This window comes from Castanea sativa, chromosome 10, assembly GCF_040712315.1.
Source record: "Castanea sativa cultivar Marrone di Chiusa Pesio chromosome 10, ASM4071231v1".
NCBI lineage: Eukaryota > Viridiplantae > Streptophyta > Magnoliopsida > Fagales > Fagaceae > Castanea > Castanea sativa.
In genome coordinates this window covers 34,740,408-34,812,496 of record NC_134022.1, presented here as the reverse complement: position 1 = coordinate 34,812,496, position 72,089 = coordinate 34,740,408, and the positions used below count along the sequence as shown (strand labels likewise).

The following is a 72,089-nucleotide window of genomic DNA, read 5'->3' as shown; positions in this document are numbered from 1 at the left end:
TTTTTTGAGAAGCAATTACATATTAATTAAATAACGTAGAAAGAACTTGGGATCCTCCAAAAAGTGTTTATTGAGTTAGATGATGACAAATCCTAAGACTTATTTCTCAAAATAATAAAGTATTAATTGCTAATAGACATTTGGTTGAGTGACATTCCGTAGAGCCATAGAAGTGGTTATGAATAATATTTATTAATCTCAAGACATGCATGTTGTTTCTCAAAAAAAAAAAAAAAAAAAAGAAGAAGAAGAAGAAGAAGACATGCATGTAAGACAGAATTTTAGAGAGTTTATTATTTCAAAAAAAATGAAGTGTAATACAATTTCAATATTTACATATGGGTTTTATCTAGGTTTTAAGACAGAAATTTAGGACCCGTTTGAATTGAGGGAAAAAGGAGGAAGAGTGAAAAGAAATAGAGTAGGGTTAGTTGAAAGTAAGCATACTACATTTTCAACAAAATGTAGGAAGTTTCTTATTTCAACAAAATTAAGTATACTACATTTTCAATATTTACATACAGGCTTTATCTAGGTTTAAGACAGAAATCTAGGGTCAGCTTGAACTGAGGGGAAATGGAGGGAGAATTGAGAGGAGTCAAGTAAAGTTAGCTGAAAATATACTAATTTTAAGCCAATTTTACTCTATTTTACAGTCTACTCCTCCTCCCTCCCTTTAATCCAAATGAATCGTTACTCTAGTTTAACTCTTATTTCAACAAAATTCCCCCCTTTCTTTTATTGGATATATATACACACACACTTCGCTATCTATCAACTGCATCCGTAGCCCGCTTTTTTTGTAATAAAACAAATATCTTCACCACTTGCAATTTTTTGCCCACCTGATATGGAGATACCTGAGAAAAAGCGTAACTTTATATATTTAATTGCTTTTTCAAGGTGTGTGTTTTTAGTTTTTACAGGATTATAAAGGGTGACATCCCTGATTGTGATGCATTTGTTAATGGGGACCTCTTTCAAAATAAAGGAATTATTGTTTTTTTTCTTTCTTCTTTTTCGTGATTGCGAAAAGGAATAACTTGAATTACTTTCTAGAAAAAATTGATATATTCTGAGTTTTGGATTTTATTTTATTTTATTTTTAATTTTTTGCCGATATAGACAAAGTGATGAATTCTTCTTAATATTGATTAATTTAACTATAGACAATATTATGCTGCCTAAAAAAAAAAAAGACAATATTATGAATGTTAAAGAAGAAAAATAAAAACGGTATAGAATGAGAGAAAGCAAAAACAAGAATTCAACGTGATTCAGTTTATTGTAGAAATTTTAAGCAGATACATATTTGTTATATATGAGCTAACTCTAAACTAACTGTAGGATTAATTTGCTTGTTCAGCAAGTGCTTGGATCGATTTACAATACATTTTGGCCATGGCATCTTTAACACAACCCCATAAAATATTTTACATGGGTTTGTGTATCAACCTGTTCAATCCACCCAAATCATCCAATCTATTCCATCCCACACCGAGCCACATGGATAAGATATTAATTTTCAAGCATGTTGAGTGGGTTCGATTGTTAAAACAATGGGTTGGGTTGGGTGGTGGTAGAGACATGGAACAGGGCCAACATGATGCAGCTACGAAGGTGACCCATGGCATGTTCTAACTTCTAAGGCTAATGCGGTTGATCCATTATGATTTGTGAGTGGGATTTGTGTTGTGCGTGATGGTGCATGTGAAACTTCTTTAATGGCATGCATGAGATGACATGTGACATGACGAGGTCACATGCGATGACCTAATTTTTTTGTTTTCTTGTTTTTCACCTAGAGTATGAGAAATCTTGGAGAGCTTTATCGATTTGTGAGGGTAGGGGCTCGGAAAAACTCTCGTAAGGGAGAGACCCAAGGGTACAAGAAATATCAAGACGTTGGTCGACAATGATGAATTTATCTGAGTGACAATTGGTAGTTAGTAGTGATTATGTCAAGTGAGTCAATAGTGGCTTCTTAAACTCTATTGAAGACTAGAGAAAAATAGTTTTGATACCATGTTAAAATACAAAGATTGAAATAAAACGACGTAAAAGGTGAAAAAGTGGAAGCAAGACTTTAATGCGGTTTGACATGATAACTAGCTTATATCTTTGATGTGTTGGACTAACCCTAATCTTAAGTTGTTTGTCCTACAAATATCCAAGCCTGCTATACACACTTGTGGGCTTTTGACCTCTGTTGACGTAGAAGATAGTGATAAAACAATGACACAATGGTGTGGAACATAAATGATGCTCTAAACACTAAAAAGAGAACATGCAGTGTTAGCAAAAAAAGAAAAAAAAAATGCACAAGTACCAAAGGGATCGCCATGCATCGCAGTTCAAGGCAAGAATCATACTCATGTTCCTTTCAAGCTCTTAATCAAATTGTTGTTGATAATGCTCGATACTGTAGCTAGGCGTGAACGTTTCACATGGAATCTCCATATCTATTGCTATTTGAGCAGTCAGTAGGGTCACCATAAAGAATCGGATTCAATAGGTGTAGCCTTCAGCTCAAAAAATATACTGCATGGCCCATCTTTTTCTTGTTTCCGCATCTAATCACCCATTGGCCCCAGGATTGACAACCCCACATTGCGACTCATCGCTTTTGAACTCTTCCCCCCACACCACCCCACACCACAACCACCCCCCCCCCCCCCCCCCCCCACGCTTTGACGAAGATTGGCCACGCCAAGCACAAGGAACGAGATCTCTCTTCGCATTCAAAAGTTGTACCACTAGGACAAAATGCATGCTTTCATGAATAACTTCGTTTTTTAAAAAACAATTGTTATTAATAATCAATACTAGATGAACAGGGTGCACACACTTGTATTCTGAGTATTCTTTATTTGTCTTCAATTTTTTTTTTAACTACAAAATTTATACAATATTCCACTTTATATTCTACCAAATACAATGTATCATATATCTAATAATTTTTTATTTTTATATTTTGATTATTATATAGAAAAAAAAAAGTGACATGTGTGACTAGTTGTGATGGTAAAGTACTATAGAGTATAATACTTACATTGGGACAATGGATTTTTATATTAATTATTCTTAGTAGATATATCATAGGATAACTAGTCTAATTAAGGAATGTGTCAAGAGTCTTAGAATTTAATTTTCAAATAAAAAAATACATCAAATATTCAAATTTCCTATCATTTTACAATTGAATTATTAAATAATAATAATAATAATAATAATAATAATAATAATGATGCATCGTAAGCACCAACAGTAGTGATCAATTCCACAACTAACATTTTGGACGTTAACTTAGCAGATTATTTGTAGAAGAGAGATGACTGAAACGTAATTTTCAATCAAAGATTTCCTAGCTCGATCTCTTGCTACCCACAACACCCGTCCACTGTATACTGTCATTTCTGGGCTTGGTAAGTATCATATCGAAGAGAATTAATGAATAGCATAGCTTTACAAGTCATGATGGCACCGTGATCTACGAGCCCCATCCACTAATAGAAAATCAAGCGAAATCAAACCCTTCAATCTTCATGAGGTAATACAACAAAGTTAAAGTCACATTTTTCCCCATTATTTTTAAAGCAATAAACAAAATTTTAAGCATGAAATATGAAGTATCAAAATATTTTGATACTTTATAACGATACGGATCATACCCCAAAATACATTAATGATGACATCCATCTATATGCTATTATACAGTACAATTGTTTTTTAGGCAAACATTAACAAACATCATGTTGTTCTTGTTAAGGTTAAAATAATATAAATCCTACTTAATAAAAAAAAATTGAATAAATGAGAGAAATTGTATAAAACTAACCTTAAAGCCTACCGAGCTAACAAAATACTGACATAAAGATAAAAATTTGTGACATAAAATTTGGTGTTAACGGGCACCCGTGCCCGTTAACGCAACCCATTGTTTTATATTAAAAATGACCAGTTTCAAACTTATCTTCTTTGAATTATATTCAAACATTTTAGTGAAAACCTGATGACAGAACCTTTGAGCCGGGACCTGGAAGTGACAAACGAGATGACCCGGACAAAATAAGCATCAAAACAGCGTGAAATGAACCCAACTTTGTTTTGTCATATAACGCCTATAGCCAGTAGTCTTCCATTAATGAGAGATAAGGGCATGCGACTTAGAAAGTTTGAAGATAAGTCATGGAGTTTGGGGCCCCCCTTGCCCAGCAAGCAGTGGCATATTCATTGTGAAAAACAATGACATTGAGAAAGGGAGGGGTCTACAGCTACAAAGTTTTATAGATGATTCGTACAACCTGTGGAGCTATGGGCAAGGTTTCTCTAGGGTTTTAATTGGTTTGATGAGTCATTGGGCTTATCTTATCCAGACTTGTTTATTCTTTCTTTTTTCAGCTCCATGTAATTCAGCATCTACGCAATTTTTATATTCTCAACATTTTCTTGGTTAGTGATAGCCAGAGAGAGAGAGGGAGAGAGACGTAAAACTAATCTCTTCTCTACATTGTATAAACTTGATTATATATATGTAATATAGTATATATGCAATTTATTTCAGAAATATTTAATTTAAAACATTTTGATTTAAGTCCATAATTGGTAACTCCCAATAAAAAATATCAAGCAAATTGTATAAAAGTTAATTTAAACTATATCATGATTTATAGCCTAAAAGTCTTAGTTTACCCCCTTCAATAAGAGAACTTCACATAAGTATTTTACTAAAAACTAATCATACACACCTTACTATACAAATTATAACAACCATTAAAACCCATATTTCACAGCCACAAGCACAAGCACTGGACCTACGCCTCGCCACACAAGCTGCTGGAGTAGTTGTCGGAGCCTAGGAAAAATGTCAGAGCCACCAATGAGCGTGGTGTCACAACCTCAAGTTTTTTTTTTCTTCTTTGTGATTTGTTCTTTTTTGCAATTTAAACTCATAAAGTTCACACACCAATGACTGTATAACTTAGCAGTACTTCTTTCATTTTAAAAAGAGATTTAGGATTTCTATTCAATTATCTTGGATGTGAGATATTTATAGGGACAAAGAGATTTTTATTTCATTTTTTTCTCTCCGTAAAATAAGTATAAGGGCCTTAGCTAGCTAAATTATTATATGATGCTGCAACTTACAATTCATTGACTTAATTATATATATATATTTTGAGGTATTGAAAACAAAACCTATGCCTCTATTTTTTTCCTAATTAGTTGAGCTTAAGAAAGATTTAAATTGTACATGTAATTATGGTCGTATTTATTGTAGAAAGAAAAAAAAAAGGTTAATTGAAAGTGACCTCTCCATATCTTTTATCATTAGATACAATATTTTCGTAGCACAATCCAAACGTGATTAGTACTTTTGGATGTCTCATAGGGCCATACTCGATTAGATTAGATATGAGTTAACCTTTCGATATTAACTTCATAAATGTCAAAAGTAGAAGCCTTTTACACTATGAATAAAGAGAATGTGTTGTCTGATGAACATCTAAAAAGAAACTCGAACCAATTAGATTGGTTAGTATTTTTCTTCAAATTGCTCCCTCTATTGGTAGATCAAAGGCCCTCCTCCTACTATCTCACATCAGATCGAGATGTTGTTCCCTTATTGTCTGAAAAGATTTGAGAAGAATCGGGTAGGAAGACTTTCAAGACTTGGGTTGGCTGGCTCTCATCTTCGATCAAGACCAATTATCCCCGCCTTGCCCAATGATGTACACCAAAATTTTATTGAGCGGTTTGGCATTTTTTTTAACTCATTATCAGCCCTTTACTCAACACCACTTTTCACTACCACCACAACCACAACCACATTCTACTCTTCTTTTATCATTTATATATACATACAATTATCCCCGCCAGATAGGTCTACATCCATCCCTTGGCCTAACCAAAGTATCATGACAATAGAAAACAACCCCTATGATTTAAGCTTTTAGTTGTTAGTGAATTAGCTTAACCTTATGCATTTTATGTAGATGAACCATACTCATATTCTTTGTTGCACAGCCACTACTTGATAAGATATGGCATGCTAATACCAATTTTTTTTTAATAATTTAATAGTTGGGGGATGATAGATTCGAATTTTAAATATTTCTATTAGAAACACCATGAAATGTTAATTAGACTACAATGCTTTTTGAAACTTAGAGGACTCGATTAAACAAAAGTTAAGTTAGAGACTTGAAATAAATTTTAGTGAAACTTAAAGAGTCCAATTTTCATTTTGCCTTTTTTCTTTTAATCAAAAATATATTTTCAGTATACTTTTGTACATTCCTAGACCATCATTTCTTACAAAGCAAGTTCCATGGCAGATTTACTAAATCTCGAATATTAGAGTTTGAACAATTTTAATTGGGTGTGGAAATAGCATCACTTCACGGTCAATGTTATACTATTTAATATTTTTATACATTCTTACATCATCATGTCTCGTGTAACAAAATCTATAGTTGATTTATTAGATCTCATATAATAGTGTAGACCAATTTAAATTGGGTGTGGATTCATCATCCCACATAGCATAACTTTTTGCCAATATAACACCAATCAATAATTTTATTTTATACAAAATACAAAAATTGGATTATGTCATCATTGTATTTTGAAAAATATTTACATATTTTGGGTTCATGTTATATTATTTTAATGCAACATGAACCCAAAAATTCATCCAACAATTTTTTTTCTATATTTTAAGACTATATGCAAAATATTTGTTTATTAATCACATAATAAGAAATACTTGATTAAAAAAAAATTTTACGTGTGTATTAAAAACAAAGAGAGCCTAGTCCAACAGTCTTATTTGAAAATATTAAGTTATGTAAATTTCAAAAAGTTACACTAATCCTAATCCTAGAATAGCTCTCTCTCTCTCTCTCTCTCTCTCTCTCTCTCTCTCTCTCTCTATATATATATATATATATATATATATATAAATAGAACTCGAATTTACAACCTATGGTTTGAAAAAGTTGTCTACCAATCTCTAATTATATTTGTTTTTGGATCATGATGAATATATTCATATTGTCATGATGTCATTTTTGCTGCACTTTCCCCCCCTTATTAAGACACGTTTTCAACTAAATAAGCACAAACATTTAAAGTTATAAACTACATACGATGGTAATCAACTTGAATAAAACTGAGATGAGCAACATATAGAAACACACGTGTGTATTCATACAATACAAAGAAACACTTTTATGAGTTTATCCATCCAATTGAGTGAAGTGTGAAAAGCCTAACTGCTTATGATTTACACCAAAAATATAAAAAAACGTGGTTAATGCTTAGCTTATGTTAACAAGAAAGTTAATCTTAAAAAAGTAAAATTTAGATATTATTCCTTACGAGGCTTATGCCTTAAGTTTCTTAAATAAGTTTATATAATTATGTAAATGCATTAGTCAACAAGTCATGTACATTGTTGATGTCCTTAAAAAGAGAATATTATTTAGGGTAAACTACGTATTTAGTCCTTATACTTTACACCATATTTCAATTTGGTACTAACTTTTTAATTGCGTAAATTTAACCTCTAATTTTTTTAGTGTTATGTCAATTTAGTCCCTACTATTATTTTTTTTTATAAAAATTGCTGAAAAATTCGTTTATTCCCATACCATCGGAAACTAATTTTTTATTTTGGCCATTTATCACATCAACATAATTTCATCCACATTATATATTAAAAAATTTAAAATATGATACATAAGAAATTGTATCTAAGTTATACACGGCTCAATATTATATTGAGACATAGTTTTTATTGGATTCCAAGCACTTGAAAAAAGGAAGGGATGGAATGATTCTCTTGCATGATTACCTCAGAAGATTATTTTTGAGTGTTTTAGACATAATCATCCCCACTATAAGTCGCGTATCCATTAACTTTTATCTTTCTTCCTCATATACTCTATCTTCCCCCCTTTCCTGCTTTCCATTTGCTAGAATACATTTTAGATAAAGAAGGTCTAGGTTTTCTTTCTTTCTTATTTTCATGCATGCGCGTGAATGCTATCCCTGCCACTCCAATGTGGGCCGGGGTGTCTTGTTAGAAGGGGACTTTTCTGCACATATTTGATTTTCACTTAGATTTTCTGAACTTGGATAAGGTGAGATGTATGACCAACTTCTCGTACAGTACTGTAGTACTACTTGAACACTTTCATGTGTTCCCCAAATTCAACGCGGAGCTTGCTTCATCACTGAGAAAGCAATTGCTGCAGATAATTCATCTGGTCCTTCCATTAATTGGTGCGAAAAAATTTGTTAGAGATTCTGGAATCACACGGTAATTAAGATGAGAATAGGGTTAAGACAATATTTTATTTCCAAAACCAAAAGTGAATATAAGACGGCATTAATCTTTACTATAAGTTTTGTTTGATTGATTATATTTTCACCCTTGTTTAGAGGTAGATTTAACTTATAATGTTTTTACTTGACGACAAAAAACTTTATCAGTTAAGCTTATTAAAACTTATGATTATATTTTCGCTTTAAAAGTGAATATAAAAAATGTTTATAAGATGAATAAAACCATGAAAATAATATGAGAATAAAATGATTCTTTGTGAAGCAACCATAGCAAAACCTTGCATGACCTACTTATCCATCAAAATCAAACTTTTTAGATAGTGGGTTGCACTTGCACTACAGTGGGGAGAGTCTTTTCAATCGAACGTTAAATCTAACTTATTATCATGTCTATTGAGGGAAAGAAAAACACCTGTTGAAGTCTCCCTTTTTTATGGTATGGTAATCTCAACACAACACAGATTCTCCTGAATTATTATACCTAGAGAGGGTAATTAGGGTGCAAAAATCAACCCCAAATAAGTACAAAAAACAGAATTACCAAACCAAAAAAAGAGAGTACAAAAACAGATCAGTGTAAAGAAATTAATTAGGGGACATGAATAAACCCGTAATTAGCACGGAATTGACTATGATTAGATTGCCCCTGCACGCGTGCATTAACGTAAGTACGCATATGCTCAAGGATATGGTGGGGTTCTCATCATGCCTCTCCTTTTTTTTTTTTTCCTTTTCTTGTTTCTATTACTGTTCTCTCTGTTGTGTGACGTTGTCGTCCCAATCTTTTGTTCTTGTCGGAGTGGTCGTTGAAAACTTTTAATATTTGTTATCATTGCTTTTTTTTTGTTTGGGGGTAGGGGTTGGGGGGTGTTTGCTAAGCTAATTAAGCTTGCACAGAAGTTGAAGTTCAGCATATTTTCATGAAGATTTTGTAGTGAATGTGTATGTGTTATTGTACGAAAAGATACTTATATTTTGACTATAATAAATGAGTTATATTAACAAATGTTCTTAAAGAATTGTTAATAAATTATTTTAGAAAATTTTAATATTATTTTTATGGAAGATATAAAATATCAAAGTGAGATTCAAAACCCAACTGAGTAAAGTAAAGTGGGTTTTGTTTTTCCTTTATTGGGTCTTTTTTTTTTTTGAATCATTGCTTTATTGAGTCTTGACTCTTTGAGTCTTGATAGCATAGAACTCTTGACTATTGAGCAATGTGGCCAATAAAGGAAAAATGTGAAGCAAATCGATGTCTGCATAGAAGTAGAAATGGTTGGACGAAATTCATTCAGATAAATAAAAAATTAAAAACTATTCAGCATAGCATGTTGATGTTGGGATACACAATTAGCTGGGCCTCATGGACTCCATGGAAACAGCCTTTTTTTTCTAGGTTGGGTCATGGCTATTGAAAGGGACACAGTGCTAGGGCCTAACAAGTCCCGTCTTGTTGTGGATAAGAAAAATCCAAATCCACCTTTGTCGAACAAGTCCCTCCATGTTATGGATCATAAGAAACCAAATCCACCTATTACTGAAGTGCTTAGAATCTTTCCTTTTCTTTTTTGTTTCTAGCAGAATTATTTGGTTATTGTGAATTGGCCAAAATAACCCAATATAGAAAACATCCTAATCTTTTTTATTAATTTTGATTTGTTGGGAAGAAGTCCAAGTTGAGTATTCCAATTCTTTAAACTTGACACTGTGTATTGCAATTGATAAGGAATATTTTGGCTAAGAATTTTTCTAACTCCTTTTACCCTTTGGATTTAAATTGACCTTCGCTCTCCAATGGATTGTTGGGTACTAGATTCCCTTTCAAGTTGATGCCGACGCAACATCAGCTGTGCTCTCCACTCAAATTCACTGTCAATTAGGAAGGTATCCGTTGGGTTACCCATTCTCGATGATCGATTACACTTAGCCCCGTACCATGTGCGTGTTTTCCACTCATGCATCCCTGTATGGAAAGAACTTGCACACCACATCCAAAAATCCTCCTACATAAACATATTCTCCAAATATGGGAAGTAAAACCCTAAGATCTTGGAAAATTAACTTCATATCTTCCCTGCAAGAGAAAATCCTATGTTCGTGGGATCTTAGTCAGCCATATGCTACTATATAAGCACCAAGCCTCATCCTCTCCAATGTACATGCAATTTACTAACTCTTACTCCACAGTGCTTTCTGTAAGTTATTCAGCCTTTTGTTCTTCAGATACCTCATTCGTCGTGCTTGTGGACAATCAATTCACTCATGATTTTGTGCATTGTCAGCAATCTACATTAAAATCTCACATGGAAATTGAACATCACATTCAGCTATTTGTTCTTGCTTTCAGTTAAGACAAAACATACAGTCTATTTTGTCGATGTTGGCTTTTCAATCTACTACGAGTCTATGACACAACTTGTCTCATCACCCAAGGAAAAGTGCTAGCCATATATGTGCTATACCTCAAAAGGACTAGTCACAATTGAGACTCCTTGCAGTTGTTAATAAAACCCATTTTAACTCAGTAAATACCAGATGTGGGACTCATCACACACCCACACACATCACACAATCAATCAAATTGGGGCATCACAATCTCCCCTACTTAAATCCCTTTCTCATTAGGGCCCACTTTGTAAAGTAGTGTCTTTGAGCCTACCTGGGTTTACCAGGCCGGCTCTGATACCATATGTAATAACCCAAGGAAATGCGCTAGCCACATCTGCTATATACCTTAAAAGGACCAGTCACAATTAAGGCTCATTGCAGTTTTTAATAAAGCCTAGTTCAATCCAATAAATACCTAATGTGGGACTCATCACACACCCACACACATCACACAATCAATCAAACTGGGCATCACACCCGCAATCTAATCCGATTTTAGATCATATCTTATACAAGAGGTGTAAACATCTTCATTTTCATATGTTTCTAGAATCTGCATGTGTGAAACTGTGAATCTTATATATATGTGAGAAAATAATCAAAATATTACACACTCGTTAGAGCACTCACAATAGTGAGTGCAAAATACAAAAAGTTGTAAAATTTACATGATATGGCTCAAAAGTCAAGCGCATCAGCTAGTGTATAGATGTGTATATTTACACATTTGTAACAGTAATCGTGTAAATATACATAGTTACTGTAGCTGTGTATTTCAATATTATAATATTTTTTCTCTCACATAAGATCTTCTCCTTCTCTCTCTTCCCTTCACTCTCTTCCATCTCCATCTCCATCTCTCTCTCTCTCTCTCTCTCTCTCTCTCTCTCTCTCTCTCTCTCTAACCTTGTGATAGTCATGTGAGCTTGAGGCTTCAGCCATGGCCATGAAGGTTTAGCCATGGAGATTGGGTCTTTGTGGTGGTCAAGAGAAAAGTGAGCTGATAGATGAAAGAAATGATTTTTTTTTTTTTTGTTTTGTTAAGGAAATGATGAGAGATAATGTGAGAAGGACAACTATAAAGTAAAAACTAAAAAGTAATTGTAGACACTCGATTTTGCACCCATGATTTAATTAAGGAAGATGGCTGGAGTGACCTTCCATATACCAAAAAAAATCATTTTTGCATCACATGCATCAATTTGTTCTTGCATTGCATGCACCAATTCATTCATTGCATATCATAACAATGATCTTGAGATTCTAACGGTCACAACGGTGTGTCCAGTTTCAAAATCAAACCATCGGATCGAAAGATATCACATGATCAAGTTTGCATGGTCCACATGCATTGTGTCTAGGAAGAGTCGACCACACATGATTAATTTAAATTAATTCTAATTGGTCAAACAATTAAAATTAATTGAATAATTTTGTGATTGGTTGATAATTAGTATTTAAAATACGGATGCATGCGTATGATTCAAGGGATGATTGGATAATAATAAAATTGTGGATAATCTGAACTTTATCAGGACTTATTTTGAGGGATTTATCCACAAGATAATTGTTTAAGATAACTGTTCTTAAAAAAGCCTGAATTATCTAGAAAAAAGATAAAAAAAATTATGGACGGAGGATGAAAACACGTCTAGATACAAGGATTGGTTAGAAAACCTTAGAAAAGGAGTCCAAATCGCACCCGAACAGGATAGCGCGTTCGGCCTCCAAGAGCCAATTCGGCACTTTTGGAGTGCTAAACAACACTTTGAAAGTGCTGAATTGCACCTTGTTGGGCTTTAGCCCAACGGCCTTCGGGTGACAATAAGGCACACCATTTTCGATCTTTTCGCAAAAGGATGGGTCCGGATTCACATCCTAATCGTCCGTGTCTATTTTTTAGAGATTTCCTTCACCCTATCTTTTCTATGCTTCCTTTTATGTTGATGAATGTTTATGTCCATAACATGAATGATTCGTTATTGTTTTGTTTAAAGCATGATTGTTTTTCTATGTAATTGTTATAATCATTTTCTTGAATGCCAATAATTTGCATGTGAACAATACTTTTTCTTAAAATAAAAACAGACCTGCATCTTTATAAGATGTAGATCTGACTTTTTCTTAATAAAAAAACAGATCTGCATCTTTCTAAGATGTAGATCTGAATTTTTCTCAATTAAAAACTAATTTGAATCTTTCTTAGATGCAAATTTGATTTTCTTTAACATATGCAGATTTTTGAAATAAAGAAAATGATTAAACATGTTTGTGTTTGTTTTGTTTATTCATGATTACATAAATTCGTATCATGAGTGAAATTCTCTTCAAAAAACCATTTTTAAATTACAAAGTTTAAACCATTTTTTTTATTATAAAAAACATATCGGATTTTTTACAAACCCAAAATCAATTTCTTTCAATCATCAAAATAGATCTGAATTTTTACCTCCAAAAACCACTTTTTTTTCTACATACAAAATAGATCTGATTTTTCAAAATCAATTTTTTCTAATCATTGAAACAGATCTGAATTTTTAAACAAAAGAGGATACATTCATGAATGGTTTTGTGTAATTATGTTTCTCACATGTTCAACATATCATTCATGACATGCATAAAATGGTACATTGGTCACAAAGAGTCTAGAAGACCAGACTCTATTTGGGCGGAATGGGTGCCTAACACCTTCCCATTCCATAACCTAGCCTCCGAATTTAGATGGTTAAGTAGATCTAGCTTTATCTTTGTTTTTATTTTGGGTAGATTGTAATAGGACAAAAAGACATGTATATTTGGTAGTTTGTAACTAGGACCCAAAGCCATGTAAAGTTCAAGCTTTCAAATTTGTATTTTTTATTATTCAATCAATGAAATGAAGCAATTCAGTCATGTATTTGTATATTAGTTTTTCTTATTTTTTTGTAAATAAAAAATAAGTGGCGATTCCACACCACTTACCCCAAAAAGAGAGGTTCTCTAAGAGGCACATCACAAAAATCAATCCCTCTTTTTTTTAGGGGCACCGCTCTCAGACGATGTCTTTCATAATGGAGACTCCAATGGGGAAGTCGAGGGCTAAGTTTCGTATTAGATTTAAGTGACCAAATATGTACCATTATTTTTCATGGTCTTGCATGATATAGTTGTTGTTTGTTTATTTATGTTTGATAGGATGTTGTATAATATTTTTGTTATATGATATTTTGTTGTATGCATTGTTTGTTAAAATCTTTCCCTAACTGTCATTGTGTGTGCCATCCAAACAATATGTATGCACCCCTTTTCAACAAATTTTGTGGTAGTAGTAACCATGGATCACCGGTCTTCATTATAATTGGGTACCCAGACTCATAGTCCAAAGTCACTAGATCATTTCTTGTTGACTGTAAAGGACAAACCATGCCGTTTGGACTAACGCAATGTTCATTACATTACAAGTTGGGAGATGTAACGTCCTAGCTATGGGAAACAATGAAACAACAAACCCACCTTACAACGTAATGACTTAGAACCTATCCTTAGGTCGGTACCGGTTAAAATTGCATTGCATGCTGTGTGTGTTTGTTTTGGTTGATTGATGGATGTGGATGGGGTCTTAGATTTGATGAACCTGACCAAGCCTGTCACTAGGGGAGAATTTGGTCAAGGTTTGAAGGAAGGCTGCAAAGAGAACCTAAGTCCGACATATAAGCCAGTAGCTTTAGTTCCAAGCCCGTCACTCCCATCACCATACTGAAGTTGTCAAGCATAGAAGAAACTCCACTGCTGCAACATCACAACCCCATCTTCTACCTCTAAGGTAGTTCAAGCCACAAGAAGTTTGAAGCTCCCCACATTATAGCAAAGGAAGAAGAACACCCAAACCTAGAGGAACCTATTAACAACTAAGAGCTACTCAACACTATGGTAGCTAGTCAGATTCAGTTGTAGGAAGAAGTGAACCGTATAATGCAACAGTTCCAGAATTTGAAGAGTAATCGAGAGGAGGACAAGATTGATCATCATCCACCAGCTGTAAAGAATGAAAAGAAGATCAACGAGAGAATGAATAAGATGAAGGAGATGATTAACAGAGCCCGTAAGATGAAGGACCTTATGGACTATGATTTTCTCTCACTGTTTCCTAATAAAAGGTTGCCACGTAAGTTTAAGATGCCAATCCTGGACAAGTTTGATGGGATTGGCTGTCCAAAGTCCCATCTGAAGATGTATACGAGGGCTATGCAGCCCTTAGGCTCAATTGAGGAAGTACTTGCTCAAATGTTCCAAAGCACATTGACCGGAGCCGCTCTTAGGTGGTTCCTCAATCTAGATGATGCAAGAGCAAGAAGTTGGGAGGACATTTGCCGAGAGTTTCACAAACAATACAAGTATAATACGAAAGTGGACATCACAAGAAGAGATCTCGAAACTACCAAGCAAGAGTTGAAGGAATCCTTCTCCACTTTCATTACCAAGTGGAGAGCTAAGGCCTCACAGATGATGAATAGGCCGAGTGAGGAAGAACAATTAGCCACGATTGTAAAGAATTTGTTAGTTGTGTATCATAAATATTTGTTTGCTCAATACTTTCCCAATTTTAAAGCTTTAATTGCTACTGGAACCCAAATTGAGGATGTTTTAAACAATGGAACCATAAAAACTGATGACCTACCAAGGTTTAAAAAGAATGTAGGATCTAAGTCTGTAGAAATTTCCAACATCCATAAAAACGATCCTTACCAATTGATTGCACCCATTGCACCTGTGCAAGTACCACAAGGGCCTAGACCTAGGAGAGAATTTCATGAGTTATTTATGCCCATAAGCCAAGTGTATGACAAGCTGAAAGCTAAAGGGTTGTTGAAACCCTTAGACCCAAGACCAATCCCAAATCCCTTGCCTTCACTGTTTGATGTTAATAAAAGATGTGTTTACCATGAAGGCTCAAGTGATGACACTGACCGTTGTTTTGCCCTTTGTCATGCAATTTAAGACCTAATGGACAACAAAGTGATTGTGCCGCCTACAAGATCTAGCATCACTAATAATTGCTTGATGATTGAAGAGGAGAATAAGGAGGATCCATTCGACCTGATCTATGACCTACTCGAATGCTTCATGATGACATGGGAAGAATTAATGGATGGGACATTTACCACCACCACAGGATATGACATATGGAATGATGAATCAGAACCCGAGGATTACCAAACACTAACATATGGGGGAAGACACTTCAAACCCCAATCAAATCACCCAACACCCACAAATAGGGGGAGACACTTCAAACCCCAAATAAATAACCAAACACCTATAAATGGTAGGAGACACTTCAAACCCCAAATAAGCAACCAAACACCCATAAATGGGGGGAGACACTTCAAACCCCAAGACATCGACCTCAATGATTCGACAAATATTGCCCATATCACACGGGGGGGAGACACTGAAGGAAAAATTCTGGTTTTGCATCTCATGCAAAACACACAGCGGAAGCGACGAACAAGGATCTATTTCATTCATGATTGATAACGTGCACAATGTAAATTTCAGAATTTAAGAACAAGATAGCGTACCTTGGTGTGGAGAAATTCAAAACAAAGATTAGAAGCACTTGGGAACACTTTTAATCTTCACTCCAATTCCACTTTACGCCCAAGATGTGTGGTCTCTCAATCAGTTTTTCAAAGGGAGAATGAAAGTGTGTCTCACACTCTCTCACACACCGTTTCTTTTTCTTTTCTAAACTCTTCTAATAAAAATTCTGTATGTTTCTCCCTTTATAACTAACTGATTATCTAATTGGGCTGGCCTATTGGGTCTTTCCAATTGGGCTTTAGTGTGTGGCTTGGAGTGGGACCAAAAGGGACCAATAAGACACTAGCTCCAATGGGCCTAGGGCTTTTCCGTCAACTCTTGACAAGTCCAAAGTTACCATTAATTATATTTAATATCACTATATAAATATAATTGCACTCTAGGCCTTATTAATAAATTATATCCCAAGACTTTATTATACACGTAACCCCTTCATAAAATATTCGTAGTAACACAAAGTCATAAATGTAGACTGCCACTTTGTAAATTACTACATCTTATCCTTGAGTACCCAGTTTAATTCTTTAAAGTTATTTATTATATATTTATGAAATCCAATTTCATAAATATATACTTTAGCAATTTCTTACTAAAGTGGTTAGGCCTAACTCTCTGAATAACTGAACCCATTAAACTTATCTCAAGAATATTTTATATCTCTATCAAGAGACTATGAATTCCATCTTGAGAATATATGTTCCATCAACACTAAATATGGCTGCCCAACATACCGAGGTTTTGACCGTTATTTCGCATCTCACTCCCGATATATCAAAGCAACCTACACTTCATGATCAAGTCCATTATTCTCTCAGATTAAGAGTTCATGCAAATAGAAGTCGTGAGATTTATTATTCATTTCGATGTCGTTAGAAGAATAATAAATCTCACAAATGTCCCGTTCAATATGTTTTAACTCTTAAAACATATCAACATATCAACTAGAAGCTTCCACTTCCATGATCAAGACAAATCATCTTAGTTGACACGTTATAGTCTTCGCAGATGAAATGCCCAATTTCATCACCGACTACGAACTATTAATTCCGAGTTTACAAAGAACTTGTGATTTACATCTTCCGTGACTTTTCACATAAATCACATACAATGCATCTCATGGACTATATGATAATGTCCCATATTCACGTAACCACTATTTTAGATAATAATAAAATAACTTTATCAAATACAATATTAAGTCATACATCATGTCATACATAATGTCATACATAATATCATACATAGCATCATACAATAGGATTTAAGGGCACTAATCCTAACAATCTCTCACTTGCCCTAAAGACTATTGTGCATTAATCTAACTCCCATTCCCTCCAAATGTGACTCGAAAGTCCTTTGAGGTAAGGCTTTGGTAAAAGGATCTGCTAGATTATTTGCACTTTCAATCTTTGCTACCACAACATCTCCACGAGCAACAATATCTCGAATGATGTGGTACTTCCTCTCAATGTGCTTTCCTTTCTTGTGATTTCTTGGATCTTTGGATTGTGCAACCGCTCCACTATTGTCGCAAAACAATGTGATGGGAACTTGCTCCATTCTCACTACACCAAGATCAGAAAGGAATTTCTTAAGCCAAACAAACGGCCTTTCTTTGCTTCACAAGCAAGAACATACTCGCTTCCATGGTGGAGTCCGCAATACAAGATTGCTTGACACTCCTCCAACTTATGGCTCCACCTCCCAAGGTGAAAACACATCCCGAAGTGGATTTTCCGAAATCTAGATCCGATCGAAAGTCCGAATCGGAATAGCCAATGGGAATCAAATCCTCACTATGGTAAACAAGCATATAATCTCTCGTTCTCCTAAGATACTTGAGAATATGCTTTACAAATGCCTTGCCAATGTTTTGGTCCCGGATTTGATTGATATCGGCTAACCATGCCAACTCGAATAACAAATATCCGGTCTAGTACAAAGCATGGCATACATGAGACTTCCCACCTGTACATAAGGAACTTGTCTCATCATATTTTCTTCCTCTTGAGTCTTAGGCCTTTGGTCATCGAACTGCAGGAACTCCATGTCTAAAAGGAAGCAATCCTTTCTTGGAGTTTTGCATGCTAAACCGTTCTAGAACCTTATCTATATATCCAAACTTTGTGATAAGCCTAACATCTTATTCTTGCGATCTCGCCAAAGCTTGATCCCTAGAATAAAGTTAGCCTCACCCAAGTCTTTCATATCAAATTGGCTTGACAACCAAACTTTAACCGATGACATTACCCCTACATCGTTTCCAATGAGTAGAATATCATCAACATAAAGCACTAGGAACATTACTACTTTGTCTCGATGCCTTTTGTACACACATGGTTCATCAAGATTTTGTTCAAAACCAAATGACTTGATTGCTTGATCAAATCGATGTTCCATGACCTAGATGCTTGTTTAAGTCCATAAATGGACCTATTCAACTTGCATACCATATGCTCTTGGTTCTTTGCTATGAAACCTTCCTGGTTGCAACATGTATATTTCTTCTTCAAGATTGCCATTAAGAAATGCAGCCTTGACATCCATTTGCCAAATCTCATAATCATAATGAGTGCCAATGGATAAGAGAATTCTCGATAGATTTAAGCATGGCTACCGGCGAAAAAGTTTCATCATAATCAATACCTTCTTTTTGTGTATACCCTTTCGCCACTAGTCTTGCTTTAAAGGTTTCAACCTTTCCATCTATCCCTCTCTTTCTCTTGTAAAACCCATTTGCAACCAACAAGTTTAATGCCGTTAGGCGCCTTTACAAGATCCCATACATGATTTGAATTCATAGAATCCAATTCAGATTTCATAGCTTGGACCCAATGATGTGCATCTATATCATTCATTGCTTCATCATAAGTGTAAGGATCCGATTCAGCCTCTTCTGAGATAGCCTCATAAGTTTCTCCCAAACCTATGAATCTTATAGGAGGCTGAACAATTCTCCCACTACGACGAGGCACCTGTGTACTAGACATCTCATAAGTAGTATCTTGTGGTGTATCTAATACTACATCATCCCTAGTTTCATCCATTGGTTGTTCAACTACAAGTTCATTCATTTCAGCCAAGACAACTCTACTTCTAGGAGTAAAATTATTCATATAGTCATTTTCCAAGAATTTGGCATTTGTGCTAACAAACACTTTATTATCCTTATGACTATAGAATAAACCTCCAACTGTTCCTTTTGGATACCCTACAAAAAATACCACTTCGTTTTAGACCGTAACTTGTCGACTTTCCTTTCAACACATGTGCCGGACAACCCCAAATGTGGAGATGTCTCATACTAGGCTTACGCCCATTCCACAACTCTACAAAATGCGTGTTTTAGGAATAGACTTCGAAGGTACTAAATTCGAAGATACATTGCGATATTTAAGGCATATCCCCAAAAAGAAATTGGTAGAGTCGAATAACTCAACATGGACCTAACCATATCTAAAAGAGTCCTATTCCTTCTTTCGCTACACCATTTTGTTGTGGAGTTCCAGGCAAAGTCAATCGGGATATAATCCCATTTTCGATCAAGTAATCCTTAAAATCACCAAGAAGGTATTCGCCACCTCGATCAGATCGAATGACCTTTATGTGTTTACCCAATTGATTTTCAACTTCAGCCCTAAACTCTTTGAACTTTTCAAAGGCTTCGGATTTCCGTTTCATTAGGTACACATAACCAAATCTAGAGTAATCATCAGTGAAAGTAATGAAATACTCATAGCCACCTCTTGCTTGGATTGACATAGGACCACATACATCTGAATGTACTAGTTCTAGCAAATCTTGTGCTCTTCTACCCTTTGCATTAAAAGGTCGTTTGGTCATTTTTCCTTCCAAACAAGATTCACAAACTGGAAAACCATCAAAGTCCATGGGCTGTAAAAGTCCATCTTTGATTAGTCTTTGAATCCTACTTGAATTGATATGACCTAAACGCAAGTGCCATAGATATGCATCGCTAGTAGAAGGAAACTTTCTCTTTAATGATTTCACATGAGAGTTACTATCTAATTCAGAATTGTATAATTCATGCTTATCAGGAGTTAAAATATAAAGACCATCCACAATATTGCCAGAACAGATAAACACTTTATCCTTCTTTATTACAACATTGTCTTTCAGGATAACACAATATCCACATTTACCTAAGTAAGTTGCAGAAATTAAATTCCTACGAACATTAGGTACATACAAACAGTCTTCTAATATTAAAACTCTAGACTTAAAACACAAATTAAACACTCCAACAGCTTCAACCGGAATCTTGCTCCCATCACCAAAGTAAGAAATAGTTCTCCTTCATTCAACTGTCTCCTCGGAACCCCCGCAAAGAATTGCAGATATGATTAGTACAACCTGAATCCACACACCGGGTAATCTGTTGGATTCGTACCAAACATATTTCAAGAAGAAATGAACTTTTCATACCTTTATTCTTGGCAGCCTTGAATGTTGGACAATTCCTCTTCCAATGTCCTTTCTCACCACAATGGAAACACTTTCCTTTGGTTTTCTTTCCTTTGTTGGCAACCCCTAAGGCAATTTGTTTACCTTCTTTTTTAGTGAAGTCCTTCTTCTTCTTCTTCTTACCCTTGCCTTTCGACTTAGGTTGAGAAGTAGAAGCTTCACCCATATTGGCTTCAACACTAGAAGTACCAAGGATGCCTTCCGCCGCCACTAACTCATTCATTAATCTCGTACAAAGAATAAATCTTTTTGTTCATATTATAATTGAGTCTCGAATTCCTTGAATGATTCTCGGTAGTGACCGGAGTATCATATCCACTTGGGATTCTCCATCAATGTCGGCACCTAAAACTTCCAATGTGTTCGCATTAGCAATCATCCTAAGACAATGCTCCCTCACCGAACTTCCCGCACCCATCTTGGTATTATAAATTTGCCTCATGGTTTCTTGCCTTGCGTAACGGCCTTGCTCACCAAACATCTCCTTCAAACTATGCATTATGTCCGAAGCAAGTTCTACATCCCGCATTTGATGCCGTAGAACATTTGAGATAGATGCTAGAATGTAGCACTTGGCCATCTCATTAGATTTCGCCAACGATCATATCGCTGTTTTTCCTCAAGAGAGCATCTAATGAAGGAAAGTTAGGACATGGTTGAGTAAGCACATATTTGTGCTCTTCGGCAAATAGCAAGAACAATGTCCAAATTTCTTTTCCAATCAACATAGTTGGATCCAGTTGTTTGTTTTGGTTAAGAATAGAAACAAGTGGGCTAAATGATGCCATGACAAAATCCGAAAATAATAAACATGAATATAATAATTAAATTGGACATTATCAATTTAGCATAAAAGCATATAATATGGAACCTTAATAAAACCATAAAATAATATATGCAACGACAACCCAATCTCATATTCAATATCCCCTCGCATAGAGTGAACATAAAATACTATGGTTGATTGAGAAACTATTCTCATTATTAGTGCTATCATGACAACTCTTATCAAACACTAATAATATGCCGTTTTACATTTAGCCTCTAAGTAATAATAGTAAGAACTCAAAGCATAGAGGATACTAAAATACTTAGTCTAGTGTATACCATTGTCTAGAATCATGTGTAACCACATCTCATCCCTTTAACAGCTTATTTTGTAGTACCATGATAAAACACCCTCCGCATGGAATGCAAAGCTCGAAGCTAAGACAAGGTGTTTATCAAACCACTATAGACCAAGAAATTCAATCTTGTAGGGCCTACGAAATAAATACTCTCCGGCATGGAATGCTAAGCTCGAGGCAAAGCAAAGTATATATTTCACACTACTATGAACCAACAACGGAGGCCGTGAGATCCAACCTCTGAATCTCTCTCCCACTAGATATTTTAAATTAAGGTTTTTAAAATCAAGAATGATAATAATGCTAGACATGTTGAAAAAATAATCCTAATCTAATCAGGAATAAATTTCATTAAACTAGCATTAATATATATAAATATATATAACGTAATAAAAACATTTATTATATATAAAAATTTATATTATATTATATATAATATAATATTCAAATTAATATATATAATATATAATTATTACTTTTTATATATATATATATATTATAATATAATATATATATATATATATGATTATTATTATATATATATATATATATATATATATATATTTGTCAGAGAAGACTTGAATCCTCACGGATTCACTGTATGTATAACACGGTAAAGCCAATCCGTGATATAAATTCAAAGCAAGCAATTGAATTCAAAGTCAACGGTGCAATGAGAATAACTACCCATGTACGGATTCACCCTCTTCAAAGTCCAATCCGTGACATAACTGTAACTTTTGAAGAAAGTTTCCAGCGGTTTTGGAAAAATATAATGAATGACTCCGTGTGAATCCATGCGGTTTTGAAGAAAGTCTCAAGTGGTTTTCATGAGATGGCAGTTACATGATTTCATATTAGCAACTATCTCAAGACATGGCACTGTTCAATCCCCACTTGCAATATATATATACACGGATTCAATGAAAATTAAAACCGATGACACAACACCATATGCAGAAAATTGTAACATAAAGACAACGGTTTTTCTTAAATTTTAAAATTTAATCACACGCTATACAATCATGATATGAAAACCTGGCTCTGATACCAATTGAAGGAAAAAATTCTGGTTTTGCATCTCATGCAAAACCCACAGCGGAAGCAAAGAATAAGGATCTATTTCATTCATGATTGATAACGTGCACAATGTAAATTTCAGAATTTAAGAACAAGATAGCGTACCTTGGTGTGGAGAAATTCAAAACAAAAATTAGAAGCACTTGGGAACACTTTTAATCTTCACTCCAATTCCACTTTACGCCCAAGATGTGTGGTCTCTCAATCAGTTTTTCAAAGGGAGAATGAAAGTGTGTCTCACACTCTCTCACACACCGTTTCTTTTTCTTTTCTAAACTCTTCTAATAAAAATTCTGTATGTTTCTCCCTTTATAACTAACTGATTATCTAATTGGGTTGGCCTATTGGGCCTTTCCAATTGGGCTTTAGTGTGTAAGGCTGAGTGGGACCAAAAGGACTAATAAGACACTAGCTCCAATGGGCCTTGGGCTTTTCCGTCAACACTTGACAAGTCCAAAGTTACCATTAATTATATTTAATACCACTATATAAATATAATTGCACTCTAGGCCTTATTAATAAATTATATCCCAAAACTTTATTATACACGTAACCCTTCATAAAATATTCGTAGTAACACAAAGTCATAAATGTAGACTGAACTTTGTAAATTACTACATCTTATCTCAGTACCCGTTTAATTCTTTAAAGTTATTCATTATATATTTATGAAATCCAATTTCATAAATATATACTTTAGTAATTTCTTACTAAAGTGGTTAGGCCTAACTCTCTCAATAACCGAAACCATTAAACTTATCTCAAGGAATATTTTATATCTCTATCAAGCAGACTATGAATTCCATCTTGAGAATATATGTTCCATCAACACTAAATATGGTGCCCAACATACCGAGGTTTTGACCGTTATTTCGCATCTCACTCCCCGATATATCAAAGCAACCTACACGTCATGATCAAGTCCATTATTCTCTCGTGATTAAGAGTTCATGCAAATAGAAGTCGTGAGATTTATTATTCATTTGACAAAGTCGTTAGAAGAATAATAAATCTCACAATGGTCTGTTTTCAATATGTTTTAACTCTTAAAACATATCAACATATCAACTAGAAGCTTCCACTTCCATGATCAAGACAAATCATCTTAGTTGACACGTTATAGTCTTCGCAGATGAAATGCCCAATTTCATCACCGACTACGAACTATTAATTCTGAGTTTACAAAGAACTTGTGATTTACATCTTCTGTGACTTTTCACATAAATCACATACAATGCATCTCATGGACTATATGATAATGTCCCATATTCACGTAACCACTATTTTAGATAATAATAAAATAACTTTATCAAATACAATATTAAGTCATACATCATGTCATACATAATGTCATACATAATATCATACATAGCATCATACAATAGGATTTAAGGGCACTAATCCTAACAGACACTTCAAACCCCCACATTTGGAGACCGACAACCCTGTGGAAGCCTTGAATAGATCCAACTAACAAACACTTGCCGAGGAAGATGAAGTCCTCAAGCAACTACAAAAGACACAAGCCAACATATCCTTATTGGGTTTACTTATGGCCTCACACAAACATCGTCAAAACCTAGTAGACCTGTTCAACCAAATCGAAGTCCCTACAACCACAACCTCCCAAGATCTGAATGCTATGATTGGGTCTGTAAATAGGGAACTCACCATCTCCTATTCTGACAAGGATTTGACCAAGAAAGGGAAGCACCACAACGACCCTTTGCATATCACTATAGATTCCATGGGGAAAAGGATACTGATGTTGATAGATGATGGAAGCGCCTTAAATGCATGTCATTTAAAGACTGCAAGCTGCCTGGGCCTCAGTATTGAAGACTTTATGTGCCTACTGACCAACATGTGAGGGCATATGACAACAATAGAAGAGAGGTCTTAAGGACCATAACATTAGAGCTTACCATAGGATCAATGGTCAAGAAGGTGGATTTTTAGGTTCATAACATAGCCTTATGCTTCAACATGCTCCTTGGGTGACCCTGGATTCATGACACAGAGGCTGTACCTTCTTACCTGTATCAAAAGGTTCGATTTCCACATGAAAAAGCTATTGTGACCTTCTATAGGGATACATTGACTGTGCCTAAGCCTGTTTATGGTATTGATTCCAAGAAAGAGCTATTGACCTTGGATGACTTTGAAAGTGAGAGGCCTAGTTTTGAAAAGAGAGAGGGAGAAGTTGAGAAGATTCCAATGGACTTCACTCCTTATGGTAACAACAATATGGTAGCAATGATGAGAAGAACGAACTACCTTCCGGGGATGAATTTGGGAAGAACTGTGAAGAAGCCAACTGTTCAGATTTCAACGATTCCTACTACCACACCACCTTTTGGGCTAGGCTACAAGCCCACTGATGATGATTTGCTAGAGATGGAAGTAAGAAAGATGGCTAGAGCCAAAGCCAAAGCAAAAGGACTCCATTGTCCTCCAGAACCACTAAAGCCCTACACTCCTACGTTGAATGGGAAGTTTGTAAAAGCCGGAGAGAGTCAGCGTTATTGGGGGTTCCCTGAGCCAAGATTTGATCCTATGACAAAGATAATGGTACCTAGATTTGAGATACGACTTGATTACCATAACAAGGCTCTAGAGTTGAAGAAAGAAGACACAACGTGGGTTCCTACTGATTGGGCTGATTACATGGATCCTGACGCCATGACTACGCATCTTGGAGATCATATTTGCAACATAGAAGATGAAGAATATTGGGAGGCTAGTCAGCATGCATTGGAGAGCCCGTATGAACTAAGAGCCCATAACGAAGATGAAGAGGGGGGAGCAGCCCCTAGTGATGATGAAGATGAAGATGAAAACGAAAACAAGAGTGATAGTAGTAGTGATAGCAGCACTGATAGTGATGAGAACAGCAACAGAAGTTATAATAGCCCATACAGTGGTGATGATTGGGGTGAACCCCCTAGTGATAGAGAAGATAAAGATGCAGACCTATTCAATGAGGAATATGATAGTGCTGTGGACTATTATGATCAAGACATTGAAGACGACGCCGAGACTAACAAATGGAGCGATATTGATAGTGATCAATATAGACTGGTGAATGTGTTAGAGAATGCAAGAGAAGAGAATGCACAAGCCAATCGAATGTACCACAAAGAATATCCCTATGGGCTTTCAGATTGGAGTGATATCACTGATGTTAGCTTAAAGTCTGGCCCAAGGTATGACAAGCATGGAAGAGAAGTTCCAGAATTGGGGTCATATTATGATTTAGAACCAAGTTCACCAACCCCACATACTGAAGAGGAAGATGACATAGATGCCAAATTGGCCGGACTAGACCACAAGCTGATGGTCCATAGTCTCAGAATCATGACACTTGAGAATGCTGAACATAATGATGAAAGGGAAGAAGGAGGCAAGCCAGAGCATCTCCCTTAACCCATTAACTTGGGCAACAGAGGCAAGCACGACTTGTTTGATGAATGGATGGATAGCATAGAGCGCTTGGATGCTTTTGTGACCGACAAGCCTACAGACATGGAGATTGAAGAAGAAGCTACAGATTATATGGATGTAGATCCCGCAGTACTGATGCTGAGAAAGAAGAAGCTTACTGGGAGCCATTTGCCATTGTGGAAGCCACGACCAAGTTGAAGAATTGGGCATAGGAGGGAGCCACCCACCCCATGGAGGACTCCATGAAGAAGATCAAGACCGTCAAGTTAGTCACGTTTGCCAAGAGGATCAAAACCATTGGGTTAGTCACCCCTGTCCAAAACATTGTTTCTATTCCTATTGAGTCTATTTCTACTAGTATTTCTATTCCTATTAAGTCTGTTTGTAATAATTTTCCAGTTCAGTCTACTTTAGTTAAGTCTTTTGAGTCTGTTAAGTTTGTTGAGAACTCTTTTCCTTTTAATATGATTTTTGATTCTGCTTATTTGCTGGCTTTGAATGTTTTTATTTCAAAAATTGGTAAAGAAACTCTTAATAATAAGGAATTAAAACATGGATACCTAGAACCTATAAAAGAAGAAACCTAACCCCTTAACTTGGGAACTGAGGATGAGCCTAAAATAATCCAAGTGGGCAATACCCTAACCACTTTAGAGAAAGATGCATTAGTGGCACTATCAACAGAGTTCAAGGAGGTTTTTACCTGGTTATATGAAGACATGCCTAGGATTGATACAGATATAGTACAACCCTACATTCCAATAGATCCAACCATGAAGCCGGTCAAGTAGAAATTGAGAAGAATAAATCCAGAGTGAACTCTCAAGATCAAGGAAGAAGTGGAGAAGCAGTACAATGCTAGATTCCTAAGAGTGGTCAACTATCCAGAATGGTTAGCTAATGTGGTTCCGGTACCAAAGAAAGATAGGAAGGTTAAAATGGGTGTAGATTTTCGAGATCTTAACAAGGCTAGCGCGAAAGATGATTTTCCTTTGCCTCACATTGACGTCTTGGTTGACAACACAGCGGGTCATGCTCTGCTATCATTCATGGACGGATTTTCAAAGTACAACCAAATCAAGATGGCTCCAGAAGATATGAAGAAAACCTCTTTCAATACACCATGGGGGACATACTGCTACAAGGTCATGCCATTTGGTCTTAAAAATGCTAGTGCTACTAACCAACATGCAGCCACCACCTTGTTGCATGATTTAATCCATAAAGAAATAGAAATTTATGTCGATGACATGATAGTGAAGTCCAAAGACCGTGAAGGGCACATACCAACTTTGAGGAAGTTCTTCAAAAGAATCCAATTCTACAAGTTACGATAGAATCCTAAGTGATGATGCAAAGAAAATCAGTAGGCTGGATGCTCCGGGCTTCAATGGGCTAGCGATTGTTTGGAAGGCCTAAGAAGAAGAACACACAATCAAAGGATAACTGGGGTGGATCGGCCAAGAACCCTCCAATGCCAAAGTTAGTTTTTCTCTCAAATTCTAGAGTTCCAACTTTTCAGGAGTTGTAAAAAACTTACCTTTACTTGATGTGAATGAATGTTTATATAGTGTGATCTTGGAGTGGTTACTTGTCTCATAACTTCCCTTACAAATGAGGAGGTCAGAGGATTCAAGGTTAACTTCCATAACCGCTATAGGAGTTAGAATATTTTATTTCCTATAATTGTCATAGAAGTTAAGTACTGCGGAGGGAGTTATAACAATGAACCAGGACCTAACTCATGCCTCCAAATAGTGACATATGGTCCGATTTAGCTCTTGTATATTAATTTCTGGAATTATTCTCGAGTGTTAGAGCTCGTCCAGGGGTTTTCCTTATGGATAACCTACATGCTTATGGACGACCGTCCTGATAAGGAAAGCCATTCTTGCCTTCTTAACTTGGACGACCCCCATAGACGAGTCAAAGTTCATTTTCCTTTTGGTTCACCATCAGTTGCCCCCTTGTCCAAAGGTCATCCAAGGCATTTTTGGATTTACTGTTATCCTTCAGACGTTCTTTTTTTTTTTTAGCGGTTTGATGCCCTGCCACATGTCATGACCTCATTGGTGACTGGTCACGTTGATTCACTTTTTTCGAGGAATATGCCACGTGTCATCCTTTGGTTGGTCACGTCGTTTTAGATGCCAAATTCTACTGCCTATAAATAGTAGAATTCCTCTCCTGCCCTTCACATTTCTGAAATTTTCTTCCTTGACACTTGTCGTCTAGCGCCTCGTCTAGAAGTGTTTCCTTGTCCTTAGTTCTCCTTTGTCTAGAGCCAAGTACTCTCTTCATCCTCCTTGGGTTTTCCTTAGAATTTCTAAAATGTCTAAGATTGTTCTTTCCTCGTCTAGCAATAGTGTAGATAAGGCTATCGATGAGTATCATGACTTCACTAGCTACACTGATTCTAGTAGCCTTAGTAGTAGTAGTAATGGGAATACTACTGAGGAATATACATCTAGTGTTCCTAGGGTTCCCCTAGAGGTCTTCTAAGAACACCTTAGGACGAGGGCAACCTCAGGGTCTCAGTCTGGTACCTTAACGAGTGTTCCTCCACCCACTCCTATAGACGAGGTAGAGACTGTATATAGCTATGTTGTAGGTATACCTTCCAAGACGGATGAGAGGAGACTAGCTGCCCTTAGGAGTTGGTACTAAATCCCAGATGACCTTACCTCTAGGTTAGCCGTTCATGGGGAATGGTGTTGTCAACCCTGTTTTGGGATAGGCACCTATGAGGCTTACCTTCTAGGGGGGCTTAGGTTACCCCTAAATGTCTTTGCTAGAGAATTACTTACTAGGTTAGGTTTAGGAGTTTGTCAATTTAACCATAATACATGGAGACTCGTCATCTCTATGCAAGTTTTGTGGAGGGAAGTATTTGAAGGGGATCGTCCTTTTACTGTGGACGAGTTCCTCTACTGTTACAAACCCTCAAAGATTAGTCAGTCCTTGGGCTTTTATCAATTTACCACCAGGTGCAGTGACTGTAGATTGATTAAGTCCTTGGTTACATCTGACAGAAACTAGAAGACAGAGTTTTTCTTCGCCTCTAGTTTCTGGTCTGGGCACCCTGTTGAGGTTGGCAGGGATTCATTTGCCCCATATACTGGAGAATTAGGCAACCTTCATCCTGAAGGTATATTTTTGTTTGTTGTGTTCGCTTTGCTTGCCCCCCCCCTTTTCATTTATATGTAATTGTCTAACCTTTTCCTCCCTTCTTTGTTTCAGCTATTAAACGACCATCTTTTAGTAAATTTCATCGTGATCGCGTCCACAGAGCTCGTCTATACGTTGATAGGAGCTTTCACTCTTTGGTGACCCTTCAACGTCTTGCCATATGGGGTCTCGGTCCTAAACCCTCTGTTGTAGCTATTGCCCATAAGCTCACTGTTCGTAGACGTGAGTTTCCTTTTCCCTTAGAAGTTATTTGATTGTTATACATTCCTTAGCTGATATTTCAATATTTTCCTTTTAGGGATGGCAACCATGAAGGAAAATAAAGGAAAGGAAGTTGTGGATGAGGTAACCAGGCTTGAACCTCAGTCTCAGCCTCGTCCTACTGTTGGAAACAAAAGAAAGAATTTGTCAAAGGCCATTGACTTGGAGAATCTTCCAAGTCGTCGTAAGGAGAAGAGGGCCAAACACAAGTTGTCTAAGCTTGGGGTGGCCAAGCCTGGCCTCCCTGTTTTTCCTTCTCAGCAGTCGTTCGTCCAAATCCACGACGTGGATACTGAACCTGCCAGAGATCCTCCGTCCAAAACCACTATACCTGCCTTGTCTCAGCCTTCTCGAAGAGCTTCCATGAATCTCTTGGAAAATGAAGACTTGGCTTGGGAGAGGTTTGAGTAGGCTGTAACTGGTGAGGACGTGGCAGTGTGCTATGACATGTCCATAAAAGAACTTGAGCACTCTGGTGTTTATGATCTTTTCAAGGTAATTACTTTTACCTCGTCTTGTCATAGTAATATGTATACATGTATATTTTTTAACAAAAGTTTTAATCACTTGTGTAGGCAATGTCGAAGTTCATTGCTGCGTCTAGGCAGGCCACAGAGTTGGACAAGACGAAGGTCTTGCTTGAGACGAGGATCAATGAGGTCAAGGACGACTGCAAGAGATTGGTTAAGGTGGAAACTAAGGTTAAAGACGAGGCCAAGGAGCTGTAGAACCTGGTTGAAGATCTGAGAGCTGATATTGTTGAGAAGGATACTCATCTTGACCATCTTCAAAAGAGGAATGACGAGTTGACTACCCTTCTTAACAAGGCAAAAGAAGATGTAGTAGTGGAGTTTAGAGCCTCCAAACAATTTATTGACTTACTGGACACCAACTACGCGGCGGGCTTTTGAGATTTTCACATGGACGCTAGGGAAAACTTCCCTGAAGTTGACTTTAGCTCCATTAAGCTCAATCTTGGTACTGCTACAAGCTCTCTTCTGCAGACGAGCTCTAAAGACATTAACATTGAAGATGATGCCACTACTCAACCTACCCAGGACGAGCCTAACGTTGGAGATGACCCCCCACAGTGAAGATAAAATTTGTCTTAATTTCCCTTTGTCTTTGTCTTTTTTTTTTTTTTTTTTTTTAATGAGGTCCATTGTTTAAGGCTGTTTGAAATCGTTCAAGTACATTTCACTCGTCCATAATACTTAGGACGAGTTTCTAAACAGTTGCCTTTTAGGCTTTATTTTACAAGGGTTTTTGGACGGTGGTCGTCTACCATTTTTGAAACTTTGATGAATGAATGTTCATTTCCATTACTTTTTTATCTACTATTGAGCATATTATTGTATGGATGAACCCACCCCCCACTTTTTTTTACATCATACATTATACTGGTTCTAAGTGTGGCTCGTCCACTCATGAAGGCACTTGGCTCATCCATGTTTAGAACTCCCTCATGTTCAACATTTTCATCATCTTCTAAATTTTATAAGAATAAATCGTCTTGCGAATTACGAATGGCACTGGTTTTACTAGTTTTAATCGACCAGAGATTTGATAACAGGCTCTATTTTTCGTCCACAGGACTCATCTCTAGGCATAACGTTTACAGCTTTTTTACTCGTCCAAAGATTAGATTGTTTTTGCTGGTTCTATTTATCCATGGATTTTGAATATTCTTTCATGCACGCATTTTCACATCCATTGGTTGGACGAATACGCTTCGGGCTTTGTCTTGTCCATTGTTTAGACGAGCGTGCCTTGGCTTATTTTACCTAGCTTTATCCCTATTTTAAGGAAAGCTAATAGACGTTACCTCCCTGCGTCCGAAGAATTTATTCGTCTTAGGCCTTTAGCCTTTTTGTGGATGAAATCATGAAAATTAGAAATTTATGCATCACATATATTGGAAATCCAAACTATATATAACATAGATATCGTCCACAAGCATGGCACATGCTTAGAAGCCAGTGCCTTAGGGAATTAAAATACTTATACAAACCAAGTACATAACCTCGTCTTTCACAAATCAGTCCATAGATAGCGCAAAAGTTTGGAACTAATGCACTTTTTATTATTTAAAAACACGAAATAATAGTAAACATCAGTAAATATGAGGTAGACCACATAACTTCAACCTTATCCATGATGCTCATCCATGGTGATTCTCGTCCAAGCTAACCCTTCATTGATAGCATCTTCTCAGATGCTCAATGTTCCAAGGGTGTTCTAGCTTTCGTCCATTTAGGGCTTCCAAATAGTATGACCGCTGCCTCTTGTAGTTGATAACCCTATAAGGTCCTTCCCAATTAGGCCCTAGTTTTCCGTGAGCCAGGTTTCTAGTTGCCATGGATATCTTTTTAAGGATGAGGTCCCCAATGTTGAAACGCCTGGGTTTTACCATGGCATCATATTGCCTGGTCATAAGATTTTTGTATCTTGCTGTCCTTTGCTCCGCATTCATCCTTACCTTGTCAATAAAATCTAGGTCAAGATGAAGTTGTTCTTCATTTTCCTTGTCTTGATACTTCATCACTCGGTGGTTGGCTATATGCACTTCTGCAGGTATGAATGCTTCTCTTCCATAGGCTAGCTTGAAAGGGGCTTCTTTTGTTGGGGTTCTCACAGTCGTCCTGTAAGCCTAAAGGACACCTAGTAGCTCGTCTGGTCATACTTCCTTTTCCCCCTCAAGCTGAGTCTTAATAATTTTCAATAAGGATTGGTTTGTAACTTCTGCTTGGCCGTTCGATTGCAAATGGGAGGAGAAGGAATAATTATTTTTTATTCCAAGTTACTCACAAAACTCCCTGAAAGGTGTGTTATCAAATTGTCGTCCATTGTCAGATATTAGTACCCTAGGTATCCTAAATCTGCATACAATGTTCTTCCATATGAAGTTCTTGACATTTTGCTGAGTGATTTTTTCCAAGAGCTCGGCTTCTACTTACTTAGTAAAGTAATCAATCTCTACTACCAAAAAACTTCATCTACCTATTGCAAGTGGGAATGGACCTAAAATGTCCAGTCCCCATTGCGCAAAAGGCCATGGGGCCATCATTAGGGTCAGATACTTCGATGGTTATCTTGGGACGTTGTTGAAGCACTGGCACTGGTCACATACTTTGACATAAGCCTTAGCATCTGCTTGAATAGTTGGCCAGTAGAAGCCTACACGGACAACCTTATGGACTAATGCTCTTGCTCCAGAGTGATTTCTGCATGCACCTTCATAAACTTCCCTCAACACGTAATTCGACTCGTTTGGAGCTAAGAACCTTAAGTAAGGCTAAGAGAAGCCTCACTTATACATTACCTCGTCTATAAGGATATACTTGGTAGCTTTGATCCTCAACTTCCTAGCCTCGTCCTTGTCTTCTAGAAGTCTTCCATCTTTGAGATAAACTTTTATTGGAGTCATCCAATTTCCTTCTCCTCCAATTTGTTGTACCTCTAGAAGATCTATGCTTGGCATATATTGGACTTGGTCATAGTAGTCTACAGCTCCCCTTGCATATAATATGGAGGAGCCATCTACACTGATGACCTACCTTTGAACTTCGTCTCCTTCATCCAGCTCGTCTTGGCTGGGAGTGAATTCTGCAATGAAATCTGCCAATGTCTGTGCTTTTATCGCGCTTCTTGGTTGGTATCTAACATCAAATTCACTAAGTTCCATGGTCTATTGGATTAGTCGTCCTGTGGCTTCTAACTTGTTCATCGCCTTCTTTAGTGGATGATCTGTCAAGACATTGATGACATGGGCCTGAAAGTAATGCCTTAGCTTCCTAGAAGCCATGACCAAAGCAAAGGCTAGCTTTTCCATCATTGGATATCGTCCTTCCGCATCTCTTATCGCTCGGCTTGTATAGTAAACTGGTTTCTGTATTCTTCCTTCTTCTCTAATTAATGTCGAGCTCACTGCCTGTGGGGACATTGCTAAATACAAATACAATTCTTCCCCTGGTACGAATGGGCTTAGCAAAGGAGTTGTAGTGAGGTAGGCCTTGAGGTCTTGGAAGGCCTTCTGGCACTCGTTTGTCCATTCAAATGCCTTCTTGAGAACTTTAAAGAATGGTAGACACTTGTCTGTAGCTTTTTAGACAAACCTGTTAAGGGCGGCAATTCATCTGGTGAGAGATTGGACTTCTTTGATATTCCTCGGTGGCTCCATCTTTAGTATTGCTTGGATTTTATTGGGATTTGCTTCAATGCCCCTATGTGAAACCATGAATCAAAGAAATTTTCCCGACGAAACTCCAAAAGCACACTTACTCGGGTTCAACTTCATGTTATACCGTCTAAGCGTATCAAAGGTCTCCTAAAGGTCATCCAAATGCTTTCTCGTCCAAAATCTTTACCGACATATAATCTACATAAACTTCCATGTTTCGCCCAATCTGTGGATGAAACATATGGTTAACCAGCTTTTGATAAGTTGCCCCCGCGTTCTTCAAACCGAAGGGCATCATTTTGTAACAAAATAAGCCTCGGTTGGTGATGAAGGACATCTTTTCTTGATCCATCTCGTCCATCCTAATTTGATTGTAGCCTGAAAAAGTGTCCATGAAATTTAGCAATTTATGACCCTTAGTTAAGTCCACCAGCTGGTCAATGCATGGCAACGGATAGCTATCCTTGGGGCAGGCTTTGTTCAAATCAGTGAAGTCCACACACATTCTCCACTTGCCATTTGCCTTCTTGACCATTACCACATTAATCAACCAGTCCGAGTAATAGACTTCTCTGAAAAATTTTGTCGTGGTTAACTTTTGGACTTCTTCTTTAATGGCGTTGTCTCGCTCAGGGGCAAAAATTATTTTCTTCTGACGTACAAGCTTGGACGAAGGATATACGTTCAAACGATGGCTAATGACGCTTGATTCTATACCTGGCATATCCTCATGACTCCAGGCGAACACATCTGTACTCTTCTTTAGAAATTGGACAAGGTCTTGCTTTGTCTTCTCTTCCATGCTCGCTCCTATTCTTGTAAACTTTTCAGGGTTACACTTGTCCAAAGGAATGTCTTCCAACATCTCTATGGGCTCTGCGGTAACCCTCCTCTCGTCTATTCTCACTGTCTGTACCTGCTCATCCATAGCCAACATGGCTAAATAGCATTCTCTGGCGTTACCGTCTTCCAACTGTTTAACGTCGATCGTCCAATGATAGCGTCGTATGACAATGAACAGTCAACAACAAGGAAACTTACTTCTTTAGTTACCTGTTGCGGATATACACCTACCACCATAGGTAACGTAATGATACCCACAGGTTGCAGCTCCATCCCTCCAAATCCTATCAAAGGATAGTTTACTGGACAAAGTTGATCTCGTTCGAGCCTCATCTGTTAAAAGGCGGGATAATACAAGATGTCCACCGAACTTCCATTGTTTATCAACACCTTTCTAGTCGTGTAATTAGCAATGAGCAAGGTGATGACGATCACGTCGTCATGTGGGTGGTGGACTCTTTCGGCATCCTCATTCGTGAATGTAATGGCATGCTCGTCCATTCCTCTCGTCCTTGGAGACCGTCCAAATAGTTGGACGTTTTGGACCACCTTTAGGTAAGTCTTTCTTGACTTGAAAGATTATCCTGTTGAAGTTCCTCCTATGATAACTCTTATTTCTCCAAGTAAAGGTCGTGACGGCTCCTCTACCTTCGCCTTTAACTTCTCGTCCTTGTTATCTCGTCCAAGAAAATTTCTCAATTTTCCTTGTTTGATAAGGTTCTCTATTTGCTACTTCAAATCAAAACACTCATCCATGTCATACCCATGGTCTCTATGGAAGCGGTAATACTTGTTTCTATTGCGCTTGTTGGAATCTCCTTTCATTTTATCTGGCCACTTTAAGGATGGGTTTTCCTTGATTTGCATAAGCACTTGTTCAAGTGGCGTGTTCAAGTGGCGTATTCAAGGGCGTATACTGTTAACTCCTTGCTGAAGAACATGCCTTTTTGTTATCTCTATCTTTCTTCTCCCTTGCCCGGGCCTTCTTTGGACGAGGACCCTACTCAGGATGGCACAGGGGATCTACTTCCATGTGCTTTGCTCTCTTTCTCTTCTTGGCTATGATTGCATTCTCCGCATTCATGAAGTTTTGGGTTGAATGAACGAGTTCAGCCATGGTTTGTGGCTCTTACTCATAAAGCTTATGAATGAATAAATCGAAGTTAACTCCATTATGGAAGGCTACCAATAACAACTTGTCATCCATCTCATCCACTGTTAGGACTTTCTTGTTGAACCGAGTAATGAAGGACAGCAAGCTTTCATTTTCCCCTTACTCTATGGTCAACAGGCTGGACGAGGAACGCTTATGCCGTTGTTCTCCAATAAAATTGTTGACGAACAACTTGCTCAATTGTTCGAACGAGCCCATTATGTTTGGAGATATGGAAAGCACTACACATAATCTCGTTCAGAACCCCCTGGAGGTGCATGGTAGTCTTAAAGGTGGCGATATGGTCACACGAGTCGCGCGTTCCATCATATGAATCCAAAAAAGGCATCTTGAACTTTGGAGGCAAGGGGTGACTATTGATGGAAGCGGTAAAGGGGAATCTGTTCGATGAACTAAATCATCTACGGGATTCATCCTTCTCATGTTTTCCCTCATCTCGTCCATAGCCTTCCTCATTTGGTCCATCTCCTTTTCGAAATGTGGCACCCTTCTTGAAGCCGTACCCCTTGACTGGTTCTCAAACTCAGCATTTTTTCCTCTGCCTTCTTGACTTTGGGCTTGCCCTTCCGCGTGTCTTTCATGGTGTTGCCTCCTTAGACTAATCTCCCTAGTCAACTCATGGTTTTGACGGGTTAATTTCGCCATGGCAACTGCCATGGATTGTATGTGTTAGATGGAAAATGGTTGCATGACAGGTGCTGACTGACGATTACGGTGGGGATTACTAGAAGCATCCCTACTCTTCTGCTGGTCTAGGCTAGTGGCCCTTGATCTTGTCTGAACCATACAGCCTTTAGGCGAGGAAAGTTAAATTGCAAAACACAATCAATCAAACTACCCACAGACGATGCCAACTGATGATGCAAAGAAAATCAGTAGGCTAGATGCTTCGAGCTTCAATGGACTAGCGATTGTTGGGAAGGCCTGAAAAGAAGAACACACAATCAAAGGATGACCGGGGTGGACCAGCCAAAAACCCTCTGATGTCAAAGTTAGTTTTTCTCTCAAATTCTAGAGTTCCAACTTTTCAAAAGTTGTAAATTTTTTTATATAGTGTGGTCTTGGAGTGGTTACTTGTCTCATAACTTCCCCTACAAATGAGGAGGCCAAATGATTCAAGGTTAACTTCCATAAGCGTTATAGGAGTTAGAATATTTTATTTCCTATAAATGTCATGGAAGTTAAGTACTACGGAAGGAGTTATAACGATGAACCAGGACCTAACTCATGCCTTCAAATAGTGACACGGGGTCCGTTTTAGCTCTTGTATAGTAATTTCTAGAATTATTCCCAAGTGTTAGAGCTCGTCCAAGGGTTTTCCTTATGGACGACCCATATGCCTATGGATGACTATCCTGACAAGGGAAGCCATTCTTGCCTTCTTGACCTGGATGACCCCTATGGACGAGTCAGAGTTCATTTTTCTTTTGATTCACCATCACCAAGAAATGCACTTTCGGAGTCACATCCGGAAAACTGTTAGGGTTTATGGTAAGCCAAAGAGGAATAGAAGTTGATCCCGACAAAAGCAAGGCAATTGTAGAGATGAAGCCTCCAAGAACTGAAAAGGAGATTCAAGAATTTCTAGAGAGGATACAGTACATTAGCAAGTTCATAGCCCAGCTCACCATGACATGTGAACTCATCTTCAAACTGCTTAAGAAGGAAGTCCCTACAGTAAGGAATGAACAATGTCAAGAAGCTTTTAAGAAGATCAAGAGTTATCTGATGAAACCACCAATACTTGTCCTACCGGCACCTGAAAAGCCATTGTTGTTGTATCTCACCTCTACGAAGACAGCAATGGAGGCTCTACTTGCTCAATACCTAGAGGAGACTAGAAAGGAGAATGCAATCTATTACATCAGCAAGAAGATGCTACCCTATGAAGAAAAGTATTCACCTTTAGAGAAGATATGTGTAGCACTTGTTTGGGCAACCTGCAAACTCAGACATTATATGCTTGCTTACAAGGTTTTCTTAATTACAAGAATGGATCCTTTGAAGTACTTAATGGAAAAACCCGTGCAAGATAGGAAGACTGCTAAATGTGTTTTGCTTTTGTCAGAATTTGACATTAAGTATGTGACTCAAAAATCTGTAAAAGGGAGGGCAATCGCCAATCATTTAGCCTATTGGTCACCAAAAGAAGCTGAAGAGGTCCAAGGGGACTTTCTGGATGAAGATATCATGGGGATTGAGGTAGAATCATTAAAGATGTATTTTGATGGAGTAATAAATCAAAACGGAAGTGGAATTGGTGTTCTCTTAATTTCACCAAAAGGGACACACATTCCATTTTCCGGCAGACTTAACTTTCCTGCCACCAACAATGTCACGGAATATGAAGCTTGCATTATGGGTCTACAAGCATCCTTAGGCCGAGGAGTGAAGGAGTTGGAGCTATATGGAGGCTTAGCTTTAATAATATCTCAGATCAAAGAAGAAAGGTTGGTGCCTTATCATGAATGTCTTCAAAAATGGGCATCAAAATTCAACAAGATCCAATACCAATATGTGCCAAGGATACAGAACCAAATTGCAGATGCTTTGGCAACCACGGCATCCATGATGGATGGGTCAAAAGAAGACAAAGCTAGATCGATAATGTTAGAACAGAAAGAAGAACTAGCCTACTGCATGACAATAGAAGAAGCTGGGGGAAAGAATAGGGAAGGTGAATGGTATTCAGATATCCTACAGTACCTCAAGAAAGAGACATACCCGCCATCTGCAGACAAGAATGACCAATTGACCATCCGAAGGTTATCCACTAATTACATTATTTGTGGTGAAAGGCTTTACAGAAAATCATACGATGGAATTCATCTCCTTTATGTAATAGCTAAGGAGGCACAACAAATAATTGAGGAGGTTCATGAATCATGTTATGGGCCATATATGAATGCACACATGTTATCAAGGAAGATAATAAGACAAGGCTATTATTGGACCACCATGGAAGCCAACTGTGCGGCTTATGTTCGAAAATGTTAGCAATGCCAAGTCCATGGAGATTTGAAACACATGCCACCCATGCCATTGCATACTATGACATCACCTTGGCCCTTCTCTACATGGGGGATAGACATTATAGGGAAGATTCATCCAACTGCATCTAATGGTCATGAATTCATACTCATTGCTATAGACTATTCCACTAAATGGGTAGAAGCTGCCTACTACAAAGTCCTGAATTCAAAGAAAGTTGCTAAATTCATTTAGACCAACATCATTTGTAGATATGGAGTGCCACATGAAATTATCTCCGACAATGGATTACATTTTAAGGGAGAAACAGAAAAGCTGCTACGATAGTTCAATATTCAACACCACAAGTCCTCACCTTACCGTCCTCAGACTAATGAAGCAGTTGAGGCTGCTAATAAAAATATAGGGAGAATCTTGAAGAAGAGCACAAAGGATTGGCACCTACAGTTGCCCTATGCACTCTGGGGTACAAAATATCAATTCGGTCTTCCACATGAGCCACTCCTTATTCATTGGTGTATAGGATGGAAGCGGTCCTTCCCATTGAAATGGGTGTCCTATCACTAAGGACAATACTCGAAAGTGAAATCCCCAAAGTAGATTGGTTGCAAAGTAGAAATGACCAGTTATGCATGCTGGATGAGAAAAGACTCAAAGCCCTGTATCACATTTAGGGATACCAAAGGAGACTTAGGAAAGTTTTTGATAAGAAAGTAAGAACCAAAGATTTGAAGTTAGGAGATCTAGTGTTGAAAGGAATCTGAGTCCCAGTTCAAGATGCAAATGGGAAATTCAAGCAAAATTGGGCAGGCCCATACATTATCAAGCAGATATACTCTGGAGGAGTAGTAAGGTTGATGGACTTAGATGCCAACCCTTTCACTGAGCCAACCAACATGGATCAATTAAAGAAGTACCATGTCTGAAGTGATAGTTGTAAACCAAGCCATAAAAAATAAAAATAAAAACTCGCTAGGCTGAAAACCTGAAAGGGCAGTCTAGGCAAAAATTAGAGTAACAAAAAAAAAAAAAAAAGGTAGGTTGAAAATCCGAGAGGGCGACCTACGCAAAAGGAGAGTAAAAAAAAGAGAGTGACAGAGCCTATTGGGTTGAAAACCCGAAAGGGCAGCCTAGACAAAAATTAAGGAAAAAAAAAATTAATGAACTACGTGATGACCTAATCCTTCTACAAAGGGGGTACGTAGGCAACCATGCATTGGTCCGATCACAATTTCCCAAAACCCACTATTTGCCCATTAACCAAAATTTGTCAAAAATTCAATCATTCCATTAAACCATGTCATTACACAAAAACCTAAACCCTAAGCAAACCACAAAAAAATAATAAATAAATAAAAACCAAACCCCAAAAGCCTACACCATAAACAGAACCCCTAACTTGCAAACCCTAAATAATTCCTAAAAATAAGAGTTTTTACATCAACTTCTAAATAAACATGCTCAAAGCCAAATAATAAGAAGGTCACTTTGTCTTTAGTCTTTACTTTTTCTAATCATTAATTTCTTTTGTGTTAGGTACTTCACCATCCCTGTCTCTTCTTTTGAATTCATAGTTGTCTGCATCGAGTCTTTCCCGGTTGTCTCTGAGAAATTGTTCTCTCATAGCAACCCTCTTAGCTTCTTTGTCAACAATCTTGTCTATCAACCAATTAGAGTATTATGTAGTCATTTTGTGAAAGTGAACCTTGACAAAAGATTGATCCACCTGGTCAGCCATCTCTAAACCCAGTAGCATGTTCTTTACAATAGTAGGATTTGTGTCCACGGGAGAGAAAGGTCTTCTTCTTTTGGCACCAGGAATTCCTTGTTCATATTTGAATTACCTCAAGAGTCTATCTGCCTTGTAGAAATTTGCCCTCCACAACCCAATAAGGAAGATGTGATTTGATCCTAGAGACTACAGTAGATGGGGTGGACACCTCCACCAATAACAGTCCCATTGAATTGAAGTACTAGATTTTTTGTCCAGGAACTTCACCCAATCACTCTTAGTTTGGCACTCAGTTTTGATTATAGCCCTGCTAAGAAAACTACAAGGCCCATAATTACCAGTGGTAGGCTTGGCAATCATATCCAATTGCTCCATCAGCCATAATCGCAAAGTCAAAGGACGCCCTAAGAAGTTTTGAGTTTCTCAACCATGAAATACAGCATCCAATCCTAGAAGAGTTTTTGCCAAAATCAAAGAAACAGGATTTTCACCATCCTTAATTTGGCTCAAGCATCCACAAAACCATGTCTCTCAGAGCAAAGTAAAAAATTTCCCACGAAGCATAAGGCCAAACCGAAGTTTTTTTGCATATTGTTGGCCACTCCATAGGTGCGTTTGCCAATCAGCCGAGAGATAATTGCACGAAGATTCACCATATGGCCTTCAATCATACAATTAGTAATGAAAGTAGGAAGTCCAATAGCATCAGACAAGGATTCCTTATGCCTAGGATCACAAGAAACTGCAACAGATTTCCTACTTGGATCATAGCCCAGAATAGCGGAAAACTCTTCAATTTTCGGACAGAGTTTAGCAATGTTAAATTGAAAAACATGGTATGTCAGATCCCAGAATTTCACAGCAGCACGAAAAAACTCCTACTTGATCTTGACATTCCTCAAAGCCTTAAATCCCTCTAGTTTGAAGGTTCTAAATTGGTCTTGGTGCTGAAATCAAAGCTACGAACCCATTTGTTGATATCATGAATTGTTGGATGAGAAAAATTTTGATTGCTAACCATGGATGACTTTTGCTTGTGATTATTGTGTGTTGCTAACCTTGATGTAGTGAATTGTCATAGGAGAACTCATTTATATGAGTTACATCAACTCCCAATCAAGTTTGAATAGGTTTCGTAGAGTTTGTAGCTGACTTATGGAAATAATTTGCAAAATAAAGATTTGACTTTTGAAAGGAAAAGAAGTACCATTTGGCCAGCCAAGCAACCTTGCAGACGAGTTTTAATAAATTCAGAATAAGATCCTACTGTTCTTGGAACAACAAAGCTCACACGGGCCTGAGCAATCTCTTCATCAGTCAGAAAGTCAACTAACCGAATGGAGGGACAAGGAGGAACTGAAATTCTTGTAGGAGGATATACATGAAGAACTTGGGGTGACACCCGATCACTAAGATACCAATACCTTCCATGCCCACATTCAAACAATGCCTGAAAACCATTCAACTCCAAAGCCCGTTCACACTCTACATACCCCTCACATCCAACCCAAGGATTTAAAGACATCTAAAAAATCACAAAGAAACCAAGAATGAAAAGATCAAACCATAACCAAGCACCAAAGATCCCAAAAAAAAGAAAAGGAAGAGGTGAAGCAAAAGAAAAATGACTCACATCATCAACAGTTAAATTGTCAATCACCAAGCACCAAATTTCCAAAGAATACCTAGAAGTCACTGACAACCGACTGAGACAACCGATACTGAGGCAACCAACGGAGAAATCTAGGAAAAATGCTAGAAACTTCGTCCTGTGTTTCATGACCCACTCCAAAATACTCATACATCCAAACCTAAAAATTGACACAACACCATTATCACAAAGCCAAGATAATTTTTCAAAAGCTTATAGATAGCCAAAAAAAAAATCAAAACCTTACCTGCCATATAAATGGAGCCCCACCCAAGCTTGAGAGACCCCGCCTAGAGAATTGGGTCATGAAGTGCATCAGAGTAGCATAAGCCACGCCGCCCCAATCATAATTTCGAATTTGTCCAACTCTTTTCAAGCTTTCTAAGTAACGCAGATTTACAGTACTGCCTAAATCTAAACACAAAAAAGTTCCAACAAAAAGAAGCATAAACATACAACACATTTTGCCGTAGTCTCACTGTCACAACCCAAACCTGTACTTTAGAATTTAGAGCGTGATCAACATGTTAATATCAAGTTTACCTCAATACTAATACGAACCAACCTAAATTGAAGGTGCTTATCAAGAATTGTTTCTTGTATTCCTGCTTATTTTCTTGCATAAAAGCCATAATATACAAAAATGATGAAAACCTTGAAACTTCATCTTATTTGAACTTTGCAAGATTACCACTTGGCTGAAACTTCAGGTATTCGTGTAAATATTACATAGCTAAACGTTCAGCAAAACTCTCATTTACAAACCTAACCCCAAAGACCTCAAAAACAAACTAAGGTTCCGAATTACATCTATGCTCAAAGGTTCAAGTAAATCTTGATTCCTCCTATACAATAAAAGAGCTAAACTACTATACAACAAAAAAAACTATACATTCTAACAAATGAGAATCACAAAATCCTTGCCACCTTTAATACTCTTGCTACTTCTAGGAAAGAACCTGTGCACTGAAATATAATTGAGTGAGTTGCGGAGCCCAGTAAGGTTTTAAGCTCCATGGGCCTTTAATAAAAATGCATGTGAATCAAATATTTTATGGATATGCCAGATTTGATAAAATAGCCTCCATACTATTCATATTGTTCTTAAAATAACTTATGAACTATCAGATGAAAATACTTCATTTTCCTTTCATATAATAATAAAAGAACATAATAAGAAAGTTAAACATAATTCAATAACATTATCTTTAAACAGACTATAAAATACTTGATCATAAACTTCCCATCAAACTTATAACACATTTAACATACCTTTCTTATCATCATACTTTTCTTATAATTTCCAAATAACTTAATAGCTCATTTATAATACATATTAGTCAGTCTAATTGTAAGTCTGTCACAACTTTGGGAGGCTTCCAGCATATAGTGCTAGGCATCCAGCATTCCCCACAATGCTAGGTAATCCCGGGATTATATCATAATACATATCTTCAACCATGGGGGTAGGTTGGCATCCTCCACAAGTTGTCATTCCCAACAAGGGCAGGTACAACAGAGCCTTCACCACTTATAATGACCAATCAAAATCTCCATAGAAATGCCAGTACTATAACCCCTACTGGCTGAGTTTAGATCATAACAATGGAATAACTAAAAACTACATTTTTCTGATAACTTTGCTTTTACATAAATGTTTCACAACAGTAGCATATCCACTTCATTCTTAAATATTATGTTCGTGATATAAGTAATAACATTAATATGCTAAAATTATCATATATATAAGATTGCACAACTCACGAACATATATTTTACTTAAATCATGCTTATATGTAATATCTCTAATTAAAAGGTTTTAATGCATAATAGTTTTCTAAACAATTTTTAGACTTATCAAACGCACATACATATCCCTTACCTAAAAATAGTCAGTTGATTACAGACGCCCTTTTTGTCAAGATCAAGCCAATTGATCGTAGACCCCCCTTTGTCAAGATCAAGCCAGTTGATCGCAGATGACTTCATTTTAAGATCAGAATGAAAAGTCTCCCAGTCATATCAATTGTCAAGAATCATTTCAAAGTTCATCAACTACCAGCTAAGTCAAGTATTTTCATTGTTTTGTCGAAAAGATAAGGTACTAGTTATATTTTCCAAAGCTTTAGGTTTGAGGGCTAGGTAATCTTTGAAAATTCAACCTCAATTAAATCATGGTCGCTAAAATCAGTGTCTTTGTTTTACATTGACATTCACTTTCCAAGCTCTGTCAATGAGGGACATTCTGTAGACACTCGATTTTGCACCTATGCTTTAATCAAGGAAGATGACTGGAGTGAATATTCATATACCAAAAAAAAATTATTCTTGCATCACATGCATCATTTTGTTCTTGCATCACATGCATCAGTTTGTTCTTGCATTGCATGCACTAATTCATTCATTGCATATCATAACAATGATCTTGAGATTCTAACAGTCACAATGGTGTGTCCGGTTTCTAAATCGAACCATTGGATCGAAAGATATTGCATGATCAAGTTTGCATGGTCCATATGCATTGTGTCTAGGAAGAGTCAACCACACACGATTAATTTAAATTAATTTTGATTAGTCAAACAATTAAAATTTGTTAGGATATATGTGATTGAATGTTAGGAACATATGTCACTATTTATGTAATTGGCTAATCCTTTAACAAAATGCACTTTACTTGTAATTGGATAGATCTAGGATGTGTTTGATACTTCAAGAAACCTTGTTTTAAGATCAAGTGTTAAAGCCATGCAAGTCTGTTCAAGATTCAAGTGTGAAAAGTGTTGTTTATTAAAACTTGACAGCTAGCATCTATCGAGCCTTGAAGAGCTATTCTAGCCCGTGGCTCGACAACAGCTCGACAGATAGGGTATCTGCCGAAGTTTATGAAATTCAGATTTTCGAGTCTTTTTTTCCTCCAATCTGTGATTATGTGTTTGGGCTTTTTTTTCTCACAACTATAGACATATAAAAGGATTATTTTAAGGGCCGTATCAGGTTACACAACCAAGAACACAATTGCACAAGAGCATAATTCATCAAGTGTGACCAGAAACCTAGTTTGCCCTAGTTTTTAAGAAGCTGTTGTGTTTTGTACACCGTAGGGTTTTGTGACCAAGCAACTTCAAGATTTTCATGTGTTGAAGAACAGAAGAACTTTGCAGCCAACCTTCTTCTTTAGTTGGTGATTGAAGTCGCGTACTGTGATCCGTGCAATTAGTTAGTCATGTATTGGGAGTCGTGCATTGAAAATGAGAGATTGTCATTACAAAACAAGTCTAATTGGGTATTAGGGTAAATGTTCAATTGTAGATTGGTATAAGGTACTGAGATTCCTTTAGTTGTAACCGCTTGTTGTGATAATAGTGAATTCTCAAGAGTGGTGACCTTAAAATTACTCGGTAGAGTTTTTGCAGTGTTGGTTTTTCCCTATTCGTAAAAAAATCATCACATCTATTTATTTTCCGTTGCACACTTTAGTTAATTGGTGATTTGTTTGTGCTATCATGCATTTGCATGTTAATTTGATTAATTAATAAACTTGGCTAATTAATCAATTAATTCATCACAAGAGGTCAATACATTCTTGGCCTATCAAAATTTATTGAATAATTTTGTGATTGAATGATAATTAGTATTTAAGATAGGGATGCATGCGTAAGATTAAAAAGGATGATTGGATAACAATAAAATTGTGGACAATCTGAACTTTATTGGGATTTATTTTGAAGGATTTATCTACAAGATAATTGTCCAAGATAACTATTCTTAAAAAAGCCTAAATTATCTAGAAAATGGATTAAAAAAAATCATGGACGGAGGATGAAAACATGGCTAGATACAAGGATCAGTCAAAAATGGCTAGATACAAGAAAATTTTGGAGTGCTGAATAGCACTTTGGAAGTGCCAAATTGCACCTTGTTGGGCTTTGGCCCAATGGCCTTCAAGTGACGATAAAGCACACCCTTTTCAATCTTTTCGCAAAAGGATGAGTCCAGATTCACATCCTAATCGTCCGTGCCTATTTTTTAGAGATTTCTGGTCTCTATAAATAGAGCTTGGGTCTCATAATTCAGCACCTTTTTTTTTACGCTCTAAGAGACATACGTTTTGAGACTTAAAAATTGTTGATATTCTTTGATCCTCTTTGAGATTTGCTATAAGAATTTGGATTTTTAGGTTTTAAGGATAACTAAATAAGTTTCTTTGAACCCTAAAACATCCTCTCAAGAACAAAGAGTGCTCATGCAAGAGGTTGTTTCCTTCACCCTATCTTTTCTATGCTTCCTTTTATGTTGATGAATGTTTATGTCCATAACATGAATGATTCGTAATTGTTTTGTTTAAAGCATGATTGTTTTTTTTATGTAATTGTTATAATCTTTTTCTTGAATGTCAATAATTTGCATGTAAACAATACTTTTTCTTAAGATAAAAACAGATCTGCATCTTTATAAGATGTAGATCTGACTTTTTCTTAATAAAAAAAAGGATCTGCATCTTTCTAAGATGTTGTTTTTCTCAATTAAAAACTGATTTGTATATTTCTTAGATGCAAAATTGATTTTCTCTAACATATGCAGATTTTTGAAATAAAGAAAAAGATTAAACAGGTTTGTGTTTGTGTTTGTTTTGTTTATTCATGATTGCATAAATTCGTATCATGAGTGAAATTCTCTTAAAAAAACTATTTTTAAATTACAAAGTTAAAACCATTTTTTTTTATATCAAAAACAGATCTGATTTTTTTACAAACCCAAAATCAATTTTCTTTCAATCATCAAAACAGATCTGAATTTTTACCTTCAAAACCCACTTTTTTTTTCTACATACAAAAACAGGTCTGATTTTTCAAAATCAATTTTTTTCTAATCATTAAAACAGGTCTGAATTTTTAAACAAAAGAGGATACATTCATGAATGGTTTTGTGTAATTATGTTCTCACATGTTCAACATATCATTCATAACATGCATAAAATGGTACATTGGTTACAAAGAGTCTAGAAGACTAGACACTGTCTAGGTGGAATGGGTGTCTAACACATTCCCATTCCGTAACCTAGCCTCTGGATTTAGATTTTTGATTAAGTAGATTTAGCTTTACCTTTGTTTTTATTTTGGGTAGATTGTAACTAAAACCCAAAGCCATGTAAAGTTCAAGCTTTCAAATTTGTATTTTTTTTTTATTCAATCAATGAAACGAAACAATTCAGTCATGTATTTGTATATTAGTTTTTCTTATTTTTTGTACATAAAAAAATAAGTGGCAACTCCACACCACTTACACCAAAAAGAGAGGTGCTCTAAAAGGCACACTACAAAAATCACTCCCTCTCTTTTTTGAGGGGCATCGCTCTCAAGCGATCTCTCACAATAATAATAAAATGGATTTATAAACGAGTGCCCTTATATTAGCAAACTATTTTAGGAAACTTTTTCATAGAATAAGAAAAAGTAATTAACTGTTTTGACAGTTGTAAGTGCACAATTTGTACCCAGACCCAACCGCGTGATGGGTTCAAGCCCAAAAAGTCTTATAGAATCAAATTTGTAGAGCGTGGGCTTGAAACCTAGGTTTTATGGATATTGGATAACAAATATGATGAGCTAGATTGCTATTAGCTACACAACAAATGGATAAAATAGCAAAAACTCTCATCGGACGTAAGCCGAGGATGACTTGTATCAGCTTTCCTTCTCCAAACAATAGATTAAAATTGAAGATGATGAGTACAATGCTTTCTTTTTTTGTTTTTTCCCCCCTCTAGAATGCCTCTCTTTTCCCTTTATATCATCCTCCTTCTTCCCTCCATCTTCCACGTATAGATCAAATCAATGATCCAGATACTTGTCCCATCCACCGCCCTCTGGAAGTCTTCAAACAACAGCTGTAAGGCTGATCTATACTGTTCAGATGTCATTTCCCCATTAACGCGGCTAGATGGGTAAGTGCAGAGTTTTTAATGCGGTGGTAACAGCTTTTTCCATGATATTTCTCATGCGTTCTTCCTCTCTATAACTGTGTGGAACATATCTTTACCCAACAGACCTTCTAGCATTCTCTTCCAAACATCATGACACGTCGTTTGACCTTCACTTGACTTGGCCGAGGAGATGCCCCTCCGCGGACAACCCAATCAATCCTTCCAGCAAGAGCTTGCTTGTGGACTTCAAGGCTCTGCTCAGACGAATTAATACTTCTAAATCAGGCCCGAAGCTCAAAAGCATATTTTGACCATTCTGCCCCCCACAACAGTTTTTTCAATTCCCCATAAAAACTTTCCCAAAATAGATAGATAATGTATAATAAAAAATGAATATTTAAATAGAGTGGAGTGTATAATAAATAATCTGATGTGGATGCTTTGTAAAAGTGACTGTATAAAATAGAAAAAGTAGATTCTTATATTAAAATAGATATAAAAATTTAAACAAACTAATGCAATTGCTCTTATATAAGATATTTTTTTGCAACATGAAGGGGTACGTTTTTTTTTCTTTTTAAGCGAGGCCCAAGAAGCCAGGGCTTCACTTATTGGCAGGATGTGCTCATACCTTTTAACTTTTGGTAGGTGAAGCCGTGAAGGCCCAAAACTACCAAGCACAATGGTAGGCCCAATGTCATGGGACTGGCTCAAGGGTTAGGCTTAAGACCCGTTACCCAAAAAAAAAAAATTTATTGTAAGTGATTTTTTATAATAAGTGATTAAAAAAATGATTATATACTATTTTTCTCACCTTCAAATAAGTCTCTAAAATGTTAGACTTAGAAATATAGAAACTCAATTCAATTAAAATCTTAAATTGTTTAGGAGAAAAAAGCTTGTAAATGTACCAAATCATTTATGATGATTAATGTTTCCCAACAACTTGAGGATTTAATTATTGTAAACAAATATCATATATGGTGGACTGTCAACATTAGCCACCAATTCATAACTTGGTCATACATCAAATAATTTCTATCTCTTTCTTTATATCGAAATTTAAAATTTGAAATTAGATACAACTTTATTTAACCTTGCATTGCTTATCTAAAATAAAAGTAATCATTTTTATGAAAATAAAATCATTTATTTTTGTTAAAATTTATTCATAGCCATGACATTTGATTCTCTATATAAAATTAATCTTAAGTTGGTTAGTATTAGTTATCAAATTAACTTTGGTTGGTTAGTATCTAAATAATTTTTAAATTGATATTTTAATAAATAAAGTTCCACTTAAATTTATTACCTTCGACTTCAAACTATATCATGTGGTTTAATTGACCCTTTCTATAAATTTTCTTATGATATCTCTACCCTATTAGCAAGTGATGACATGAGTAATGTTGCCTAATTGTGTACCATGGTTGTGGTCCAAAAAAAAAGCAGGGATGATAATAGGGTGGTACGAAGTTGGGTTATAAGCGTCTCGTCTATTTTTTTTAGATTGTTGATATTATTGTATTATATTTCATGTATTTTTATGTATATGTGTGTTTTATAAACTTCGCCTCCTCCAGAGTCTAATCGTGATACCATTACTAAAAGTAATTTCCAAGACTAACATTTTTACCCATTCACGCACCTATGTGACTATGTTAATGGCTAACAGGTAACAACTACTAATATACTAGGGTTGAGCTTGAGATGATACTATTTAACTTAATTAGATAGCATACTTTTATTAGCAAAAAAACTTTATAGAATACTTTTTTTTTTTTTTTAGGAAACATGAATACTTATTAGAATACACAAATACAAAAGTAATATATAGAGTTTTTTAAATAGGCTTATAATATATTACATAACCAGAGTACCACTACAAAATGATCTAATTTTTGTAATAGTAGCCTGGGGTTATAAGGACTGAAATTCTAACACACACAACCAATGTAAGATAAACATCCTTTTTTTAAAAAAAAACAGTAATACTTATTAAAATACTCAAACACGAAAGTAGTATATAGAGTTTTTTAAACAGACTTATAATATATTACATAACTAAAGTACCACTACAAAAGGGCCTAACTTTTGTACTAGTAGCGTGGGGTTATAAGAACTATATATTTTGACTTGATTCTATATAAAATTTAAAAATATATATATATATATATATAAACAAATTTATCAATCATATTCATTAGTCACCATATTATTTTTGTGAAATTTTGTTATAAAATTTATAGTAGTATATATATATAAACAAATCTATCAATCATATTCATTAGTCACCATATTATTTTTGTGAAATTTTGTTATAAAATTTATAGTAGTTTTCTTTATCACAAACAGAGAAACTACTTCGGACCTCCGACCCGTGGCAACCACACGGAGGACATTAAACATTACCCAAGAAATAAGACTATAAGAGAGAAAGTTCTACTTGTTGCCTTGTTCTTCCTTTGCCGACAAATCTGCCACTTCGTTGCCCTCGTGGAAGGTGTATTGCATGTCCATATGAGGATTAGTTGATTTGAGTTTGCAGCAGTAGTTTATAACAAAGGTAAACTATTTATGCATCAATTATATATTTCCAATCTGTAAATTTTGTAGGTCCAACCACGACAAAAAATTAATTTTTTTAAAAAGAGCTTAGTATAAAATAAGCTCTCACTCCCCATCCTCCAAATGTTAGTTGATTCAGCCTTTCTCACAAAAAAGAAAAAGTTGATTATGAATACTCAAATAGATTAATTAGGATCATAATTCACATATAAATGATTAAACCAATTATAAGTGAATATTAACTAAGCGTGCCCTAGCTATACTAGACAAAGATGAAAGGGGAAGTGTCCTTGAGTACCTCATCAAAACCCTCAAATGTAGGAGGATATGGGCTGTGACCAGAACCAAATCCTTTAATGTGGTCTTTGAGAGATTTCTTGTGCTTGAAGTCAGAACCGCAAACACAAAGCCAACGCTTTCCACAATTCTTCTCGTGAGTTCGCCAGTCACCTTTCTTAGCCAAGAGCTTCCCACACTGGCGACATTCAAAGTTCTTCATTCCATGAATCCTCTTGTAATGGGTTTGCAAAGTTCGGAAGTCTCGATCTTTTAGAGGTTTTGCTCTCGAGTGGCTTATGTTGTTCTTGCACCCTTCAGCACAACAATATAACATGGAATGCCTAACATGGGTTGTGATTGACTTCCCTTCAACGAATCTGCCCCTCTTCAATATTGTGATCCATGCCCCCATAGGTCCTTTTACCATAAAAATCTATATTAGTTTTATAAGAAAAATCTCAAATTTGTTACTAGCTTTATGGGGTTCAAACCCCAAAATATCCAAGCACCACAAGAGGTACTTGAATTACGAATTAAGATCTGGTTCAATACAGGTAAAAGTTAAAAAGCCATTGAATGGGAAAAAAAAAGTTTTAAGTTGATAAAAGTTGATTTTTTTTTTTAAAGGAAATTAGAAAAATTGCACCTAAAGATCTAGATTATAAAGTAAATAAAAATTGCACCTGAAGATTGTTGTAGCGATTAAAGGTTTTGAGGCAGACATGGCAAGAAAAGTGAATGAAACCAATATGTATTTGTTCGGGAGTTGGTGTCCAATAATTATTGGCTGCTATGTTTGCAGTTTCCATTGGATTTGCATCAATGGAACCACTAGAATGATTAGGAAGGCCAATGTTTAAGGCCAAAGTGACATCCTCATGATCATCACTGCATGCTTTAGGGTTTTCTTCCATTAATACAGTAGGCCAGCTAGGGAGATTGCTTAGCGATGAATGTGGATCAAGAGAATTCTGGTCCATGCTTGGGAAAAGATTGAGAAGTTCAGTATTTGTTTGATCTGAAGAAGAAGAAGAAGAAGAAGCTAATGGATTAATGCTTAATGAAATTTCAAAGGGCTTCATGATATAAGCGCAATAGTATTCTAGATAGCAGAAAGGTTAAGTGTGTTTTAAATGCAAGAGGGTCTTATTATAGTTAGTGAGATTGTAGCCTTGCTTGAAAGATGATGTAAGATTTAATTCAAAGCTCATGAGAGAGAGAGGGGTTGGCTGGGGAATATTGTGGTTGAATGAAAAGAACCATTGTTGTGGGGTCATAATTCTCTCCTGACTGTACTGGTTATCTGTTTTTGGTATTGAAGCAACTTATCATAATTTCGTTGGTCCATGGCTGCTGAAATGAATTTAGCAAGAATTGTACCACAGATAGTTTAAAGTCTTTGGCATCGTACAATTTAGCCTGCTTTGCTCTCAACAGTCACACCAGTATTCACATTAACTACTATAAACTGTGTATCTACGCTAGACTGCATATTGCAGTGTGAAATAGATGGATTTCTATATTGGAACGTGCATGTACAATTCATAAATTAATTTATAAATCAAGCCATTAATGCTGTGGTCGCAAGTAAGTAATGATAAACAGTCTTGCTAAACTACAAAATTAACTTGCAGTCTCAATCCCACCGGCTCTAACCTAAAAAGCTATGGGGCAGCCAACAGTCTTCCTTCAATTCTTTCCATTAACTAGAAAATGCCATTTGGTATTTACTAGCTACGACCCGTCTGAAACTTTGTCCAAATTTGAACATTCAGGACAAAATTTTGGTTTAAGAGATATGTTTATATTGGCATATGTTGTTGTTTGGACATTTGTGAATCATGTTAGGAACATATGTCAATATTTTATGTAATTGGCTAATCCTTTGACAAAACGCACTTTACTTATATTTTGGTAAATCTACAATGTGTTTAATGCTTCAAGGAACAAGATTTCAAGTTCAAGTGTTAAAGCCATGCAAGTCTGTCTAAGAATCAAGTGAAGAAATGCTAGATTTTAAAGCTCGACAGCTACTATTTATCAAGGCTTAAAAGCTGTTTCAGCCTGAGGCTCGACAGCTTCTCGACAGATAGGATATTTGTCGAAATTTATGAAAATCAGTTTTCCAGATCTGATTTCATTCCAATCCATGAATGTATGTTTGGACTTTCTTTCCTCACAATCCTAAACATATATAAGGATTGTTTTAAAGGCCGTCAAAGGTTGCTCAAGTTACTTGTACATGTAGCAAAATTTTGTTTATACAAATTGTGACCGGAGACAGAATTTACCCTAGTTCTTCTTTCTCTTGAAGAAGCTGCTATGTTTGTACATTGTAGGGTTTTGTAACCAAGGAGCATCGTGTGATGAACTGAAGAATTTTGCAGTCAACATCTTTCTTAAGTTGGTGATTAAGTCGCGTACTGGGATTTGCACATCTATTGGTTAGTCACGTACTAGGAGCCGTGCATTAAAAAGAGAGATTGTCATTACAAAACAAGTCCAATTGGGGTAAGGGTTCAACTGTAGGTTGGTATAAGGTACTGGAATTCCTTTATTTATAACCGCTTGTTGTGATAATAGTGAATTCTCGGAAGTGGTGACCTTAAAATCACCTGATGAGATTTTTGCTTCGGAGGTTTTCCCCATTTGTAAACAAATTACCGTGTCAACTTTATTTTTCACTACACTTTATTTTTAGTTGATGATTTGTTTGTGTTGCCACATGCATTGCATGTTAATTTGATTAATTAATAAACTTTGGTAATTAATTAATTAATTTATCACAAGGGGTCAATACATTTTTGGCCTATTACTTGTTTCTACCTTGGTTTTGAAATCCAGACTGGACCGTACAACCTGACTCGGTTAATCGGGAACCTTCCATTAGAATAGTTCTTTTACTCTCAAAACTCGCTCTACACAAAAATCCAGTGAACCGTGACCGAGTCTCATGGTTCAGACCAAAGCTTCAAAGAGATAAGAAAAAAAAAGAGTTCATAAGTTCATCTTTGGTAAAACTGAGTTGTTTTGCCACTTTGTGCCATTTCATTCTCAACCCCAAATTTGAAATTGCATTCCCAAAACACACTAATAGATCCACATAAAATGAAATCAAAAGCACAAACCTTTTCTTCTTCTTCCTTATCTGTGTTTTCCTTCTTCTCCTCTTTTCGGTTTTGCTCCTTTCATTTTTTATCACCAGACACCAATCACTAGTACCCAAAACCAAAAGCCAAGTTTTTTTCTTTTTCAATGAATTGTCTATCACTGTGGCAATGGCTGGCACTACCCTTTCCCCATGTGAAGAGTTAGACATGTGGCTACTTCTCCACCTTTCATTTGGTTTGTAATTTTTTTTAAACTTATTTGATTTGATTGGTTCATTTATTTACATGTGATTCAGTCATTTCTTATACAGCATAGGTACGGTAAAATCCCACCAATTCTCATAAATTTATTTATTGCCTTTGTACTTGTTAGAAATACTGAATAATTGTATTGTATTTCTTAGTGAAAGAATATACATGAGTGCCTTTATATAAGAGGCATATGAGTGCAATACAAGTAAAAGTGTAGTACAAAAATGTGTGCTATACAATAATCTAAGTGTGTCTAAAGCCCACAACACTATACACGTTAACAACCCCCCTCAAACTCAAGGCGGATGTGAGACCAATTTGAGGTTGTCAACCAAAGTACGAAGGCGTCCCTTAGGATGTCACTTGGTGAAGATATCTGCAAGTTAATCTTTAGAGGAGATTAAGATCAGCTTAAGAGCACTATAGACAAGATGATAACGGATAAAATGACAATCAATCTTGATGTGTTTAGTTTGTTCATGGAAGACATCATTGTGAGCAATATGAATGGCACTCTTGTTGTCACAATAAAGAGGAGTAGCAGAGGATGTAGACACACCTAAGTTTTTGAGAAGTCATCGTAGCCAAAGAAGCTGGTATCAGCAAGGACACGATATTCTGCTTCAGTACTGGAGCAGGACACATGAGTTTGTTTCTTAATTCGCCAAGAAATCAGAGAAGAACCAAGAAGAAAGTAATAACCAGTGGTAGACCTACGATCAGTAGGATCTCCTGCCCAATCAGAATCAGAAAATGCATGGAGAATCAAAGGAGACTGAGCAGAGTAGAGAAGACTATGGAAGAGAGTACCCTTTAGGTATCGAAGAATGAGCTAAACATCAGCATAATGAGTCGATCGTGGAGCAGACAGATATTGGCTCACCTGGTGAACAACATAGGAAATGTCTGGACGAGTAACAGTGAGATAAATTAGGTTGCCAACCAAGCGTCTGTAAAGATAAGGATTAGACAATGGTTTCCTCCTTGAGGGAGTCAGATGCGCATTAAGCTCAATTGGAGTGTCAATAGTCTTGCTATCAGTGAGTCCAACTCGAGACAAGAGTTCAGAGGCATACTTGACTTGAGTAATATAAAGTCCATTTGTAGAATAAGTGATTTCAAGACCTAAGAAGTAGCTGAGATGTCCAAAATCTTTCATCTCAAACTGCTGACTGAGAAAATCCTTGAACTCTTGAATGTCATTGAGGTCAGCACTAGTTATGATCATATCATCCATATACAAGAGAAGTAAAATAGTGTCTTTATCAGTGTGACGAAGAAATATGGCAGAATTATAATGGCTGGCCATGTAACCCAAGCGAGAGATGGTAGAGCTGAATTTGGCAAACCAAGCTCTTAAAGCTTGTTTAAGGCCATAAAGTGCACGTCGAATGTGATAAACCTTGTTTGATTCAACAGAGAGACCAGGAGGAGGTTGCATATAAACTTCTTCACTTAAATCCCCATTAAGGAATGCATTTTTGACATTTATCTGAAAAATGTCTCATTTACTGGTAGCAGCAACAGCTAAGAGGGCACAAACAGATGAGATACGAGCAACCGGAGCGAAAGTCTCTTCATAATCAATCTTATACTCCTGTGTAACACCTTTTGCAACAAGACGAGTTTTGTAGCGCTCAATGGACCCATCAGAGTGAGTCTTAATCTTGTAGATCCACTTACAACCAACCACAGATTTCCCAAGAGAAAGTGTCACCAAATCTCAAGTATGGTATTCAGATAATGCATCAAGTTCCTATTTCATTGCAATCTGCCATAAAGGGCCAGTGGAAGCCTCACCATAGGTGTGAGGCTTGTGTAGTGTAGCAAGGGCAGTGTAACAATGATAGTCAAGTAAATGTGTAGAAATGGATCTTACCTGAGTTGAGTGACAAGGTGAAATGTTTTGTGTAAGATCTTTAGGCGGAGCAGGAGCAAGGGACCTAAGCTCAAGGTTGGGGTTAGGTAGCTCATCTTCAACCTGTTCATCTTCTACCTGTTCACTAAAGGGTGAACTAAGAAAGGGATCGATGATATCTGGTAGTTGGACAGAGAAGTCTATAGGAGAATCAGGAGCAACTACAGAAGGAATATGTGCCTCATCTAGAAAAAGATCTAAGACAGAGGATGAAGATAGAGAGGCACGAAAGTGAGAGAGCTCGACAAAGAGGTGATGTTCCCAAAAGACAACATTGTGGGAGATACGAAAATGATGAGAAACAAGATCATAACACCAATACCCCTTTTGAGTTTTGTCATAGCCAAGAAAACAACAAAGTCTTGACTGAGGCTCAAGTTTATTATGCTCATGTGGCTGAAGAAGAACGAAATAGGCAAAACTGAAGGAGCGAATGTGATGATAATCTGGAGATGACCCAAAAAGGCGCTCATATGGAGTTTGATTTTGGATGACAGGACTGGGAATGCGATTAATGGCATGAACAACATGAAGTGTAGCTTTACCCCAAAAAGAAGCAGGAACTTTGGCTGAGAGAAGGAGAGTACGAATAGTGTCAAGAATACGATGAAGTTTTCGTTTGGCTCTACTATTTTGCTAAGAGGTACTTAGATAAGTTAGTTGATGAACAGTGCCATAGGAATGCAAAATAGCTTGGAAAGCATATTGAGTGTATTCAAGAGCTTTATCAGATCGAAAAATTTGATTCGTTTGGAAAATTGAGTTTCAGCCATCTTTGCAAAATTACAATATACTTGCAATAATTCAGAGTGATGTTTCATATGAAAAATCCAGCTATAGCGAGAGTAATCATCAACAAAGACAACAAAATATCGAGATCCACCAATACTAGAGACAGATGAAGGCCCCCAAACATCAAAATGAATAAGGTCAAAGATATCAGTGGATATTGATTCCCTAGTATTGAAAGACAAGGCTAGTTGTTTTCCTAACTAACATGAAACACAATCAAAATTTTCTGTATACACTGAACCTAACAAACCTCTAAAAGTCAATTCTTGAACCCGAAAGGAAGATGTGTAACCAAGTCGGGCATGCCAAAGTGCAAGGGAAGGAATAAAAGAAACAGCAGCAGCTACAACAACAGAAATAAAAGCAACAAGTGGATGACGAAGGTTGTCCACGGGAAACATATGCCAAACTCTGGGTCCAGTCCCAAGCTCCTGTCCTATCCTCAGATCCTACATAATACACCAAGAATAATCAAATATAATGCGATAATCCAATTTAGCTAATTATCCCACAGAAAATAAATTGTAAGAAAGGTCAGGAACATTAAAGACCCTAGGAACCGAGAGGTTGGAGGTCGAAACGGAACCTATATTATGACCAGACATTGTGGAATCATTTGCTGTGCAAATATTAAGAGGGTGTGGTGTAGGTTTAAGTTTAGAAAATAAGAACGAGTGAGGTGTCATGTAATTGCAACAAGCTGAATCCATAAGTCAAGAGAAATGAGACATACCATATAAAGCTGAGAGAGAAGAGGAATAAGATGCATTACCAACCATACGAATGACATTAGCGATGATGTTTTTAAGGTCATCTGTGGACATAGTGAAAGTGCGACCTAAAGACTTAGACTGCGTAAAGACGGGAGCCATTGGTTGGACATTCTCAGTGTTAGCAATAGTAGCAGCGAAAATTGAAACATCTGATTTATTGTGATGATAGTAAGTTCCAATATTGTGGCCAAAACGTTTGCAAAAACATGTGCTGGATTGTCGATGACGATTATTGCAACAAGAAGAAGACTTGTCCTTATTCTTCATTTAGAAGAAAAATTTACAAAAATGGACTGCAAAAATGAAATCTACACGAAAAACTGGGTAAAGAAAATCAGGATTGCAAAAAAGTCAACTTTGGAGAAAAGTCAACGATCAAAGTCAATGGTCTAGTCAACGGTCCAGTCAACAATGACATCAATTGACATGGCGGGTGACATCAGCAGGTGAATGGACGATGACGTCAGCTAGGGCTGACGTGGCAGTGATGACGTCAGCAAGAACAGAGGCCGACGCGTGAAATGTGTGACTAAGGTGCAGCTTCTTTGGGCTGCGTGTGAGGGCGCATGCAAGCTCCGATGACTTCAAGACTTCCACAATTGAGTAGATTGAGGCAAGACGATCACTATGGTACCTGCAAAATACTTATCGGAGCAAGATGCATGGCGAAAATGGTATGTGCAGTGGTCTGTGTGGTGCGGGACTCCTAAACGACGGTGGCTGCAAGTCCAAAACCCAAGGGCAACGACTGGAAGACGTCGAAGGTTCTACGGCGAAAAACTACGGCGACTGTGGAAGCGATATTGAGAATGGAGTAACACCAATAAAGACAAAACTGCTAAGAAAAGGTTATAACAGTGGCTCTGATACCATGTTAGAAATACTGAATAATTGTATTGTATTTCTTAGTGAAATAATATACATGGGTGCTTTTATATAGGAGGCATATGAGTGCAATACATGTAAAAGTGTAGTACAAGAATGTGTATTATATAAGTAATCTAGTAATGCGTGCAAGCTCCGATGATTGCGAGACTTCCACAATTGAGTAGATTAAGGCGAGATGATCACTGTAGTACCTACAAAATACTAATCGAAGCAAGATGCACGGCGAAGATGGTATGTGCAGTGGTCTATGTGGTGCGGGACTCCTCAACGATGGCAGCTGCAAGTCCAGAACCCAAGGATAACGACTGGAAGACGTCGAAGGTTCTACGGCGAAAAACTGCGACGGTTGTGGAAGCGATGTTAAGAATGGAGTAATACCAATAAAGACAAGACTGCTAAGAAAATGTTAGAACAATGACTCTGATACCATTTTAGAAATACTGAATAATTGTATTGTATTTCTCAGTGAAAGAATATACATGAGTGCCTTTATATAGGAGGCATATGAGTGCAATATAAGTAAAAGTGCAGTACAACAATGTGTGCTATATAAGTATTCTAGTTGGGCTCACGACATTATACACGTTAACAGTAGTGACAATGTAAATGTAATTTTAGATTAAAAAATGCACAAAACCATCTATATATTTATAGAAAGTAGACAATATTATACATATTTATATGTAAGTGTACCACCCGTTGTAAGTATTTATTTAATTTATAATGTAAATATTATAAATAAATATTTTTATTTTTTATTTTTTTAGGTATGGTGTCAAAACAGTCTATACCGTCAAAAAATAGATAAGAAATGTTGATTTGGCTAACTACCAAATTAAAATATTAATTTTTACCCCAGATTCACTACCACGTAAGCTGCCACCTAGTATTAATTAAAGTTTCTCTTTGATATCTCTCTGCTCAACCTTCATGACCAAAACTCTCTATGCTCCTTCAACGCAGCTTGCCTCCACCACCAGCGGTGGTAGTCTTCAAACCCGAAGCTCTCTGTTATTTCTTTCTCGGTCTCTCTCTCTCTCTCTCTAAATTTTGTTCGAATCGCCATGGCCGAACCTCGATGTTCTGTGACAGCCACTGCTATTATCTCCGCTCACCACCACCATCACGGAGGTGATTTCCAAATCTAAACTTAAGCCTTCTTTCGCGTCTTCCTTCTCTCTGACTCTAACTCACTCTCTCTCATCAGTCTTCCAAGTTCGAAGCTCTAAGCTAATTGTCTTCGATTTGGTACCTAAGGAGAGGCTAAAGTGGATGAAGCGGGTCTGTTTCAAGTGGATGAAGCTCTTTGCATTTGTGGGTATTGTTCATTTGTGCAAGCTGTGTAGGTAGGTATTGCTTGATTTGGAATTTAAATTGTTTTTTTTTTCTAAATGGGTTTATGGGTTTGAATGTTTCAAATCCTTCGTTGATTCGTAAATGGGTATGGATGTGAGTGTGTGTTCCATGTGATTTAAAATTGTTTCTTTGGGTGTAAACGTCTAGGAATTTTTGTATTGGCATAGCTTTACATGTGATTTTACTATGATTTGGCTTTGAATTGCCCCAAGTACGGTGTGGGTGTGTGTTCTGAAACTTGATTGTAGTTGATTTTTTTTTTTTTTTTTTTTTTTTCTGACTTTCTCTAAGTAGAATAGCCCGGTAGTCAGCAAAAAAGAGAGAGAAAAAAAAAAGTTGAATAGCTGGGTTTTGACCTTAGATGGGATTTTCGCTGGAATGAATCTGTGTATTTTGTTTTTCTAATTTAAGGAGGTAGAAGAAGCAGTTCTTAAGAGTGTTTTTTTCCAGGAAATAAATATGTTTTAAGGTTTGAGAGGGGAAGACCTCCATGTTTTAAGGTTTGAGATCTAGGGGCAGCTTGGTAGTGTAGCTCTAACAACGGTTATTAGTGATTAAACAACGTTATACATTTTTTTACTTCTTTTTTCACACCACACGTATTTTTAACAATGTTATTATAACAATATAGAAAATGTTAACGAATGTTTTTAAGGGCATTGTTTAATAATCTATTTTAAAAAAAATTTATGGGAAAAGAAAGAAAAATAATTAATATTTTGATAATTTTTTTCATTTCTCATAAAAATAATTTTAAAACTTTCCTAAAATATATTATTAACCAATGCCTACGCACTCGTTAGCATGAACCTAACAACATTACCAAACACCTAGTAAGTTTCTATATGTGCATGCTTAAGTAGCTTCTAGATAACACCATTTATATACGCAAAGGACAAGCGCTTATGCAATATATATATATATAGTTCTTTTAATTATACTATGTTTTACTTTGGAATATTTCCATCAATATGTATTCTTGCTAACTATAGAACTTGGAGATTTTAGTTGTTAGATTTGCATATGTTATATCCATTGAAATGTCAAGAATTAATCATATTGACAGTATCATTATTTCTTTATATGGAATGAGATTTTTTTCTTTCAAAACTTTTTTACGCAAGTTGCTTGTGATGCTCAAGGGTAATGGCACTTGTCTTATCATTAGTTTGATAAGCTGATCAAACTTTGGTTTGGGATGCTCAGGGGTAATGCATACCAGCGTTGTTTGAGATGCTCATCAAACTTTGGTTATTCTCCATGACATTGGGGCCACTGCAGTGACGGACTCAGGACTTTTCTAAGAAACTTGGTCTACGAGATCTTATCATTAGATGTGCTTTGCCGCCAGCATATTCACCTCTAATCTCAACTAACTTCAGTAGTTCCAGCTTTGGTCATCTAAAGAAGAGGCAATCTTTTTGTTGTGTTGAGTTTAAACTTTAAAATTTGTACCAAAGAAATGTAAGACAAATGCCATGTATAATACAAATGCTTATGTTTTACAAAAGATATAAAGTAGAAATAGTTTAAAAATATAGTTGGAGGATCTTCCAAATTTCCTTGTAAAGTACATACTGGATGAAATTTATCATTAGAATCAATAAATTCTTTGTTCAACAATAGTCCGAAAATGGGCTACACCTTTGCAAAAGAAGACTTACAAGCCAAAATATAATGGAAAAAGCATATCCCATTATGATAATATAGTGATGGTGGTAGTGTTGCCAAGGAAGTAACTGGGAAAAGGTGTTCTTGTTCTATTCATACTATACATTGAGACCTTATTAAACAGAAAATTCACTTACCTTTCCTCATACATCGAGAGGTGACAATAGGTGTTTCTTTTTATAAAAACCCCAAAAAGGTAAATGAGAGATACTATATGAACAGATATTATGCATATGGTCCTATTTTAACAAGTTCTATTTGTTTATAGAGTACAAAAATTTACTAACAATGTATCTATTGAAATTTGCAATTAAAAAACCATTGTCCAAGCCTCATGCAGATCAAAACTATTTTCCTGTTTTTGAACATTACATAATTCCAAACTCTCATTTTTATATATAATACAATCTCAAATAGATAATCACCATTTAAATTTTCACCCACAAAAACGTTCAACATGCCCAAATCTCTCCTCCATCTGAATTATCCTTATTTTTAAGTTTTCAACCACAAATAGCTAACATCAAAATGATACCCGATCCATTAGTGGATTATGAACCATCAGACTTGGCAACAAACTGTACAGTTAGTCATAGTACTAGAATCATATCATCCAACAACAAAATTGAATAGTGTTCTCATATGGAAGTAGGAGGGACTGAAACAATAGATCAGTAACGGCCACTACCACCACAATGAAAACCCATTTCCACTATGAAACTGAAATGATTTCAACCAATCTCCTTGTCCAATGCTGCTTGAAGTTCCCAAAGCATTATAATTTAGCCACAAAGCACATAACTATTTCCCCTCCCCTCCTGAAAAAAAAAAAACAAAAAAAAAACGAAGAGAGTGTTAGATAATCAGAGACATTACAAAGAGCAAAATGGGAAAATTGAAAACTTAAAATCAAATTGAAGCAATAGCTTTAGCTACAGTACAGTTTAAGTTAAATCCAAAAAATTACAATGATAGAGTAGCAAATAGACCAAGGAAATAATAGGTTTGAAATTGAAAAAATAAAAATAAAAATGAAAGGAACTCACCTACACTACACTTGGATGTCAATTTCCTTAGTTCTCTCAGTTGCAAATAGAAAAAAAAAAATGTTAGTGTGAAATATGAGATGGGGGTGGCTCTTTATGGTTGTGGACCAAAGATACTTATGTTGCAGCGGTACAGTGGAGGGGAGGGTGAAAGAAAGAAAGCGAGGATAAGCGGTGCGGTGACATAGTTGGGTGGTGCAGGGTTGGAGTGAAAAGGAATGTGTGTGAGAGCACGGCGGAGGTTTGAGTTAAAAATTGGGGCAAATGGGTTTGAAATTCCAGGGAGAATAAATTAGAAAGAGAGAGAATTTTTTTTTTTTTTTTTTGAGAAACAGAAAGAGAGAGAAATTTGATTTTGGAGAAATGGGATTTCAGAGAGAAGAAAGAGAGGGTGTGGCAGGATTTCAAAATTTTGAGGACAAATTTGTCTTTTGGTTATACAAAAGGCTGAAGTGTTGATGTATTTTCCTTGGTACACCATGTGGATGCTAACTTGGAGTTTTTGAAACAGCATATAAACTTGGCAATTGGACCAATTTAGAATTGCACGATTTTGTGTGTGAGCAGCATGGTTTTAGCTCTCTTTTTTGGTACAATTGATGCAGTATAACTACTAACTAGTACCATTCAGAGAGAAGAAAGAGAGGGTGTGGCAGGATTTCAAAATTTTGAGGACAAATTTGTCTTTTGGTTATACAAAAGGCTGAAGTGTTGATGTATTTTCCTTGGTACACCATGTGGATGCTAACTTGGAGTTTTTGAAAATTGAAACAGCATATAAACTTGGCAATTGGACCAATTTAGAATTGCACGATTTTGTGTGTGAGCAGCATGGTTTTAGCTCTCTTTTTTGGTACAATTGATGCAGTATAACTACTAACTAGTACCATTCAGAGAGAAGAAAGAGAGGGTGTGGCAGGATTTCAAAATTTTGAGGACAAATTTGTCTTTTGGTTATACAAAAGGCTGAAGTGTTGATGTATTTTCCTTGGTACACCATGTGGATGCTAACTTGGAGTTTTTGAAACAGCATATAAACTTGGCAATTGGACCAATTTAGAATTGCACGATTTTGTGTGTGAGCAGCATGGTTTTAGCTCTCTTTTTTGGTACAATTGATGCAGTATAACTACTAACTAGTACCATTAGCGGAGTGGAGGTGGTCAATTGGACCCCTGGCCATCCAAAAATAGAAACACTTAACTTATAAACTAAGGTCTTGTTTGGTTGTATTGTTTAAACAATAAACATGTTTGGTATGACATTTTAAGCAACACTTTTTAGTTTTTAAACAATATTACACGTATTTTTACACACTTTTTCATCCACACATATTTCTAAAAAATACAAATAATGTTACTAGAACAACGTTACCAAACAACCCATTTTCATCCACACATATTTTTATAACACTTAAAGAATATTATTAGAACAAAGTGTATAAAGTCCCTTTGAAAATAAGGTGTTATTAGTATGCTCAAAAAGAAAAAGTTCAACAAGTGTTGAACTTTTTCTTTCTAAGTTCAAGAAAATAAAATGTTACTATTGCGGGCGTGACTTGCTGGTAAGAGTCTTCAAATTGCTTCACTTGATGAGTAATTTCAGCGAAAATTCCAACAATACCCTAGTAATACACGTAATATTACTCGCTATCATCACGTGACATAAGGTTAATGAATCCACGTTAGAGACCATTTTTTATTTAGCCAAAAAGAAAAAGTGTTTTAGTGGGTTTCATTATCTAAAGATAAAAAGCAGGTTGTTCTTTAACGATAAAGAATTAGTGGGCTCAATAGTCAAATACTATTAAGCATTAAAAAAAAAACGACGCGTGAGTTCTTTTGAAAAAGAATTAATAAATAAATAAAAATCTTTTCACAGTATCATTGTACTCTTTTTAGGGATTTAGTTTTTTTTATTTATTTATTTATACCTATATTAACTTTTTGAAACTTAAAGAGATATATCATGTTAGAGCATTCTTATTGGCAATTATAAATGATATATGTAGAAAAAATTTAGCATAAAGGCACAAAAAGAGCCCAGTAGTCATTCTTTTAAATTCTTACAATTGCAATTGTGCTACAGTGTCATCCTATTAGAGCATTTTCATTTCAAAATGTTATCTTATCCTCTTTTACCATCCCAAAAAACTATTTTATCAATTATACCATACCATTTTACAATACACTTAGCATCCCAAAACTCTATTATTTTACCATTTTATTAAAATATTATTTTTTAATTTTTCTTTATTATTTCTTTCCAACAGACTTTTTTTTTTCAAATTCCACAACTATTCCAACAGTCAAAATTTCCTTTTTCAACAACTTGCCATTTTTTTTTAGAAAGAACTTGTCAAATATCAATGTACTCAAACTTGCTAACTTTAAAAATCCACATATATATATTGTCCATCAAACCTGCAAAATATTAATGTAAAATCCACAAACATATTTATAGATGCATCCTGCTAAATATCAATGTATTCAACTTGCCAACTTTAATGATCCACACACACACACACATATATATAGAACTTGCCTTTTTTTTTTTTTTTTGGAGAAATAACCTGCCAAATATCAATTTACTCAAACTTGTTAACCTTAAAAATCCACATACATACATATATATGCAATCTGCCAAATATCAATGTACTCAATCTACCAACTTAAAAAAGTCACATACATATATATACATGCAACATGCCAAATATCAATGTACTCAATCTGCCAATTTTTAAAATCCACATACATATATATACATGCAACCTACCAAATATCAATGCACTTAAGTTCCGTTTGGATAGAATTTATTTTGCTGAAACTGAAAATTGAAAACATTGTAGCAAAATAATTTTTAAATGTGTGAATAGTGTCGTGGGACCCATTTTTAATGAAAAAATTGCTGAAAAGTGAAGTTTGTGGGACCCATGAATAGGGCATCGTGCACTGTTCATTGCTGAAAAGTCAAAACATGCGGCTGAAAAAAAAAAAAAAAAACGCAAACATGGATCCACAAACGCGAATCCAAATGGATACTTAACCTACCAACTTCAAAAATCCATATACATATATATAGTTGCAATCCACATATATAACTATCAATGTTGTCTTTAGAAGACTCATACATGTATCAAATTACAATAAAACCCCACATGCATAACTCACACACTTAAATTCTTATGACTCTCCTTGTAATTGCCATAAATGCTCAATGATGTCTGATTGGAGTTGAGAATGAATTTCTTGGTCTCGAAAACATTGATGGGTTTCAATGAACTCTGTAAATTCATTTGTGTGCTCCTGTGACAGTTGTATAGTAGGATTGTCATCAATTTGCTCATAATCTAATTCCACTGCTTCATTTACATCTCGCTTATTCTCAACGATCATGTTATGAAGAATTATGCATGTTTTCATGATGTCTTGGAGTGTTTCACTTTAGAAAAATCTTGCAGGTCCACGCACAATTGCGAATCTTGCTTGAAGCACTCCAAATGCACGCTCTACATCCTTCCTATTCGCCTCTTGTGCTTTTGCAAATAATTTTCTTTTTTGTCCTCGTGGAGATGGAATTGTTTTAACAAATGTTGGCCACTTCGGATATGTGTCATCGACAAGGTAGTATCCCATTGTATACTTATGGCCATTGATTGAGTAATTAACTGCAGGAGTACGTCCTTGCTCGAGCTCAGAAAATATAAGAGACCGTTCTAATACATTAATGTCATTATTTGACCCAAGTAACCCAAAAAATGCATGCCATATCTAAAGATCAAATGATGCCACTACTTCCAAAACAATGGTTGGCTCACGAATGTGACCAGAGTACTGACATTTCCATGCAGCCGGACAATTTTTCTATTTCTAATGCATGCAATCAATGCTCCCTAGCATCCTTGGAAATCCACGTCTTTCCCCATTGGCTAAAAGCCTAGCAATATCTTCATTGTTTGGGGACCTCAAGTATTCCTTAGAGAAAATATCAACCACCATTTTAGCAAATTTTTTCAGACTTTCTATTGTAGTGGATTCTCCAATCCACATACTCATCCATAAAATTAGCTGCAACTGTTATCTTTTGAAGAGAAGATAAACCAAGTCCCTGTAAATTATCTCTTTTTTGGATAAAATATAGTTCATAAGTTTCTACCTTAGATTGAATACGGAGAAAAAGAGACCGACTCATTCGAAATCTCCTCTAAAATAAATTAGAAGGATATACTGGTGTGTTAGCAAAGTAGTCGAGATAAAGTCTTTTATGGCATGCCAAACAATCACGTTCGATATATCGAAGATGTTTGCGTTGTGATGTTGAACCCTTAAGAACTTGCCTCATTATCTTATCCTCATTTGAGTCGTCAAAAAGCAATTTACGAAAAAGAGAGCGACCCATAGAAACAAACTTGAAGACAACAGTGTTAGGAAATTATCACTACTATTGAATAGGAAAATAATTAATAAGGGCTCAGAGAACATAAAACTGACAACGTAGCAACTTATAAAATATACAATCTATGTTCCTGTATACAATACAATCTTTATAAAAGATTGATGTTAAGTCTTAGGAATAGAATACTTAAATATTTTATTATATAAACTTTACATACTGATGTATGATTTATCACAAAAAGAGCATCCAAATACTTAATAATAACACCATGAACATGTTGTGCTGTCATGAGATGTGTGACATGCTTGTAGATTCATTTTATCAACACATTTTATTTGATGGTACCAGCAGGGTCACTGACTTACTGGACATGAGGACAGTAACACAAATCCCCAGCACTTCTCAGAGCTATATCCCATGCTGAAATTCAGGTTCCAAGAGTCAAACTTGGAAACCGGGGTTTAGAGGTAAATGGGTCTAATTCATTTCTTAAACCTGTTCAGTTTTCATTCTATTACAGTTGGGTACTTAGGTTTAACATGAATTATATATATATTGGTTTGTGAATTTTGGGTAAGTAGGTTTCAAGGTTGGGATTTGGGTGTGTTGGGCTAACTGGGAGATACAATGATCCCCTGTCCGATGAAGAAGGAATTTCAGTCATAAAGCATGCTTTTAGTAAGGGAATCACTTTCTTTGATACAACAGATGTTTATGGAGCCAATGCCAATGAAATCATGGTTGGAAAAGTATATCAACTGTAATTATTTCGAGTATTTCTATTATAAGGCTTTTGAGTGAAGTGTGTTATGTGTGGTTATTAAGCACATTTACCTAATTGAATGTTAGGAATATGAAATAATTATTGTAATCCCTTCAATTAGGTAGTTAGCTAATTGGTTGAGATTAAGATTAGGATTAGGATGAGTTAGTTAGGATTTGAGAACATGTAGCTTATTTAACACATGGCTTAATTCATAGAGCACATGTTGAATTAACTAGCCAATTATCTTGAGTCATGTGGGCCAATGATATTAGAGCTAATCTCCTATAAATACAAAATTGTAATTCAACATTAGATATCAATGAAGAATAAACCAATTTCTTAGTGCATTAATGCATCTCTCTCTTTGAATTAAGTCAATTTCCCTACAATTCCCACCAATCCCCCTACAATTCATACCCATCCCCATTAGGAACCTAGAACATTGAGTGCAATGTCAATGTGAGATGTTGGTTATAAGAAAATCAGAAACATTTCAGGCTTTGAGGAAGTTGCCGAGGGATAAAATCCAGCTTGCCACCAAATTTGGTCTTCTTAAAGTGGAAGCTGATGGTACGGAAGTTTGTGGCCGCCCAGAATATGTTAAGGAGTTGTTGTGAGGCTAGTCTTAAACGACTTGGCGTGGACTACATTGATCTTTATTATCAGCATCGGATTGACAAGTTGGTTCCAATTGAGGACACTGTGTGTAGCTAGCTTCACTCAATTTACTTTTTCAGTTTGTAGTATACTAGTACTCTTAGAGTAACAGTTTCTGTTTACCTTATCACAATGATCCAAATGATTTTTGTTAGGTTTTGGTTTAATAACAAAATTGAGCTGCAAATTCTTGTTACAATTTCCCCTTCTGTTCCAAGAAACCATATTTTAAAGAAGATTTTAGTGTTCTATATAGATGCATGTTACTATATTTCAGATATTCAATCAATCTTCACCTCTTCAAACACTAATTTGTAGAATCTTTGTCAAATGTTTTAAGAAATTTTTTTAGTTCAAATATTATTTTACTTCCAAAATGGAGCAACAGATGACATCCTGTTTGGGAAATAGATCTTGTGTGGTTTGTTGCATGAAATTCACTTAATGATCTTGCTTTTAATTCTTCATATTATTGGAGGTCATTCATTAGAGGATTCCATGTTCTATATTTGACAATAATGAAAATCTGTATTGAGTCTTATTTAAATGGAATCCCAAGGTAAATTCCTTACCGTAAGGAAATAGATAAAAGGTCCAAAATCCATGTTAAGGATTAGAGCATCTCCAGCAGATTCTCTAAATTTTTGTACTTTTTGGAGAATGAACAGTGACTTTTACCTTTTAGCTACCCACTTTTTCAAATACACTTTCTAACATATTCTCTATCCCATTCTTTATCTCATTTAAATATTATTTTTCATTCATTCTTTATTTTTTTATCATCATTTATTCTTCCTATATTCATTCCCAACAATTATATTTTTCAATGAAAAATGTTATATTCACAACATTTTTCGTAATATTTTCACAAGAATCACATCAAAATCTTATGTGAAAAGTTGTTACTAGTTCTAATTTTGAACCCAACGCTGAAATTATTTTTTTACTCGCCAATATTAACTAATAACAATATTTTACTTAAAATTTATTGTAAAAATATTGTGGTAGTATTTCCTTTCTTTCATCCATATGTTTCCTTTTTTTTCTCTTTTTTTTGTCCACCACATGTGTATACCCATAAGACTTTGTCCACCACACACGTATACACATATATTTCATTTCTTTCATCCATTTGTTTTTTGTCCATAAGATTTTTTCTCTTGTTTATTTTTGGCAAAAATGCAAAACTGACCCTCTAACTTTTAGCTTTTGTCATTTCAGTCCTCTAACTTTCAGTTTTGTCATTTCAATCATCTAAATTTCAATTTTTGTCAATATAGTATTCTGTTAGGTTTCAGTTACTGCTACCATTAAGTTTGACCTTTTTTTAAAAAAAAATAATTTTTGTAATTAAAAGAAAATTTAAAAAAAGCTTGGAAAAAAAGAAAAAAGAAAAAGAAAACATGGAACTTTTTTTTTGGTTGCTCGGAAAAATCAGAGCAACAAACCTTAGATCTCGAGCTTTCAGTCGGTTTGGAAAGACAGCTTGACTCCTCAAAGCCATCGAGAGCGCCGTCGCTAGCAGAGGTGGCGCCCCTCCATGACAGTGCCCCTCTGCCAGCAGCGTGGTAGGACTAGCTCGCGCAGGCTCGGCCTTCTTCTTCGTGGTGGAGTCACCGTGTCTGGGCGCCGACTTGGAACGATGCTGGCGGACAGTCCAACCGAGGCGGAGAACAGCCTGAACAGGCTTCGGCAAAGGAGGCTGAGCTTGGAAGAGCCTTAACAGAAAATCCACCACCACCGTGTCGTCGGTCATGGCCTCCTTTACCCACTCATCGTCACTCATATTCTCACTACGACGTTGTTTCAACGAGAGAAAAAGAAGAAGAATGAAAATCTTGTTGGTGGTGTTGTATAGCGTGTGTTTGTGTTAAATAATGGAGAGAGAGAGTAAAGAACGGGGAGGCTGAGGATGAAGACTGAAGGGGACCTTCCAGTTCCTTTTTTTTTCAAGCTTTTTTTATTTTCTTTTAATTACAAAAATTATTTTCAAAAAAAAAAAGGTCAAACTTAATGATATCAGTAACTGAAACCCAACAAAATACTACATTGACAAAAACTGAAAGTTAGAGGACTGAAATGACAAAAGCTAAAAGTTAGAGGGTCAATTTTGCATTTTTGCCTTTTTTTTTTTTTCTCCAGAACCTCCCTCTCTCTTTCTTTCTCCAACTCTCTCTTTCTCTACTTTTTTTTTTTCTTTTTCTACTTGATTCCAAAAATTATCCAGCTCTCTGTGTGATAAGAAACGGAGAAAGAGGTAGAGAGAGAAAGAACAGATGGGTTAGATGGCTTCGCTCCGCTCTCTGTGCCGCCGCGCCTTCTGCGCTGCCGCCGCCGCTCGTCTTCCTCCCAACATAGCCCAAATGGTAGATGGCTTGTGTCTTTTTCTTTTTTTCTTTTTTGCTTTTATTGTTATGGTCTGATTAATTTTAAGATTATGTTTTTGAGTTTGTATTTTGATTATGCTTCAGTTTAGAGATGTTTGAGAGAAGGGTTGTTGTATTTGTAGCCAATGTGTTTGTAGTCGTGAGAGGAGAGAGAAAGAATTGTTTTTTTATTGAGATGTATGAATTTTTTAAGCAGAAAAATTGATTTGGAGTTGCTACAGTGTTCTTTAGATTAAGAGAATTACTGTAGTAACTTCAAAAAAAAAATTTGGAAAAGTTCTGTGTTTATAGAACTTGTTGGTGCGTGAACAGTGAGCTTTTCTGGAGAAAAAGTAGAGATAGAGTATCTATTGGAGATGCTCTGATGAAGCAATTCAGCCCTTCTAGCCACTTCTACTTCGATAATCAAGGGTAAAAAGTTATCATTTAATATGGAAAAACGCTACAACCAAAATTCACTAGTCATTTCCATAATGAACAAAGCTTTTTAAGGCTCTAATTGAAATATAAAAGCATATTCGGGTTGAAAAGATAGAAAATTTGTATGGCCCTTTATTGTAATAACACTAAATACAACAATAATATGTGCGCATAATCTAGGTGTTTAGGCCCAACCAACCTAGAAGCTTACCAGATCCTCAAACATCTAGAAGCTTCAACAACTCCAAGAGGCACCACCAAACATGAACGTAAAATCATGTTTGGTAACATGGTTTGATCAATCTATGAAAGATCAGGGTAACCAAACTACGCTTAAGTTCTCAGGGAAGAAAGCAACCTAAGCACTAAGCAGTTTGGTAACAACCTAATTACTTAATACTCATG

At 36.1% G+C, this 72,089-nt stretch overlaps 2 protein-coding genes and 1 long non-coding RNA gene across 3 annotated transcripts; 2 read left to right on the top strand and 1 right to left on the bottom strand.

Moving 5' to 3' along the window:
• Window positions 1-32,106: 32,106 nt before the first annotated feature.
• On the bottom strand, window positions 32,107-33,597 carry LOC142612435 (uncharacterized). Its single transcript, XM_075784531.1, has 2 exons — window positions 33,470-33,597; window positions 32,107-32,554 (listed from the first exon to the last, which is right to left on the bottom strand). The coding sequence occupies exons 1-2, from the start codon at window positions 33,595-33,597 to the stop codon at window positions 32,107-32,109; spliced, it is 576 nt and encodes a 191-aa protein (XP_075640646.1).
• Window positions 33,598-37,597: 4,000 nt separating this feature from the next.
• LOC142612434 (uncharacterized) lies at window positions 37,598-41,216 on the top strand. The gene is made up of 4 exons (XM_075784530.1): window positions 37,598-38,559; window positions 38,635-38,874; window positions 40,637-40,829; window positions 41,091-41,216. Exons 1-4 carry the CDS (start codon window positions 37,598-37,600, stop codon window positions 41,214-41,216), a joined length of 1,521 nt encoding a protein of 506 aa, XP_075640645.1.
• Window positions 41,217-59,903: 18,687 nt separating this feature from the next.
• On the top strand, window positions 59,904-61,880 carry LOC142613760 (uncharacterized). Its single transcript, XR_012840309.1, has 2 exons — window positions 59,904-60,332; window positions 61,549-61,880. It is a non-coding gene; the product is annotated as an uncharacterized LOC142613760 (long non-coding RNA).
• Window positions 61,881-72,089: the final 10,209 nt, after the last annotated feature.

Excerpts from the sequence above, each read along its gene's own strand:
- LOC142612435 (XM_075784531.1), bottom strand. The coding sequence starts at position 33,597 with ATGGAACTTAGTGAATTTGATGTTAGATACCAACCAAGAAGCGCGATA. Across the intron at positions 32,555-33,469 it reads GAAGGAGACGAAGTTCAAAG|GACGACTGTGAGAACCCCAA; the intron begins GTAGGTCATCAG and ends TTAGGCTTACAG.
- LOC142612434 (XM_075784530.1), top strand. The coding sequence starts at position 37,598 with ATGGTAAGCCAAAGAGGAATAGAAGTTGATCCCGACAAAAGCAAGGCA. Across the intron at positions 38,875-40,636 it reads GACCAATTGACCATCCGAAG|GTACTTCACCATCCCTGTCT; the intron begins GTTATCCACTAA and ends CTTTTGTGTTAG. Across the intron at positions 40,830-41,090 it reads ACAAAAGATTGATCCACCTG|GAACTTCACCCAATCACTCT; the intron begins GTCAGCCATCTC and ends TTTTTTGTCCAG.